General features: G+C 42.6%; 2 protein-coding genes across 2 annotated transcripts in view; both read left to right on the top strand.

Moving 5' to 3' along the window:
• meox2a (mesenchyme homeobox 2a) overlaps window positions 1-502 on the top strand; it is a 9,777-nt gene extending 9,275 nt beyond the window's left edge. Inside the window, exon 3 of the mRNA XM_040118139.1 lies at window positions 1-502. This exon is cut by the window's left edge and continues 822 nt beyond it. The gene's annotated coding sequence lies outside the window, so the exon portion shown is untranslated.
• Window positions 503-3,272: 2,770 nt separating this feature from the next.
• agmo (alkylglycerol monooxygenase) lies at window positions 3,273-52,606 on the top strand. The gene is made up of 13 exons (XM_040118137.1): window positions 3,273-3,770; window positions 9,476-9,606; window positions 11,042-11,193; window positions 24,908-25,011; window positions 25,910-26,005; window positions 28,169-28,235; window positions 28,614-28,679; window positions 30,225-30,304; window positions 30,670-30,804; window positions 32,561-32,677; window positions 35,532-35,614; window positions 36,616-36,721; window positions 52,098-52,606. The coding sequence occupies exons 1-13, from the start codon at window positions 3,651-3,653 to the stop codon at window positions 52,176-52,178; spliced, it is 1,338 nt and encodes a 445-aa protein (XP_039974071.1). The 5' UTR covers window positions 3,273-3,650; the 3' UTR covers window positions 52,179-52,606.
• The last annotated feature ends 206 nt before the right edge of the window (window positions 52,607-52,812 follow it).

Genomic DNA, 52,812 nt, shown 5'->3' with positions numbered 1-52,812 from the left:
TTCAGCTCACGCAGTAATGGACACTGACAGTTCTTCCGTCAACACTTTTCTGCCTGGTGGTGACATTTTGTAAACAAATCTGAGACCTGAAATAAGCCTTTATTACATTTTTTTCAGGGACAGTTGCAAATTGAATAAAATTTAACCAGTGGTAAACGGAATTCCTCCCGATTTCATGACTTTCCATCCATGCATCCGTCCGTCCATGTGAATCCGGGCTGATGTATTTGTGCTCCGTGACGTGAAGCTGAAATGAATTAAACATTGCAGAGGGTGCAGAAAGCTGGTGATGGGAGTGCATGCTAAATTCACCTTTGCCTCGGGGTATGGTCAGGGTTCCTGCCAAGACTCGGAGCGAGAACCCGCAAAGGATCGTATTCTGTTACAAAATCCAGTTGAAAATAATTTCACGGCTTGATCTCATCTTTCACCACATTGTGATTGTGCATTCTAATTTGTCGAGGAGGCACCTCACACGGCATGTGAGGTTTGTCATTTTTTTCTTCCATCCCCCAAGAGATCCTTGGGATTAATGCGATCTCTTTTTTTTTTTTTTTTTTTTTTAAAAACCTCGCAACTGTGATTCAGTGCCAAGTATTCACGAGTGTGGAGGTCACTCACCTCTTCCACCGGGCCTAAATAATCTAAATTGTGCACAATATATACCACAGATTATAAACTTGACTCAAACACAAGTACAGGTCACAGCACACTCACCTCCAAATATGGTCCTCACTCCTCCTGCAGCTACCAACTGATGTCTAACTCCTGATTTCTTGACTGTTTGGTTAAAAAAAAAAAAAAAAACAGCAACAAAAACAAGTAAGCAAATTTGGCCTAAAACTATCAAAATCTTTATTTAAATTAAAGGGAGTCCTGATTTCATGTGCCTATCGATTGTATTTACCTACAGGCCGGTGTCAGAGGGCCTGATGCATTATAACTGTATACAATAAAAAAAAAAAACTGGACTATGGGCTCTTAACTTTATGATCTCTCCGTGATCAAAAGGCAAGCGATCGCAACTTCAGGGATTCTTTAAATCATTGGATTTTTCTCCCGATAGTAAGCGGCAGTCGGGTGAGCGTTCCCACGGAGGCACGGTACTAATGTTAGATGAGGTTTTGACCTTTCAGTACCCCCCCAATGATCGGGCTGTGCTATCATAAATATGCTGGGCCCTCTAGCAGGGGAAACCATTCTCCAATCCGACCTGGCGTACCTTTTAACCCGTCCTTGAGTCCCAGCCACACCCAAGCACAGTGCAGACACTGAGTTATGTTACCAGGCCCTTGTTATCTACACTGTATCTGCTTGGGCTAATCTACAATGGCGGCCCCATCGCCTTGACACACAGTTTCATCTTTATGTCACTCGGCATACCGGCTGCTATTTGTGTTTATCTGGTTCCACTAATCTCAGAATTAATTAGTAACCTCAGTGGTATCAGAGAACTTTCCGTACATGATTTCCCCTTGACCTGTTTTACCAAAGAACAAAAAGGTCATCAGGTGGGCACGCTTTCACTAACCGGCGTTCAGTCGAGTTGGGGCCCACGTGGCCTATAAGGCTAAACCCCCCCTCTTTACCTGCACGCATACACTTAACAAACACCCCTTTGCAAGCTAAGGGGCTGGTTTATGCTAGACAAGAAGTGGTTCATACGACGTATATGAAATCGAAAGTGTTTATACCAGATTTGGGCAGCCACACTCGACGCTACTTGACCACCCAGCCATCAGTTGCTGCCACCAATACCACTCGTGCTAGTACAAGGCCTCTCCTGGCCGGTCATCAAAACATGATGGACGGGCTAGATGCTAGCCACCAGACTGAATGTATATCTTCTGGGAGTTTTTTTTTTTTTAAATCCATCTGATTTCAAAAGCTACGACTAAAAACTAAAGCTTGGCAACTTGGTGGATATTTTAGAAGCTATTTTTTTTTCCTATGACTGATATTTCAAGCAAAAGTTTGACAATCTTGGGAAATACTCCAAGTCGCTTCATGGTGTTGAGTAATTAACAAAACTCTCACATATGTCTGTCAAATATAAAGCAATGTGCTAAGCTTGGCTTAGCTTAGACTGGAAACAGTGGGAAACGGCTAGCCTGGCTCTGTCACATGGCTAAGTAGTCGTGGTTAATTAACATGTTTTATCCCATTTCTCTAATCTGCACAAAAGCAAGAACAATAACTTGCCGCTTTATGGGGCTTGTGTGGGTTGATGGAGTAGAAGAGTAAAGTAGCAGTACCTCAAAACTGTACTTACAGTTACTTAAGTACAGTAGTTGAGCAAATGTACTTACTTTCTTTCCCAACACTGTTTTTACGTTACTGTCGGCCAGAGAGTGAATAAATCCCCATTTCCGGAAATGTAAAACTATACCTTTGAATTTGACCACTTTTAGACCACAAAAATATGAAATATCCCCCAACAGAATTTTATTCCAAATGGCGAGGAGAGGGCTGTTTCATCTTAATGCTGAGAAATAAGATTTACAGACATTATAATCAATCGGTTGACTAAATGAATAAAACATGGACATTTCAAATTGTTAAAAAATACCAGACTTTTCTTTTGGTGTCTGCGTTGCACTGGCTGGGAAATTACGACGTTGTGACACCTGTTTCTCTCTTTGGACTTGATCTCACGATTGACTCTTCCAGTGACAAATAATAAAGCAGACTGTGAATAATACCGGCCGCTCCGGCTCCTACGCGAACGGGACAAAGACACAGGCAAAAACGGGAGTTAGATGTCGCTTAAACGCTTGAACGCCAACAAGAAACTTTTTCCAGCCATGCACCGACGAGTGGGGACAGACGTTATATTGTTGGGAGCAAAAAAATATACACAGGCGACGTTTTGAACTTCGCAGGGACACGGCGAAGACCTAAATGGTTTTGGAGACCTTTGTAATCAATAGGTGGAATGCGTCCTTACAGGAAGAAGAGGTCACTGTTCACATGACCCAGTTGCGTCTGGTTAAAATGAGAGTAAAACAACTTGGGGAGGGGGGACTTCATGTTTCTGATACCTGGCTGGAGTCCAGTTGAGTATTTATACTTCTGATACTCAAGCACGTTTTACATCCAAATACTTCATAATATTACTGGAAAAAATAACAATAACAGCAGCACTCAGACAAGGACTGACAACGTATAACCACGAACACATGGACGACCCGGCTCTGGCTGCCCAGGACACTCTGCACTGCACAGCACTCGCAAAGTCACGTAGCCTACATGACCACAAACTCTCGCGAGACGAAGCCCCTCGGAAAGCGGCACCCGGAGGTGTCCTGGCCAGAGGTAAACTCGCCCCTTAATTGACCCGAGCGGGATTAGAGGGCGGCCGAAGCCGTGTCCCGCAGCCGCTCGGAAGTCCCGCGGACTCGGTTTTCCTGTGTGTGAGGCGTTTTCTCTCACGAGCGGGACCGCTCTCCATTTCGCAACTGACCTACTTAACTCGAGACAGAGGAAAAAAAAACAAAAAAAAAAACAAGGCTGTTGAAGGGTCACTAGGAGCGTCAGGTTCACGGGGACGATGCCCTGCCCTCCTCCCCCGCCGCGCGAGCCTGCGGTGTAACACCTGCACAGGTAACAGAAGCTCACCTGGCGCCCGGCGAGGAGCAGAGGCGCTGCCGATGGCTGAGGCGGCGGAGGCGGGCGCGGCGTCCGCGGCGGTCCGGGCCATGTTTTTAATGCTCACGCCGGGCGAATCCTCCTTTCAGAAAGTGGAAGATGTCCCGCACTACGTGCAGCAGGTGGGTACACGCGAGGACTCCCGCAGCGGTAATGTCGGAGCCCCCCACCCCCGCCCTCCGTCGGCGCCAGACGCCCGGGGGGCTACGCTCACCCCTACCGTCCTCGGCTGCGGTAGAGGAGCCCGAGGCGGCTTTGCTTAGGGTGGGTTCGGGAAAAAAAAAAGGGGGGGCCACGCTCTGGCAAACGCCCGGGGGGCGCTGCTACAACACACCTTCACTCACACCTCACACGTTTCCGTGAAACGTTACAACGCTTCACGACATGCTCATGTAAGGTTTTGAAGAGAACTGACTTTTGTTTTGGGCTAATAGACTCGCCACCCCCCCTCTGCTTTCTCCTCCATTCGGGGTTTTCGGGTTTTCAGGTTTAGTGGGACCGCTGGCCTGGTAAAGAGGAACACGGCACCACTGAGTGTTTTAAAGCGAAGGCAACACATCAACGCTGTTAGATAGTTCGATGTATCCACTAAAACTGCAAAGGTCTTTAAAGAAGTACAGTTGTTTTGTTTGTTTTTTTTCAAATATAATAACCTGTGAAAGTTGAAGCTTCTCACACGTGACGGTTTGTTGCCGGTGAACTGAATATTCCTTAAACTGTTCACGTAGCCCAACCAATTTGAGCACGCGCACATGCGCTTGACTACATGGTCGCGGACTAACCCGTCGGGGATTTTCCCTGCTCCAACGCCAGTCGGAGATTTTCGCGCTTCTCCCCCCTAAAGCAAGTCGCCCAACGCTCCGTCCCTCCCTCCCCGCGACTCTTGGGACAGAGCCCTGCAACCCCTCGGAGCAACGACTGTCGCCGACTTCGGGCTGTCTTAACAGCGCCCCCTTCCAGGGGGCACCTCGCCGCCGGTCTCGCCCATGGCGGACTGGAGGCGGGGGAACGCCCGGAGCGGATCCGTTTTCCGATCATGCTCGAATCTGAATTTGAATTTGAATTTGAACCGTGAGCGCCCATTACCGTGGCGGCTCAGATGGCGGGGCCTTGTAAATTTGGCCGTTTATCGTTTGGAAATTTGCGATACCGCACTTTTCTTCCGGCGCGAGTTTCGCGAAAACGGATACGGCGGGACACTTTTTTTAGCGAAGTGTGAATTTCATCACGCTCTTCCGCAAAGCTAAATAACGCGCGTAGGTAAAATGTTGTCTAAACACGAGCACCAGCACACTAGCCCAGGTTAAATAGCCTACAAGATCCACATTGCGATTGAAATCGGTAGATATCTGATCACAGAAGAGCAGACGAAATGACGAGTCTGACTAGAGCTGCAGCAATTTAGTAGATTAATCACCCACAGAAAATTAATTGGCAGTTTTTTTATTACTGAATGATTGTTTCAGTCATTTTCAGGCATATTCCCGATGAAGGTTGAGCGGATTTGTAAATGAATAAAGAATATCACCATTTTTTGGCTCTTTTTTTTAAAGCAAAAATGCAAAAAAAAAAAAAAAAAAATTGCAGGTTCCAGCTCTGAAATGTGTGGATTCGATGCTTTTCTTTCTCATACTGTATATTATGTTAAACTGAACATCACGACGCTTGACTCTCATCGCCCCGATCTGTTAGAAATTTCGACTTTTCTGCGGTTTCCTGGAGCGAAGGGGTCAATCGGTTAAACAGTTGGTTTTTCAGCCGTGAATCTGACCCGATATTCAACAACCCAGCCCTAATTATAAAACCAGCGCACGGTAATGATGGTGCATTCTAGCCACGAAGTCGTGGAAGACATGTAGAGCGTAAAAGAAGTTCTAGGCCTCAAAACTGGATTTAAGTACTGCACTTAAGTAAATCTACTTAAACGGTTCCCACTTTCTGCTTAAATTAAAAAAAAAAAGTCGGGGGGTTTCTCCTACTTCTTACTGTAAGTTTATGGTGTCTCATTTGCCTTTTTATTACGGGGAATGTCTGGGGTAGGTTTAACGGCATATGTTTATGAGGTTTTATGGGGCACGTCGGGGGAGGGGAGCAATTGCCCCCACAGCAGGATTCCTTATAATCCACTACCAAACATGATTAAACAAATTTCTTATTGCTGCAGTTTGTGACTCAGCACTGTTTACAGTTTGTTATGTGACACTAATTATTCCTCACAACTGTTGTTCTCTGATCCCACCAGGCCAAATTAATTACAAAAACTAAACACAATCTTCTAATTTTGGAGTTGTTTGGAATTATGAGGTTGTGGGTTTTTGCCAGGTCTCTCGGATATTCTGCGGTTTGAATGCAAACACACTATTTCTCAGACATCAGTGATAAAAGTGCATTGTCAGCCTACATGTTGTCAGCCAACATCAGTCGTCCGTAACCTTATAAAAGGGCTGTTTGGGGAAATGTAGACATCTGCTACACAAATGTCATGTTCCATGTAAGGTTAAATTCAGACGAAGAAACAATAAGATAATTAGATGCCACAACAAACGGTCCACACAAGCTCAAGTATGCTGCAGTATAAAATAGGCTTTCCTTAGAGTGATTTTCAGTTTATTTGTAAAAAGATAAAAACCCAGGGAGAGACTTTTCATTGCGTGCGAGATCAAAAAGGGAAAGAGAAAAAATATTACTTGACTTAAAGGCAGAGAAAGGAGCAAAGAAATGGCGACAGTGATGAGAAAGGTCAGAGATGCATGTGAAAGAAAGAAAAATAAAAACAATAGCAAAGACAAGCTTTTACCCCTTGTCTTTTTTTTTTTTTTTGGATAACATGAGAATTATTCAGCTTGCCCTGCTGAATAATTTTGTCCCGAGCTGTCAAGAATGCGCAGATCTGCGGAGGTAAAACTATCTGCTAGACAGGAGAGGAAAAAAAGGAGGGAAGGTTTTAGGCTGGCGTCCAGGACGATAATCTCTCTCTCAGCGGGTTTGGAGGAGTCCTGCCTGCGCTGCGAGCCCATTTGTTAGCTGCAGCTCTGCAGTCTGCCGCCAGATGTTGGAGCGTTGCGTGTGATCGCCTGTCCCCGTTGGTGCCTCTGCATGTGCACACGCATTCGCACGCACTCGCGTCACACACCTGCATGCTAAAGTGGGAGCATTCACATGTGGATATGCGCACACATGCACAGTTACTCTCACTTCCATTCACAGATGAATACACACACACACACACACCACGTACTTCCTCCCTCCCCACCTGCAGATGTGCTCCTCTGCGGTCTCGTCACGCCCTCGCTCTTGGCGGGGCCATGTGGCCCAGTTACGACTGCAGTGACTTGGTCAATGAGCGCCTTCGAGCTAAGGCTAACCAGCCGGGCTGACACGCTGCCGAAGTCTCAGTCGTGACCTATTTGCTAACCCTGTCCCTCACTAATTTGTTCCATGTTTGACAGACCCATTAAGAGGTTATTACATGTTTCCAGCACAGTTAGAAATAGAGGCCTGTCACCGACTGTTTGGATGTTGCTCACCATTTGTTTTGTCACAGCTAGTTAGTAAGTCCCATTTATTCTTCGCAACTTTTGGAAAGTGGAAATTTTCTCATTTTAATTTTTGGTTCTTAGCTGCTAATTAAATTTAAACATTAAAATTAACATCCTATGCGTGTTTGTCCTTCTGGATCACATATTTGTGATCACACACGTTGGCGTAGCGTGTGTTTAAAGTTGGTAATACAGAAAAAAAACTGCAGCAAGCTATTGGCTAGACCACAACAGCGGGGCCGGCGCTACAATTGAGAAGGTTGCTCGCTGACTCACTGACTGAATGGTGATGAAGTGACACCATTGGTCGGCTGGCTGAGTGTTGGAGTCTTGCCATTGGTCACTGCTCTTTCTAAAGGAATTGGCACAAACACTTTCTATCACATCATCAGGGGGGTGTCTACAGGCAGTTTTGCCAACTTAGCGCCTTTGTCGCTAGATTTACTGACTTTTAAGACCACTTCAGTGACTTTTCGTCACAAAACCAGCTAGTACAACTCTAGAGGCTGTTTGGACAAACCTTAGCTACTTTCCATAGAAGAGTTGCCAGTTTTGCCCCGCGAGCACGAGGCCGGGCTTTCCCCCAACAGGCACACCTCTATTAGTCTCTTTCAGCTGAAGGCACATCAGCTGCATATACGTGAATGAGCTTCTAACGTTCTCGCTGAGTGATTATTTTACAAGTAAATAAAGCTGAAATCACAGCACAGCCGTCGTCTTTAACTTGTGTGTGTGTGTGTCGTGATTCTTGTCAGACGACGTCCAGAGCAGCAGCTTCGGAAGGGACTGCTGGTTAACATGTGGTCTCAATGGGCCGCGTTTCAGTCACTATTTCATACTTGTTCCATGGTCTGACGACAGAAATGGGAAAACGTGTAGATGAGAACAGGTTTATTGGGAATTCGGCTGCACTAAAATACTGTATATGTGAGCACAGAGCGTAAGACAGATATACTAGGTTAAACTATACTAAGCCATATACTAGGTTTCGGCCTCGTCTTGGTTTTAATAAAGGAGGACTACTTCATTTAACCTAAGACACGTAATATAGACTGAAACATATTGAACAAAAATAAGTACCCAACAAAAATCAACATTCTGCGGCCCTGTTATTTACCACAGGTTACTCGGACCATGCTGCCAGAAAATGTGCAATAGCTTGGAGGATAAACTTCTGAAAAGCAAAACAATTTTTGTTTAAATTATTTTTGTTGTAACCACCTTTAAAGGGAGACTCGAGAACTGTAGATTTTGCACGTTTTTAATTTTCACATTTCCACGTATAGAATTGCGAGATGGGATGGTTCCATAAGTAAAAGTCTCGTTGATTTTCTGCGTAGTCAGAGTTAGATGGCTGAAAGTTAGAATGCTTCCAGGGCTTCATGTAAAGTCAAAGGTACAAGCCTACATGCAAACGTATAGAGAGAAGCCGGCTACGACTCCCGAGATACATCTCAGCAAGAAACGTCCAGTCCCAAGCTTATAATTCTGTCGCGTTCACACTAGCAGCTACTTCGGGCTAAGGATTACATTTCGAAATCGGCAACTAGGGCAAAGCGTTTTGTTCCCAATTTTAATGACGAAATGTTCTGAATCACAGCGCTGATTGAAACTATAGCTAATTTTAAGCCCTCACTTTTTAAAATGTATGTATTTTTTTTTTTTTTTTAAACGGGAATTTACAACAGGGAGAAAATAATTTGAAAGTAACAGTGACTTTCATGTTTTATTCTTAGACTCAACTATTCATGAAAGGTCAGCTATAGCATGCTTGCTTCACCTGCTAGCTGCACATCATTGTGGATAGTTTGGCAGTTACTTAGGTTAACAGGCTAACTAGCTTAACGTTACCTAGATGGGGTTGCGTGACTGTGTTTTATCAGTTTATAAGTTTCATAATATGACATCTCTTACTCCTTGTGTTGCTTTGCTTGGCCTCCACCCGACATCAATAAAAACAAAAATGTGTGTTTTGTTATCCCTGATGTTCAACTCAACCAGTGAGATCATTCCTACCTCCAGTGCAGCTCTCCTTAGACAAATGTTTGTGATCTCTGATCTGCCAGTACATTGTGGCTTTAGACCCACTGCTCCCGCATCGCACAGTGAAACAAACATCACGGATCACAAGACATGAAAGTCCTGCAAGCTTTTAGCTCATCTTCCAAAACAAATACTCAAGCTCACCATAACTAGTAAAAGCAACAGTGGACTTGTTTTCACAGTTTGTAATAGTGCTGAATCATGATTCTGTGTGTGTGTGTGTGTGTGTGTGTTCGTTCGTTCAGGCCACTCCTTTCTTTGTGGGGCTTATATTTCTGGAGCTGGTGGTGGGCGTGCTGAAGACGGGAGCCCCGGTGGTCACCATCAGTGATGGACTCACCTCCATATCTGCTGGAATGATCTCCAGACTCCCAATGTGAGTGTTTAGGCAGGTCATACTGCTTGATCTAACAGGATGGTAGTACTGCATGCAGTACCCGGAAAAAGTACTGTGCTACACGATTTGACTGTTATCGTTTTTATCAGACATTTTTATCTTTATCGTAGCTGTTTTTTGTGTTTTTTTTTTTTTTTTTTTTTAAAGAAAAATATGGCACCTGCGTGAATCAAGTAGAAATTGTATTAAACAGTTTAATGGACCATTACCACTGAAGTGAGCTAATGTGACATGGGGAAAATCAAAGCAGGTGCATCAGGGGTTACAGGGAGTTATTTATGAGGCCCCGGGAGTGCAAGCCTAGTTTAGTGTGGACTTCACTTTTATTACTTAAGGCTGATTTCTGAACAGTGTCCAGCCAACATAGTCCATAGTCTTCCATAAGAGAAGAGTGGCCAAAAACGTTGAAATTCTATTCTTAGTTGCCTTCGGTCATTATCGTGTGCTCGCAGCACTAAGCTCAATGAGCAGCAGTGAGTGGTTTCGCAGACATTTTTTCCCTGGGTTTCGCCTGTCAGGCTGCATACAGGGTGAGCCAGCTTTTTTGGCATGGGTTGCTGTGGCTCTGTGCAGTCTGAAAAGAGAACCTGCTGACACCACTCATGGTTAAAAAAAAAAGGCACTTACCACTTTGTTGTTCAGATAAAAAAAAACAAAACAAAAAAAAAACAACAAAAACGTTTACTCTATACATCTATTTAGTGAATATTCTCCTAAAATTAGTCTAGAATTGAAAATCGGTCAAAGATAAGCTAGTTAAGGAAAAAAGCTCTTGATGCAAACACAAGAAGTGTCAGGTATCTATAAAGGAAAATAGGGTACAGGTTTACGTAGCATTTCTACACTATTTTTTGTTTTGGTACTGTTGTCATGGAAGGCACGGTAACCAAGTTCCTCATAACTGTCAGTCAGTTTATGCACCTTTTTTAAAATTACATGTAGTGGATTTTGGGATTGTGAAGGCCGCAAAGGGCATGAGGGCTTTGTCCTGAAAACAGATTAAAAGGAAGGCAAAATATGAACAGCCATGCTCCTGCATTGTTATGTATTCTGTCTTTAAATGTGGCTTTCAAAGACGTAGCTCTTGAAATGGAAAACAGCCATAGAGCTGAAAAAGACGGACAAGGCAGCTCGCCAGTGTGGTCTCATGACTATGTTTGAATTTCAGTGATGGTTGGAGAATTGAACTTCGATGTTTGATCACGCAGTATATACTGTTAAAGTAAAAGTAAAAGATAGGTTCGTGGTGTTTCTTTTTTTTTGTTTTGTTATTGTGCGGTCTTTGTCTTATCTCCACGTGCATCACGAGGCGAACAGACTCACACTGCACAGTGCAGCTGTAACACGAACGGCGTAGTGACCTTACATAGACAGGCTGTGATGTGACACGGAGCTCCGACTCTCCCGCCCACAGGTTGCTGATGAGAGGCTGTGAGCTGACTGCGTACATGTACGTGTGGGAGCGTTACCGCTTGGTGCAGCTGCCCTGGGACTCTGCCTGGACCTGGTGGTTCAGCTTCCTGGGGGTGGACTTCTGCTACTACTGGGTCCACCGATTCGCTCACGGTACCAACGCAGGACACTCACACTGATGTACACAGGCCACAGAAAAGGACCGGAGTGTATTTTATTGAAACTTGTTTTCATGTTGTTCTTGTTTTTTTATTTTTATTTTTGTTGATAGTTTTGTCGCTAAGCGTTCGTTGCCGCCTGGTTTCTCCACTGAGTATTAAACAGATAGATTTTTTTTTTTTTTTGACATGACAGCAGACACAGAGTGTTCAAAACAGAAATTGGCTGAAGTGACACTTGCCCAATCATCATTTTGTGTAGGAGCACTCACCTCTTTGTGGGGTTAAAAAAAACAAGATGTGACAGCTTTGAAGTCTGCTCCTTCGTGGAGCGTGGTGGCTGTGGTCTGCCTAGATTCATGGCGGTTACAGAGGATTTGGATAGTGACCACTTTTCCTGGTGGAAAAAGTATCAAAATGTCAGTAGAAACTTTCCAAACCGTTCCCAAAGCATCATCCTCCTCTCCACTGACCAAACATGCACTCAGTATGTTTCAGGCAGTTATATTTACTTTAGGATATGGCTAAATAAGCTGCTTCGGTCCCATCCATGCTCCCAAGATGCACCCTTGAAGTCTTGACACATTTGTGGAGCATCTAGTGTTGTGTTTGCATTCTCGGTCTAAGGTATATTGAACGTAAGACTAATTTGCCTCTATAGCTCCACTACCTACTAGCACCAAGCTACAGTAACCTCCTCTTCCATGCGTCCCTCAAATAATGCAAACAAAAAAAAAACTACACAGCGAGTTGATGATAAATGGTTGTAAAACGTTGATGTAGTTGCCATCCCCGCAGGGAGGAGTTGTGAAGATAGCACACACATCATGCTTTCCTGGACGTTGCAGAGGAAGCAATTATTTCTGAGTTACATCCAGCTGGTTTAGCGCTGTGCAGATGTGAGAGGCCGTGGTCTCCAGAGGCCTGCGGTCTTAACCCGGAGCTGTCACAGCAACGGGCTGTATATAGTCACGGCTCTGGAGCAGCGACATCCTGCACCATCACTGCACTGACAAAACGGAAATAAAAGAAATATTCACTGGATACAGGATTTCTGCAGCAGTGGCCCGACACCTTTCAGAGACGACTCTTTCCATGTGTGCTGGCGGACGCTCGTGCCAGATGCTCAGCCGACACGCAGCACACCGGAAAAGAGGTATTTATGTGTGGCCCGCAGTGATGTTTATTTGTGTCAGTGGCACATCCAGCTGCCCGATGTCTAGTCCACATAGGTTTTGGATGAAAGTCCACTGCCACTGTGTTGACGTTGGAATCTGGGTAAACAGAGGCCGTGTTTTTAAAACTGTCTGCCGCAGCTTGCCAAGATGTTCCCTACATGATTTTGAGGTGACCAAGAACATCACCTCAGGACGCTCCTACTGTACAACTCTGTACTTAATCTGAACCGGTTGTAGTTTTGCTCCCACCGCCATGGCAGAGGGCATGTAAGGCGTTATGATTGTCAATGTGCGCTGTGTGTGTGTGTGTGTGTGTGTGTGTGCACTCACTCTAGAACACAATAACTCCACAGAATCTCCCGGCAGAGAAGGTGATCTGACTGGATGTGTTTATGCCAGACGTATAACCCATGTTATAATGGACATGTGAAGGCAAGTCTGTTGACATAAAAAAAAATCTGGGCAATTTATGTCACAGAAACGTAAGAGAGAGACTAAATGATTGCAAATGGATTTGATCCACAAGGCAAGAATCTTAACAGCCAGAGACATGTTTCTAGGACTGCAACTAATGATTACTTTCAATAATGATTAATCTGCTGATTATTTTCCTCAATTAATTGGTTTTTGTTGATAAAACATCTGAAAATAATAAAAAAAAACGTTCACCACCTTTGTCCAGTTTCTCCAGTGAGATGTGCGATTCCGATCACAACAGTTTAATTCGACAAACGTCTCAACAAGTTGAATAATTTTATGTCGTACGAGCACAATGGTACTTGTTGGTATTTGTGTGCGCTATGGATCTACAGGGACAGCAGTGAGGATAACTGCTTGGTCCCCACTTTATTTATAAACTGAGAGAAAAAACCTGTTGTGACACACTGAGCTCAGTCTTTGTGGCAGGGTGTCACGGGGCTTCTCCGATGCAGCATTGGTTGTGGTTCACCTCCTCTGGTCTAGGGTTAGGGTTACGTCCCCACTCTGCCTCCAGTTACCTCCTCTATCTCCTGTCCCGGAGTCGGTGACTCGGCTGTTTTTTGTGTGTCCTGTGGCCCCAACTGAGTTGAGCACTGTCTCTTTAGTGACACCGGGCCAGGCGCCACTTGACCAGAGAGAGATAACAAAGACCCCATTCACCGCTGGTGTTGGCATGTATAATCTATCTGTATACATTCTATGGATAAGGGCATCGGAGCCGCTGGCCTTTGTTTTTACACCCGGTATTAATGAGCGTTCATGTCATCTTGATTCTTCCTGCATTGTGATTGGATTTCAATATGCAAATGAGTTAGGGCGCCAGTGCGCTCCATCAGACCTGCTCGTCAGGTGTTCGAATAACTTCGGGAACCCTCTCACCCCAACACCTTTCCAATGGGAATTAGGTGGGAGCTCTGTTCTACAATTTCGGCAACTTTCTCTAACTGACATTCACACTCTCTTCTCGCCGTGATCGATCAGCTGTGTGGAGGTCAGATTTTGTCTAAAACCCCCCAATTCTCAGTTCATAATGATGTAAAACGGACAAAAAGGGAAAATCCTCACATTACAGGAGAGGGAACAAGCACATTTTTGGCATTTTTGATTGAAAACAATTAATCGATTATCAAAATCGTTGCAGATTCATTTTTCTTTCGATCAACTAATCAATTATCCGACAAACTGTTTTGGCTCTAGTCAAAATTAAAAGAGACCAATGAATACACACTAATAGTCCTTGTAGCTAAAGTAACAAAAAAAACCCAAACAGTACGTTTGAAAATAGAAGCAGAAAATCCCCGTTCTTCCTTTTCTTCGTCTTTGTTATTGCTGTATTGTCCATATATTTATTTTTATTTTTGTTGATGTTGTTATCTTCAAATTGCCCCTTAATGATGCATCCAACAGCCAGTTAGTTCCATAACACTTTGTTTTCTATTCAGTTTATAGTTTATATTGTTTGTTTTGTGTTTCTGCACATCCGAGTTTTATGTTAGATTCAATCTTTGTGCTTTCTTTTTGGTTTCTTTTCTTGGTGAATATGAAGACTACACCAAACCAGTACCCTAGCTGGCAAAAACTGGGCTTTTTTTCCCCTGGCAGCAAACTGGGATGGATCAGTTTTTGTATCCTGTGGTGGGGAAAAAGGTGTGAGGAGTCCTCACCTTGACAATGAATCATTTAAATAAAGCGCCACACTCATGTGTTGACAGTCCAGGAAAACAGGGTCAGCGGCACGCATTCATGATCCACGTGTACGACTTATTTTTAGAATTCCCGTATTAATGTGTCTGCTGAGTAATATTCAGTGAAACCTGAAAGAGGATTTCATGATGCAGGCGAAAACGCTCACAGTATCACATATCTGCTTGGGTTATTTGGTCGGATTTCTTTTATTTTTGAACTGCAGAATCATTTTCTCTGTCTCCAAAAATAAAAAAAAAAGTTTCCACTTACTTTCATTTCCTCTTCTTTCAGCACGTTGGGGTTGTTATTATGGAACATTGTGGGGTCGCAGATAATTGTCTGGTGCTGTGTGGCCGCAGCGCCTGCTCAGGAGGTATAAGCTTTTCTCCTTGTTACCGAAGGGACGCGGCTCGCTCTGACCGCAGGACCGAGCCGGCACGGTCCTCGCTCCTCACTCTGGTCAGCCGAGGTCATCTCGGTCAACCAGATTTTGACCTCGGGCTCTTTCCAAAGCGAGGTTCAATGAAAGTATTCCAGTGTGTGGGATGGATGCTGCCTATAATGACGCACTGAAGAATGAGACATATGTAGAAACGCGGCCTGAAAGTACTTTTCAGCAGTTAAATGAGTGTCAAAATGTCATGTAACACTGCTTTAGGAGGGCCTGTCTTGTTTTATTGCGCTCATATCTCCGAAGAGTTTTACAATCTGACCGGTTTCTGCATAAAAACAGCAGGAACACTGCATCTGTAATCCTATTGTGTCAAGACATATGAGCTATAAATCTTAATATTGCATAATAAGGAAAAATTACAATAAAAAACTGCAAAAACAGGCAAAATGGACATCCTCTGCTGGGAAATATGAGCCCTTATTAGCCTCAGAGTAAAATATCAATTTCAGTTTGACCAGTTTTTATGGCCCTTTTTTTCATAGTTTCCCCCTCATGACATCCATATGAAAGGACAGCTTGAAGATAATTAAGTGGAAAGTACTTTGAAAGGCGGTCAGTCGTCAGTGCTGATGCCTTCCTTACTGAGGAGACATAACTTCTCGGCTTTGCTCTTGCCAGACACTGTGATCTTGGAGATAGCGACAGATTGAAAGGAAACTGGGCTACATCAGTCTGCAGACGTTTAGGCCTGGATGAAATTCAGGACTCTCCATTGACAGAAATATTAGCAAAAGCCTGTGACTAGACCGTATTTGTGGCCTTTGCTTGGCAATCTGTCTGAATCTGTGTAGACAAACACCAGCCGTGGTTGAAGTTGAGGCAAATCTGGAATTTCAGACACTTGAATGACCTTTGTGCATACTCAATCTCAAATGCATTCTTTGTTTATCATAGCTCTTGATACTATTATTTGCTTGAACTCTTATCTTTGATGCGTGTCCCACAGTTGATATACCGCACCTTTAGTGGGCCCTACTTTCGTAAGTATCCGCTCTTATTGCGTTTTCATGGTTATATTTTGCTTTTCAGGAAGGAAAGATGTAAGTTTTCAGTTGCTGACGGATTGCTAGAAATTGCTCGAAACTCCTCTAACCTCTGAAATAATGTGACCCCAACTAAACGTTTGACCACAGGTTTATGTATTAACAGCCATCAAAGCCATCTTTTGTAAACACATCGATTCAATAATCTGCTGACTGACATGAATGCAGAACAAATTCAAATTTTACCACACAATTTTTCTACTGTCTTCCCCTCCGGTCCTCTTTCATGGTCAGACAGACTATATATAATCAAACCTTTTCTATTCTGAACCAGCCTGGAACCAGATGGTTTTGGGTGAGCAGGAGGCCGACTTGGTTCGGATGCGGCCATGTTGTTGACAGGCCTGTTGATTCTGTTTGTTCTAACCTCGTTTCGCAAGCACCACTAATAGCAGCTGTACTCTCGGGGCTGCATCTATATCCAGACACGCCAGCCGGGCTGAAGCCATTAATCAGCAAGTCAGCTGTCCATACGCTGATTATATGTGAGGTAATGGAGTTACGCTGCAGTTGTCTCACCACACAAAGTGCTGATGTTGTGTTACACTTATACCTCAGAAACATCAGAGAACCACTTAAAGGTCTCATGAAATGCTGTCATTACTCCTTCAATGTGATGTATTTCCTGTTGAAACAGGACGGCGAGGGATCGGCTTTAAGTGTATCCTACTAGTCAGCTGTTGGTTATGAAGAAAAAGGCTGTTTGATCTGGTTGGAAACGGAGAAAGATGGGATTGTTGAGAAATGTGTCATGCTGGTTGGATTTTTTTATTTTTTATTTTTTATTTTTTTAGTTACAGCCAGTTCAGCATTAGGCCACCAGTTAAGATGCACAAGTTTCCTGGGAGCTACAATTTTCCAGGGTGTTCAAGTGCCCTTTTCATGATTTCTAAACCAAAGCTCGCCTAATGCTAGTCTGAGTTATAGGTGGAAATAAACAAGCTGCCATTACTACGGTGGCATTTTCCTTGTCACCCTGCGCAATTACATTGTAATATGTTAAAAGGATTTTACTTTTTACAGCATTTGACAAGAAATACGCCCAGAAGATCCTGTAGAAGCTTTTATAAGTTAAAAATGTTGTCACTGAAATGGCATTTAAATGAAGGTTATAATCAAAAAAACCTAACGTTTCATTTAAATGTCTTAGTAGATTGCTGGACATCTTTTCACCTTCATATCACCTTCAATAAATTTCAATTTTGGGGAAAAAAAAAACAAAAAGCAAAAATCCACAAGCTTCTTATCCATGAAGTCAGTTTTACTTGCGTTACTCCCCTTTAGATCTTTATGGTTCTCAAACCGCGCTTGCATTCTGACCAACATACTAAGAAAGGACCAACCCAGGACAACTCAACCCAGGCCGGCCTGCTGATTTCTTGCTAGTGTGTTACCCTCTGTACATTTACAGTGTCACTAAAGAGCACAACACAAAATAGGTGTTAGCTGTTGCCGTTTGCTGTAAATAAACAGCCTGAAGTCCCACCTCCCCTGCCCAATACTTCGGTTGCCCTGCCACCTTTCTACATCCTCTGCAGCTGTTACCTGCTGTGTCCGCACCGCTCCCGGCCCCCTCAGCCCTGCAGACAGCAGCAGTTCTTAAGACAAACAGATGTGCTCAGCACTGCCCCGCTCTCCTCCGCTGTCGGCCGTCCCCAAGGAGACGTGGCCGATGTGGATGTTATTGTTTAAAGAGGAGCTCCTCCTGGCTGTGTGGCAGGGTGGAGTGCGTGAGGTGTGGGTGTGGGGGTCAACCTGCCCCCGGGCGGCCGGGGCACCATAAATCTTGACTCTGACGGCAAGTTCCTGGCGCGGTGCAGGTTCCAGGCCTGACAAAAGAATCTGGGCCCCAGCGTGGTTTGCTGGTTCTGTTGGTATGGCTTGGCCAGGATGTTGGGGTTTCGCTCACGGCAGCAGAAGAGAGCGAGTGAAAGGCCTCACGGGAGGCAGAGATAACATCAACAGTGATCTATAGGTTACTGTGCTCTCGCTCTCTGTCTGCTCTGTGTGATGAAAGAGAGAGAGAAAGGGGATGTCTACTGAGAGAGAGAGAGAGAGAGACTGGTTCGATTGAACTTAGTCATCACAAAGGGATAATGTCCAGGAGGCCTGTATGTACAAAATCTGAAGAAAGTGTAGAAAAGAAGAGTGCGTTATGATCGTTGAGAGGGTCGCTGAGCTCGGCAGAGGCCACAGTCCGGCTGTCTGCTGCCCTCGTGTGCTCCACTCGCTGTACGGACAGACTTCCCTCTGTCAGCGGTGTTGACAGACGAGATTTCCGCTGCTGACGCTGCTGAGGACAAACCTCCCCTGAAGAGAGGGGTGAAGTGTGAATGTGAAGAATGAATACGAGAGGTAATGCCTCACATGTGGATTGTTAAATGTTTCAGAGTACATTTTTTTTTTTTTTTTTTCACAAACTGTGTGTCCGTAGTAACCACCATTATCAGTCATGATAGCTTTTTGTTCAGCAGTTCGAACTGGTAAGATCTGTGGACTTGGTGACATTGTTAGAAAGGCAGTCCTTTAGGCAAGAGATGCACCAGACTGGTTGTAAACATTTCCCCATTTTTACCCATAACATCTCAAACAGATGACCAGGAAAGTACATTTATTACCAAACTGTGAACATCTGTTAGATTTAGATTATAGAGAGGTACTTTCTGGTTCTTAACGTAGTGTAACTGCTGAGAACATGGGCTGGCGCAATGTAGGATTAAGGTGGATCCTTTTGGTGTAAAATTATGCAGGACTTAGAAACTGAAAGTAACGGACTGAAAGACGGCTCAATCATTTTTTTTTCTATCAAATGAGATAACCTGCTGATTCTCCTGTTCTACCACATCCCAATGGTGTTCTACTGGATTCAGATCTGGTGGCTGGGGAGGCCACTGAAGTACAGTGAACTTGCGGTCATGTTCATGAGACCAGTTTGAGACGACTTTTGCTTTGTGCATCCCGGTGCATTATCATGCTGGAAGTCTCCATTAGAAGGTGGCATATTTTGGCTGTAAAGTGAGGCGCATGGTCATCAACAATACTCAGACAGGCTGTGGCATTCAAACCATGACTGATTGGTATGAAGGGGCCCAACGTGTTCTAAGAAAACACTCCGCACACAGTTACACCACCATTGTTGACACAAGGCAGGTTTGGGTCCGTGGATTCATGCTGTTGATGCCAGACTCTGACCCTACCATCTGATTCCTCAGCAGAAATCCAGATTCATCAGAGCAGGCTACGTTTTTCCAGTCTTCACTTGTCCAGTTTTGGTGAGCCTGTGCCCACTGCAGCCTCAGATTTCTGTTCTTGGCTGACAGGAGTGGAACCTGACATGGTCTTCTGCTGTTGTAGCCAATCCGCCTCAAGGTTTGACGTGTTGTACATTCTGAGATGCTTTTCTGCTCACCACAGCTGTTAAGAGTGGTTATCTGAGTTACCGTGACCTTTCTGTCAGCCCCAACCAGTCCGGTCATTCTCCTCTGACCTCTCTCATCAACAAGGTGTTTCCAGAACTGCTGCTCACAGGATGTTTTTTGTTTTACCCACCATTCTGAGTAAAAACTCTAGAGACTTTTGTGTGAGGAAATCCCAGGAGCAGTTTCAGAAATAATCAAACCAGCTCGTCTGGCCCCAACAATCATGCCTCGGTTAGAGTTGCTTGGATCACATTTTTTCCCCCCATTCTGATGTTTGACGTGGAAATAAACCGAAGCTCACTACCTTTTTCTGACAGATTTTAGGTATTGCACTGCCACCTCTTGATTGGCTTATTGGGTAATTGCATGAATAAGCAGGTGTTCCTAATAAAGGGCTTGGCGATGGGAAAATCTTTCATAAAATGGCAACAGTTTGAATAACCATTGTGTGTAATAGGGTTGCAACAGAGAAATAAAATAAAGAGCATAAAGTAGACTTTTATGTCCAGGTGGATTTCAGCAAGTTTAATGGACAGAATTTGTAATATAATAAACTGAAATAGATTTTACATATAATAAAATCTAAGAGAAAAGTCATTTTACCTCACCCGTCCCTTTCGACACGTAGTTCTTACACCCTCTTTGTGAGAGCTGCAAGTGGCCCTGACCAGGGTTAGTGTGTTTAGTTTAGTGTGTGTGACTGAGCTGTGTGGACAGCATGAAGTATGGCAGCAGTGGTGGGGAGTTGGCCGACCGTCCCACCGAGTCCAGCACTCGCTGTTTGGGTTGGCACCCCATCCAAGAGCCCTCCAATCCAAACACCGGAGGGCTCTTCACAGCCCATTACCCCTGTGATCGACAGGGCAGCCCACCACTCGGAGGGCTGCGCATGAAGGACGTCGCTTGTTAGTGCCAGGGGTTTGTCGCTGAGGGTGATGATTTAGGCAGCTGATTGATGTACCTGTAAAAGTGTTTCATACAGTTTGAGTGGGTAAAAATAGTTGATTTGGTTCTCCTTCTACGCTAATTATTTTTCTTTTGTCTAGTCATACTTTCTTTTTATAGCAGCATTATTCAAGATACAGTTTGATAATTATTAGCACTTACCGCAGGCCCCTACTGGTGTTAAATTTATGGGGCTCAATAGGAATTCGGTTCTTGCGTTTATATCACTCTGCTTATGTAAGCACCGCTCCTGACAGGGCTGACGTGGATGTAAACAGACTCTGTCAAAGTCTAACTCCGTCACGTAACATGACTGATTATGACTTATAGGCCTTGATTATGTGTCCCGTTATAATTCAACAACTCAATTTAAAAATGTGCAATGTTACATCACCGTGCTGCCAGTCCTTCTGTGTTGTTATTCACAGAACACTGGCATAGTAAAGTATATTTTTTGTTGCATAGGGTTTGGTATTGCAGGAGTTATCTAAGCAATAATACTGTACATGGCAGTGTGTTCCAATATATGAAAACTAGGGGCTATATCAGAACACCTCAGAATGTATTATCACAATTAAACCATGGCCATTTACCACTGGAAAAATACATTTGTGTTTTTGTGTATTTGTTTTTTTTTGTTTGTTTGTTCTTTATTTATTTATTTTTTTAATGTGTCAGTTCAACCAAATTACCACAAAAATAAGTAAATAAATTAACCCCTGGTGGTATCTGCCCGTACAGATAATTTGACCAGGTTTTGAGATTTCCGCCTCCACCCCAGAATAATAAAGGCCAATACAATATTGGTCATGGTGCTCATTGTTATAAAAAAATGACTTTAACTCCAACATGAATTATGCTGTAGAATTTTTTTTTTTTTTTAAAGTAATTTTTCAATAATGGGGCCAATGCTGAATCACCGCCCATCAGATTTGTTCAGTGGTTCACATACGGTAGTTGTGGTGTTGGGCCCATTGACGGCTGTTTTCGTTGATTAGACAAATAACTGTGTAATCTAGCTACATCCAGCTAGCTACATAGCCACATGAAAAGTAGCAAGAGAGGGGGTTGATGGGATGAATACAGCTTTCACAGTCAGCTTACACACATAACAACTCTTAAATCTTTTTTTTTTTAAATTTATTTATTTATTATTTTTTATTATTGTGAAAACTGTTAATTGCTCCTGGTAGCCGCGACCGTAGCTTCCGTTTCAAGTGAAAATGAAAATTTGCCAGATGGATACGTCACTCAATACTAATTTCTTCCCAACAAGAAATTGGCCAACATTAATACAGTGTTGGGCTGAATGAATGAAGCAAAATATAACGACAGCTCGGTCTGATTATCAGGCTGGTGAGCACCACAGAGGAAATTCCATTGAATTCCACTGTACTGGGATGGCAGCGGAAATATCAGAGACAGCTATATCAAAACCTTGACAGATGAAACCAAAACTATCTGCATGGCTAATTATACCGCTAGAAGCATTTGAGAAGATATTTATAACCCATGCTAAGGTTGGTCTCATCAGTGAGGGTTAGTTTAACTGTCACCTAGAAGCAAATGTAGCAAAAGGTTGCAATGAATTCCCGCAGTTTGATATTCCTTGCACACGGATACAGAACAGTGGGTGAACTGTTGGCTGGAACTGTGTTTGAGGCATTCTGTTGTATGTGTTTAACGGACACATGACAGCCAGTACTTTCTGTAGCATTTGTTATCCCAAAATAGTTTGTCAGTGCCTTCCCAAACTGTTGCACATTAGCTTTGAAAAGATTAATAACATGACTTTTTTTTTTTTTTTTTTTAAGGAACAAAAACTTGGTTAAGGTTAAGGAAAGATGTTTGCCATTGTTAAAAGAAACCAATCTTGACTGTTGCTGGGAAATTCGATATGAAACAGCAATCTCGTATGTCATGTCACTTTGTTGACCCCTCCATCTGCCCCGACCTCCCACTTGAAAGGTTTTGTGAGGGTATAACAACGTCGCATTCCTTCCACCTTCGTTCCTGACAGACAACAGTCATAATTCACGCAGCCATTAGAGGTCCTCATTAGGTAAACATAGTTTGTTTTAAGGATTTGAATAAACGACTAATGCTGTCATTCTCACTGGGAGGACAGTCTTGTACTCAAGTGTCGTAGCTGTCCATCACCTCCTTGTTATTCCTGAGAAATCATGAGTTGAGGCTCACTGGAGGCCAGATGGAAGTGCCGTCCTCAGCGTTTCTCTGCTCTTGCTGGGAATGCAGACTCTGTGGCATTGGTTCTCACCATTAACAGGGCTTCCCTCCTGAATAGGCCCTGCCAAACTATGCAGTGTCCTGCCGAGTCCAGAGATGAGGACATGGGCTTGCAGTGAAGCCTAGCAGTTCTAACTTCCTATCAATGACAACGAGCATCAATCTTAACCGGCCTTAGTCCTGGACCCTGCCAAGCACGACTCCAGTGAGATGAAAAAAAGCAAAAGACTCAGGCTGCTGGAATTAAACAAAGGGTGGATTATCCTCTGAATATGTCTCTTTGCAGGACAGTTCATATCTGAATCCCCCATGGTTCAGAGCGGAAGAAACGTCATCATTTTTGTGCTTGACTGCTGCAATCAGTCTTCTCCCCTTTCCTTGTCTCCTCTCTCCTCGTTTCCTCTCTTCTCCGCTCCTGACTCTGTCAGTTGCGTTGGGAGGGCGAATAAAGTTTGAAATAAAATCCAATCCTGTTGCTTCCATTTCGACTCCTTCCAAAATACACCATTTAAAGCTGTGTGTGAAACTTCCGAAAAACATTCCCTGTGACATTTATTCTCTCACACCTGCTGAAATCCAGCAATAACCATGTTAAATAAGCGAGGTGTGGAGTATTGCTCGAGAGCGGTAGTTTTCGCTTGGAGCTCCTCGGGATTTACCCCAAACAGTTGAGGAATTCCACCTCAGTTTCACTGATTGGCAACGTCTTTGGACAGATCACGGTGCTCCTCTGCTAACACAGCACTCACCTCCACCTCTCAGCAGTGTGTTTTTTCAGGTGCGGCAGACCCTCGACCCATTGGGTTTTATGACTGCCAGCCTCGATTCAATTCACAAGTTTATTAAACAGCGAGAGAGGAGGAGTTGGAGATGTGGCTTTTGAATGAATTTCAAAATATAAGTGTGTGTGTGTACGTGTGTCTGTGCATACATGGACATGTGTGCTTGAACACTGTTGCCAAGTGAAAACATCAAAACTTCAATTTTAGTGATTTTCATAGACCTAGATAGGTTAAAAGAATAGTTTGACATTTGAGGAAAAACTCTTATTTCCTTTCTGGTGGAGAGTTAAATACGTTTGAAGATGTGTAAATATGAAGCTACAGTTACCAGCTGGTTAGCTTAGCTTAGCATAAAGACTGAGAACGGGGAGAAACTTCCATATTTAGCATGCAGACGTGAGAGTGGCATTGATCTTCTCATTTTTAACTCTCCACCAGAAAGCGAAAAAGCAAATTTCCACAAGTGTTGAACTTCACCTATAAAGGAAAGGCAGTTGGGATACCAAAAGCCCCCAAAATCTTCAGATAACTAAAAAGTATATCGTCGTCAAGCAAAAAATACATTTGTTTGTATTTGTAGGGACACACACATTCATGCACAACATGTGATTTTGACCCTTATATTTCAGCTTTTCAACCACCCAAAGGTTACCACATGCATTCACCCTTAGTCTTTCTTTTTCATTTTTTTTTTAAATGTAAGTGTAATTGTTTGATAATTGATCCCTTCGCAAATCCCATCACACATCAAGGCTGCCACATAAAACCTAAACCTCATTTAATAACTTGGGCTGCCTTTATTACAATGCATACATTACTGTAGATAGTCTATATGGAGCTTTGTGGTTCTGCAATATTTGAAGGTTACTATTCTCTGTTGTACGGCTGCAGAAGCCATAGTGGATGGGAGATGCCAAAAAGCACAGACCAGACGGGGTGGTCCGGAAACGGCCCCGGAGATCCTGTGAAACTTAACAAGCATGTTCCCTTTGGATGTTAAAATGAAGTGTAACACAGATATTAATGTAGCAAGTATCACAACACAGCAGCGGAATGTAAACTGGAGCACTGGGACATCAGGCTGGACGTTAACCAGCTGCACCCGAATACCCCCGCCTGCATAATAGCCTGATCCTGTCCCAGTGGCCAGCTAGACTCAAGCCTCGGCTTTTCATCACAGCTGCCCAGGAGCGGGACCAAAATGGCTTCTTCTGGGGGATGAAAGTGTCTAGTTATTCATGTGGGAAAGAGGCAGGGATGAGTTTTGAGATAAATCACTTGTCGGGGTGACGTAATGGCAGCTGAATGTGTGTGAGTGTTCAAGGCCTGGTGATGAATCTTCTGGGGAAAGTTTACATGGCTGCTGTTAGCTCTGTAACAGTCATAAAAAGGTGAATGAAGCAATAACCTCTGATGAGATTTGAACTCTTGGCCTCGTTGTTTTATGTTGGATCTGTGTGTGTAATTTTCTACAGAGGTGGCCATCCTCTGGGCTGCTCACCAGGTTCACCACAGTTCAGAGTACTACAACCTCACCACCGCCCTCAGACAGTCCATCACCCAGCAGTTTGCATCATGGGTAAGGTCTTATTCATCCTCTTAATGGATAAGTCTGTTGATTTTTGTTATTATCAGCAAATCTCATTTATTAATTGAAAATCAGCAATGAATTTATCCTACTACAGGTATTATGTATGTGTCTGAAGTCAGATATTTGCTATTCATCTGTGCCATAGAGCTCTATTGTTGTCCAGAATTATTAAAAACACATTGAGCCACATTGTAGCTCTGGGTGACATGTTCCTTCATAAAGATAAATATGGGCACTATAGTTTATTTTTTAGTCAATCCCATATACACTGTTCTGGTGCCCCAAATACTCACTAGTGCACCAGATTTGGCTTAATCCGCAAGTGAAAGTAGTCCCCAACAAATGCGCCGTTCACTCCTGTTTGGGTAATGTTTGCTAAAAATTCCAGTGTCCAGCTGTTTTAGGAAATTATCCCACCCCCATAGTGTCTGTATCGGGCGCTCTAATATTTGTGAGCAGAGCCAGCGCAAGCAGAGCATGCTCACAGTGTACATTTTTATGTCGTTTGGTAAAGTCACATGACTAATTGACAGACAGCGTATTAAAACAAACCTCACGAAATTTGCCGCATGAGGGCGAGACAGAAAATGCGTGGGGTTTCCTACCAGCATGAACGCATCGGCAGAGATGTGACTGTGTAGGAAATGGTAGTGTAAGTTTGTATATCATTGGTAACATTTTTAGGGCTGGAAATATCCCATCTGTTACACATAAAATTGCTTGATGTGTCCTTTCTGTTATGCAGTGTGTTAATAAAAGATGACTTTCAATAGAAAACAGATAGTCACCAGTTTTTCAACCTTGGTGTGAGGTCCCCATGAGATTGGTGTGAAGTTGCTGCAGCTTTGTCAGATGTGCACTGTATTACTTTCCTTCCTCTATTCAGATTTTCTACCTGCCCATGGCTCTGGCTGTGCCTCCATCGATCTTTGCTGTTCACATACAGTTAAACCTGCTCTACCAGTTCTGGATCCACACCGAGGTACATGTCAAAACACAGCCTATGGATTCTGAAATCAATCTGGCCGCGGTTGTGAAAAACACTGAAATAACGTCGGGATTTGGATCGCGAGCCACGACAAAATATTTTTGACTGCTTGCATGTGGCAGAATGTCAGCGCGGTCGCTTACAGTGGATGTGTGTAGTGATGGGAAATAAGGCGTCAGGGTGTTATGAAGTGTAAGCTAAAACATGAAGACTACTGGAGGGTGTGTGAAAGATGATGTTTTACCTGTTAAAACATTCAACAGATGGAGGAATGCAGGTAGACACTGTCTTCTATGACAGTAGCGATCATTGTCCAATAGCAGCCGAGTGTCCTGTTTTAATTTTCTTTGGCTGTAAATTTTTTACCTGCATACGGATTGTCAGCGGCTCTGGATGGGAGCATCAGCATAATCCTATAAATGTGCATATAAAAAAATTAGAAACTTAACTTCTATGGGATTGTTGTTGTTTTCCGAAAAAAAGATTTAGGACGTGAATAAAGTAAAAGAGGATACTCAAAAAAAAGAAAAAGAAAAAAAAATCCGGTCCAAAACACACAAAACTAGATAAATTAAAAAAATAGTTCTGATAAAAAAATGATAACGTGGTTTCATAAAACCAAGTTAGAAAAGGGGTTTAAGTAAAATGGAAATCACACAGTGACAAAATTATGAGAAAAATAAAGAGAGTTTATTTTGAAAGAGGAAAAAAAAGAGGACAGTGACTTTAGGTTCATTGTACACTGTGATAAAACATTTGAGATAATGATTAATAGGATGATCACTGTGTTTATAGTCCTGCGTATAATGCAGAAAAAAAATAGATGATCAGTTGAGTATTTGACGGAGAGAAAACAAATGCTGACCATTTGATAATCACTCAACCATTTAATTACTTTAGTTAAAAAATTATAAGTTACAGTTTCTGAAAGGTGAGGACTTTACTTGATTTTCTCATTTCCTTCTTAGTTTAAGTTGCATACGTTTTAGGTTTTTTTGAATGTCGGTCATACAAACCAAGCAATTGAAGACATCACTCTGGTCGCATTTTATAGTTGTCCGTTTTTGCTATTTTACAGGCATAGGATTAAACATTTATCAACATAATCAATTATGAATTGTTCTAAGTTTCTTAGCGCCTACAAAACCAGGATCATAGGTATGGGGAACACGAATACTTTTGTGTAAAACAATAATCAACCAGCATCTGGCAATTGCACTGTATGAATTCACTCTACCGTTTACTGTTGCCGTGCAGAGTTGACCTGACTGTGGGGAAAAAGAAAAGTCTTTAAACTTATCTCTCCCCCTGTGTCAATATGAATCCATCTGCTAAGTTCGACCCTTTGTAGACTCAGTGTTGCAGAGGAACCTGTATTCAATAAAAAATAATGAGATTTTACGAAATAATCCAAACAGAAGCATGACCACTCTGTCTGCCTTTAAAGTGACTGGGAGTATCACTTTTACAATCCCCACGATCGTTAGAGGGGATGAATGGATTTGGAACGCCTTCCATCTTTTAGTGCACTATTAGTGAAAACAGTCATAATAGTCACAATTTTCTGAGGGGGTGTAATTTATGCCTCCTTTATTGGCTTTTTTTGATGTCATGTAATATATTGGCACACTGTTCACTGCAGCCTCAGAGCCGTAGTGAAGTGGTAGAGACCCCTGTTCATTCAAGATAAAACTCTCACGCTCGGCTGCCAGACGCAGCCATTACATGGAAATAATGAATCACTGAGAAATTCTGTCCGGCCGTGCACATTTCCCCAGGATAAGGGGTCAGTGGTATTGATGAGAAACATCACGAAATCTCAGAGTCAAAACTAAAAGAGAGAGCTTGAGGGAGAGAAGTTCAAGCCCTGGCTCCTTTATCACCTCCACATATCTGACCAATCACGGCGTGAAGTTTGTGTGAAAGTCAGATTATCAGCTTTGGTGAGTTACAGAAATGGTCAGTGTACATGTTTTAACAATGATAGACTTACCAGACGTCAGGTGTGCAGAGCAGCAAATGTAAAAGCTTGAACTACCTATAGACTTAATTACTATTATTTATTTTAATACCAAATAAACTTGACAGATTGTTACTTTAAAGTTTGGTTCTATTTCATGGATTTAACGTGCACGCCCTGTACATTATTTCCTTCAGTTGATCCGAGACCTTGGACCATTGGAGTGGGTCTTCAACACCCCAAAACATCACAGAGTTCATCACGGTGAGACAAGTTACATTTCATAAATGAAGAGACAATTTCATCATCTTATTTTATAACGCTTTACTGAGAGGTTTTCCAAGGCTGAGCTGGTACATCACCCTGCCCATGAAGAGCAACATCAAGCATTTGATCAAGACTGAGAGGTCTAGAATTGGTGTTGTCTGATCATGGCTATGTGTGGTTATATTCAATTTTCTCCAGTCAGTTTCTTTGTTGGCGGGTTGACCAATCAGTCGTGGGAAAACATGCCCATCAGATAAGGGAATGAATTGGGCATTTGGGTCCGACGTTTTTCTTAATTTAATTAATCAATTAATTGATTTATTTTTAGAATTCAAATAATTTATGTGGTAATGTCACTAAGAATTATCTCAACAGGGAGGAACCTTTATTGCATTGACAAGAACTACGGAGGAATTCTGATCATATGGGACAGATTATTCGGTAAGAAAAAGTAATCAGTAATTTGCTTCTAAAAGTATCGACACTGTGATACCTGCATCAGACAGTAGGAGTTGGTCGGTACTAAATACAAACAGTGCTGCCATACACACGCTTCATTTTCCACCGTTACCTGCTAAATTACCATTGACTGCTAAATCACGTACTGTCAAAGAAGGCAGGAGAAATGTGTCCAAGTGGAAGGACTGTACAGTTTAAAGTGTTAAAGCAGGGCCAGACTCCGCTGACATACAACCCCACAGAAATTTATGACGTACGACTTACATATTTTAAATTTTGCGACATAAAATTTAAATTTTTTAAAAATTTGTTGTTATTGTTCTTGATGTGTTGAATTACTTTTACAACAAATTTTGCACATAAAGTGTTGAGTGCATAACATTCGTGACTATGAGCAGGTATTAGTTTACTGTTTTTTGGTATTCATATAGTATCTGTACTGGTGTCTGTGATGCTTGCCCTGTCATTACTTGGTATTGAATGGAAACCAAAAGTTGTGGTATCACCATTTATTGCATCGAAATGAAGGGAAACATTGACTATAAACTGTAGCTTTGCCTGTAACCTTTATACTGGACTCAGCAGTTTTGCATCAAACGTCCAGTGGGAGGTAACTTATTAAATTTTGAGGTTTATATTACCCACAAATCCCTTGGACCATTTTCTTTCTGTATGTGGTTGCAAACAGTTTTAAGAGGTTGATGCCAGACGCTGTGATCCCAATGTTCTTGGTACTGTTAAGGAACAAGTTTTATATTTTATTTACAAATTTGGCGTTTTCGCCTTTCTTCCCCTTTCTTCCCCTTAAATATACGAGGGGGAAATTCTCTTGTCCCCTGCTAACAATCTTACTTAAAAATTCTGTGCAGCTTTATTTTTTATAAACTGTCTTGCTGCATTAATCAATATTGTTGTGCTAACAATAGAAAAAACGACGATGTGTGACGTGGAAGGAGTCAGTGATAATCAAAAACCCATTGAGAATTATCATCCACTAGTTGCTATCATCTCTGTGAACCATTTTAGCATCTTCAGCTTTTTGTTTTGATTGTATGGCCCCCAGTTTTACTGGTTTGGTTCAGTCTCACTCTGTACTTTCATCAACCTTGTTTTCAGCAGTTATCAGAAAAAAAAGCTCAGATAAACTGACTGCACGCTACCTTTCCAGCACCAAACGGCAGACAGACAAACTTAGCGACTAGCTGGTGAACATAGTGGAGCATTTAGCAGCTAAAGGGCCCGATGGTTTTTTTTTTCAGGACTTGGTGGAGACCAAAACAGAGCTAAAAGAAGAATGAATATCTGACTTAGATTTGACAGGTGGCCAGAAACATGACTCCCAGTGAATGCTAATCTTGCTCCATGTCTGCTGGATGTGTACCGTAAATAGGCAACCTTTTACAAACAATAATTGTCGGTGTTGTGTCTACAGCTTGTTGCGTTCCCCCCGGGTGTTCGAAAAAGTCAGTAGATTCAAGTTATTTTGTTTTACAAATAAAATGGTAAAACTGTACATGTCCTCTTCAGGTACCTTTGCTAAAGAGACGGATAAAGTGGTGTTTGGCCTGGTGTTCCCTATCAACACATTTGAAATCCTCTACGTTCAGGTTAGTCCTTTCTTCTCACCTCCATCCGCGTATAAACACCTTCGGTAGATGAGACGTGAGCTCATGTTTCCCTCGTTTGCTGCTGGGCATTTTGTAACCATAACATTATTACTCCACTCTAAACAAACTGCCCAGCCGAGGTGAAGGAGGCCAGTAAAATGAAATGCAGAGGAGGTGGATGTTATGATTGTTTTTGCTGCCCTCACCACTGGGAGAGTACAGCACGAGCAATGTCCTGCCCAATGAAAGCAGAAACATTTATACTCAGGATTAATTATCATTATCCCTGCGTTAACACTGATCAGTTAAATGCAGCGTTTGATTGTGTATTGATGTACGGCTTACAAGTGTTTTTTCTCTTATAGTTACACTACTATTTGTATTTGTGGAGAAGGTCCAACACGTACAACGCGATCAGCGACAAATTGTCAACTTTCATCAAAGGTCCATCTTGGAAACCTGGTAAATCTCGGCTGGGTGACCACGCTGACAATCCCAAGGTTTGTAAAGCAGTCCTTCGTTTCCATCATTCCTGAAGGAGGCATATTTTTCACAATGATGTCCTCAGGCTTCAATACCCATCATTTCACACACTCAAAGTACAGGCCTGAATGACTCAGACCAGTCCTTAATGAAGGATTCACATATACTACAAGTTTTACAAGGAACTGCCACATCAAATAAAAAGCTGTAAAGCCTTTGTAGAAGGAACACAATAAGTTCATTTTCACCATCTTTAAATGCAGTCTGCGGGATTAAAACCGCATGCAGTTGAGGGTAGATGTGTGTGTGTGTGTGTGTGTGTGTGTGTGCGTGCGTGCGCGTGCGTGTGCGTGTGTGTGTGCAGAAAGAAATACAGGCTCCAGTTGAATGCCCCAGCAGTTAGCTTTGAAATAACGCTGATGGTGTCACATATTTAGTTCCCTCATGCTTCACACTTAAAAAAAAAAACTCCCCTTTGCCTTTACGATTAAATTGGCCCCTTAAACCCAGCGGGGTGATTCTAAACATGGACAGAGCTGGAATTTAACTGAAATATCTTGAAAGGCCTCGCACAGACGTCTCACGCTCATTGATATCTGCCGGTGAAGAAAAGCAATGACGGAAAGAGAGGGGAGTGAAGAAGGAGAGAGGGTTGAAAGTGTTTCAGCTCCTTGAGACTAAGCAGAGCAGATTGCTGGAATACCTACAGGGTTGGGGATGGGATGCGGGGAGAACCCACATGTGGCGGTTTGGTTCCTCAGGATCCTGGGAAACCCCCTGAATGAGAGACAGGCACATATGATCGGCCAGTATTTTTTTACTTCTTTGACAAAAGAGGGACAGCAGTTTCAACATCAAGCCCTCAGGGCTAATCAGTTATCGTTTGGATGCAAAGGCAGACAAAAACAGGTCAGATGACTCGGGGAATTCTTACAGAAGGACTCATATGTTCCATTGGTATTTTTGGGGAAACCACTACACCCAATAAATCCTGGATGACTTTGTAGATGGAACACAACAAGCTAATTTTCACCAGTTTTGAAATTCAGTGTGTAAGAGAATGAAGTAACAAAAGGCCTTTTTGTTACAAACAAAACAAACACAGAGGAGGTAGAAAGGATTTAAGAAATGAGAAAAGTCATAAGACAAATTTGAGCCTGTTTTGACACGAACATGTTTTTCCATGATTTTTATTAGTTAAATTTAGCCTTTTTCCTTTTTAAAGGCCCCAACATTCAAACTGAATTAGTGTTGTTTTCTGTCGTTTTTTTTATTGCCTTTATCTACTTCCTGATATATGTTGACACATAAATACTCAAAAATGATTTTCTTGACATACAGTATCTTCATCTAATAGCAATAAATAAGCAAACACTTAACAAAGGGACACATAATAAGGAGTTGAACAATTTATTTTTTATTTCACTATCTCTTATGATGTGCTTGTGCAATTATGAGTTTGGGTATAGCTATTGATTGTCCTTTTAATGCTGGCGTGTTACACAAAACACATTGTTCTTCAAATGTATTTACATCTGTCAGGTTACAAGCCGTTGGCTGCACTGAAAAGTAGAGTCATTATATACATTTTCTGAACATGTAACCATAAATATGAAATTACACTTGAATCAATTGCTGCTGTCTGTTACTTTAACAAGGTATGTCGTCTGGTGTGAGACTCTGTCCAGAAAATTACTCTGCTTAAAAAATAAATAAAATAAATAAATAAATCAGGGACTGGGGAATTAAAGAAGTTTTGTTTTCCTTTTGCAGGTTACCGGAAAGGAAGTGCCTCATGATCCCAGCTGGTCACTGCCTTTACAAGTTTATGTGGTCATACATTTCCTGCTGGTGCTGCAGATTTACCATGATGTGTTTGAAAACAAGACGGTAGGTGTTTTTGTCACATTAGGAAAGAACTGTAAATGTGAGCATAAGAAAATACTGAGACATGTAGTTTCTTAATTTCACTGGAAGGCGTCTCACTCAAAAGCACCTCGACAGAACTCCTGTAGGTTCCTTTATTTTTCTATCAGACTTTTCAGCCCTGTAGGGACTGAAGCTGGTGACTGCACTCTGGTCACAAACTGGCTACTGTTATGTTTAGGTTACTGTAATCCCTCATATAAAGTATGACAAGGTGGTCCGGCGTTCTTAATTTAAGACTGAGTGCTGCGTGTTTGTTTGCCAACATTATTTCACCCAATTATGCAGTTTGTTGTGGCTGGTCCATGGTCGAGCAGAGTCCTCTACTTAGCCAGCAGGAAAAGACTAGCTCTGTCTAACATCATGACAGAATGACTGATCGGCATTCCCCTTTAGAACAACCTTTGTCTATTATTTTCCACTCGATGAGCCAAAGGACCCCCTTCCTCCTCCTCCAGAAAAAAAAAGAACGGAGCAGGACTCCTCAGCAGTTATCTTTGGAAGGCGTTTTTCCCTAGGCATAGTTTTGGTTAGCCAAAAAGGGCTGTCACGCCCAGGCCCTTCAAACTCCCAAATAAAATGGCCCGTCTTTTTTGCGATCGCTACCTTCATGGCACTCCTTCAGTTGTGGTCTGCCCCCCACCCCCCACCACCCCACCCCCACACCGCACACATACACACATACACCTACCCTGCAGGGCAGGGTCGAGGGGAACGAAACACCAGCTGGTGGTCCAGCAGTGAACACAAACGCCTTAATTGTCGAGTCAACCATTTCCCAACCCAAATAGCCCTCGGGATGCAGCAATCAGAACTTGGAGGGAAAATAACAAAGTGAGCACTCTGGCCCAACAATAAATCATGTCACTGTTTTATATTTATACCCACATGTTTGCTAGCCACTTATTTAGCTTGACAATTGATGATACACTACTGGACAATTTATGGGCTTTGCGTTAATTCGAAGCCATGAAAACATGGTTATTTCGAACAGGAGAAGCTACTCTTCAATTACATCATCAGCAGGCCAACATGTACGTTTTTATTATAGGTTTCCTAAACAGTTACTATTAGAGGCGGAGAAGGGGGAAATTGACCCAGTCAAGACATCTCATCTCACAACAACTCTGCACAAGTGTTTTCATGCAAAATTCTACGATATAAGTTGCATTTTAAAGTAGCACATTGCGACAAAAAGCCCAAATATTAGCGTTAGCATCAAAAAATGTGATTTGATCATAAAATAATCTGAAATAATCCCGAGCTCTTTCTATAAATGAATCCCCATGCAAAATTTTAATAAAAATATGACATTCATTATCAAAAGTACAGGATGTGTATTATCTGTGTAATTGACTGTACTGTGGTGCTGGTTTACAGCATTTCCTCAGTGGTAACCGTCCAGCGAGCCTTCATGAACTTTGTCATAATAACGGCTTCAATAATGGCCTGAGTAATGAGTTAATCTGCCTCGTCTCAGGGGACAACAGAATAACACAATCAGACCGCTGCTCACGGCACAGCGCTGTCACCAGATGTTAACTTTCAGCTCTGTCCTCTGCTGCTTTTACTGCAGTTTGACACTTGATCACATTAAAGCTTAGCACGATGAAAAACAAGCACAAAGCATTTCCCCCCGGGTGTCTTTTAAAAAGTCCTGTAAATGTGACTGCACCTGACCACACTGAGGGATTGCAGAGGATTTTCTCTCGAGCGCAGCGTCGTTGATCAATAGTCAAAAAATATTAAAATAAAAAAGATAATGTGACCAAGCATGTCTGGTCGGCTTGGCCCCATGGGTTATTAAAGACAGATAAGTTCACATAACCTTTGATACCAAAATAATTCTTCACTCATTGCACCTCTCACTAAAAATAACTGTATCTGTAGCCTTTGAACTCTAATGCAGTGATCACCCTGCTTTAATAAACTTTGACAGTGTGGAGTGACTTTTGTTCCTGCAATCTGATAGATGGATCGAGCCAAGAATTCCCCCCCTTTGACTCACGGAAAATGTAATCCCTCTGTGTTCTCATGTGAGGCCTCGGATAATATAGTTTTTATGGGGGCTTATGGATTACAACTCTTGGATAAACATAAATAAATACTGTTATATTGCATCCTGATGATGGGTTGATTTTATGTTTTCTATATATGGCCCTCTGGGTCTGTACGGTATGGGAGAAGTCAGTGAGATTTGGCTGTTAGGCGCTGTATTGTGTGTCGGAGAAATATAAACCTAAGCTGACAGCCCAGGGCATCCTCAGGAGACACCGGGCTTCCAGCTGCTGCCCTCAGCCAAGGCCGTAGGTTAGAGAACACGAATTAGACCGTACATCACGTTCTGTGCTGTGCTTGTTTGTGCGAGTCTGTTTGTGTGTGCGTCCCACATAGCTCGGAAAAGGTCAGTGGGAATCTGCATGGGATTTTTGCTCCGATGTTGGTTGTTTTGGCTGCGTTTTGGGGCTATCGGGATTCAAACTGCAGTCTCTTCCACTGTGGTCAAGTCCCCCGTCAAGACCCATCTGGGATGATTAGAGCGTCTATGTAAACTAGGCATGTCAGTGAAAAGTAAGAGGCAGTGTGCATTTGCTGCAGGATACTGTATGTGCCAGTGTACTTATTCTGAAGGTCAGACATGTTTTGGTTGGCATCGGCCAGTAAACAGTCGAACAGCCATGCGGTTTATGACTGCTCTCCCAGTAAGGTCTCCTGTGATCGTAACTTAACCAGCCATGATATTGATTTAGGGTTTAAATTCTAATGTATTTTTTCCCAGCCACATTTCTCATGGCATGCAAATGCATCTCGATCCTAGATGCTGTCCCAGTTAACCATTCTGGGGATGACCAGCTACATTCTGCTCACTCTTACCTCCCTGGGCTTCGTCGTCGACCAGAGGTACAGTACTGGCATTTGTGTGTGTATTCATTTCTGTAGAAGCAACTGAGGCATTTGCATATTAGATTGGATAGTGGAAGAATGTTGAAGAAAAGCCTGTGGGTTATTTATGCCAGCGGTTCCCAACCTGTGGGCTGAAAGCCTCCACGGGAGCGCAAGATAAATCTGATGGTCGCAGGATGGCTAATGAGATAGGCAAGAAAAAAAAACAACATAAAAATTAAAAATTAATTGACATATTCGACAATTAATCGATTGTTTAAGGTACTTAAGCAAAAATGCAAAAATATTTACTGGCACCATCTCTCAGATGTCAGGAATTTCTGAATAACAATGGAAATTAAATATATTTTAGTTAGGGCTGTCATATGACTTGAAATTCAAAGTACCGATCTGCAATCATTTGTTTGCATTTAAAATTCTGCATGTATGAGCACAACGGGCCGTGACTGTCAGTCTGCTCGTTTTTATGAGGCAAAAAGTAGGCGGACGGCTCAGTAAGCTTAAACTCCTGGAGCCAGGGTGGCTAGCACGATAACAACAGCGCTTCGGAACCTCACGATTAATTGTTTCCTCGGAGAAGTGGATGGAGAGCAAACTCTGATGGGACCACAACGACGGCATAATTTAGGATAGGCTACGTGGGTTGCGTTTGAATTAATTCAAACTAATTCAAACTTTTTTTAAAGTGACCGCCCTACTTTTGATTCTGAAGCGATTTTGAAGGCTTCAAAAGGCTTTTTATTATATTTTTTTTACTTGTTAAATACTATATTCAAGAAGCTGCAGTTGCAGCCCTTTCTGTTGACTACAAATATATATTTTTTTTCAGGTCTTAGAGGTCAATCAGATCCCATTTAAAAACTCGATTAGTCCTGCAACATCATCGCAGCAAAATTTGATTTGAAGCACTGGAGGTCGGTAGGGTGAAGATGTCGAGCTGAAATGTCTTTCGAGCTACAGTGTTGTTGTGTTTCTCGTTGATGTGTCCTCGTGCTCAGGCCAGCGGCGGCTGTCGTGGAGATGCTGCGCTGTGTCGTCATGGTGGCAATGTGGAGGTACAGCAACATGAAGCCCCTGCTGCCTTCGCTGGCTCTGCCCACAGAGGTAAGGCAACCTATAGTGCTCTACAGTTCCGTCTGAAGGGTCATGATGGCGGCACAGGTCATCTATAGACAGAAAGACCAGTCTTCGCGCAGCTCCCTCAGGAACCACAAAAAGGCTTTATACAACTTTTTTCACACATGCATTCGTACTCCCCAAGAACTATAAAGAGACTTGGATGTGTAAAATCAATGGAGTTCCCCTTTACGCAGTACATTGACAGCTGTACAGTTTAGCAGCACGGACTAACAGGACTAGCTAGTTCACGCCCTCGAGTCCTGGAGGTCCTGATTCAGAGCTTTTTATAGGTGATGGGCATGAACTAATATAATGTACCAATATATAATAATTATAACGTCTTTTCACTGTCTGCCAGTCGTTGTTTGTCTGTGTCTGACAACGATGCACTTAGCTGCTAACTCCAAGTCTGAAAGTGATGCGAAGTCATCAGGTGGATCGTTTACCTGGAAAGAGACTCGCCATTCTGTTGGTGTTTTTGAACCCACGAAATCATTTTCTGTTCCCTGTTTTTTTCAAATATCAAAATGTTACAGAGCGGTGTCTTTTCTCAGGGAAACCATCTTTGACTGATTGTAAACACTGCAGACACTGGCCTGCAGAGACCACACTTATCAGACAACAGCCAAAGTTAAATTTGGCCAACACATGGAATTAACGTTAATTAGCTGGAGCGGAGTTGTTATTTCAGTTGTGGATACTGACGGTCGCCAGCTAAAACAAAAAGCAAAGTTCCTGGTGTAGTCATAGAGTCCAGATATAAGCACAGTGACTCACTTATCTACAAAGCCCTAATAATCCCGGACAGGATTTACGATTTGACAAAACAGTCCTGCGTCAAATTAGATTTAGTAGCTGTTTTAACACTTTTGATCGCAGCACATGTCCTTCAATAGCACATACTGAGTTTGCTCAGATGCCATGAAATTGTAGATGTTCGAGTCTCTGTTTTTCTGAGCACTTATTGTCCCTTTTGGCTGATCGGTTGATGTTCGGAGTTCATTCTTGACCTTGGAAACACCAGTTGACAAAACATTCTCACCTCAGGGTCCATTTAGTGGCTATGCTGGAGCTTTCCCTCACATCACATGATCTTCATTTGGGATTGTTTAATTTTTCTCTTCCGTTCACGATTCAAAGTGTGTCATGTACTGTCCAACAATAATTTTTGACTGAATCTCTCTTCACACGATTTTAATGTAATGGTCTTCAACCGAGACTTTCAAAATATACCGCTAATCTGACATAAGGGCATGAAAAATCTTTCCATGAATTTCCAAAACTATTTAATATTTTTTTTCTACTGTGGCATAATGACACATTGTATAAATGGTTTGTCCCATTGGGTTTACACCGAGTTTGGCATGCCGCCTGCCACCCTCCATTAAAACATCGTTGAGCTTTAACCCGAGAATCAGTTTGCATCCAGCACACACTGCACAGCACATACGACGCTGAAACTGTCCTCATATTTTATAGCAAGTATAAACACAAAGAGCAAAAGTCAGCCCACATCCCGCTCACGAGTGTAACATGCATGCAGAGTGCATGTGTATGTCGGGCCAGTTGCTGAATGTAAGCCTTTTGCCTCGTGACAACATAATCTGGGAGCACACTGAAAAAATAATTCCACCTCTTGGTAACTGTGGAAAGTTAATTAGACAAGTAATGGAAACAGGAGGAAATATGAGGAATGATTTTCATATAAATAGTGATGTGTCATAATGCCATGACTGTGATGACAGTGTACAGTAAAACATAATGAAATCTTTTAAAAAATGAAATCTTTGTCTGGGTAAAGTGTGAATTCTGAAGTGAAAACTGGATGGGAAGCATGCGTACAAGAATCCCCCTACGTTTCCCTGACAGCATCGTGTTTCCCTGGTGTGTGCTTTGTAGCCTTTTGCCTGTGATTGTGTGTGTTGTGTGGTCTGCTCTGTGTGTGTGAAATATGTTTGAGCTGGGTGCTAAAGTCCAGCCCTGCAGCCCTGTGATCTATGAGTCCATATGCGTTGCCCAATTGACCATAAAATTGGCGTGCCTTTCTGGCTCTGGCAGCCCAACTGTAGATGGCGGCTGACCTCTCATTACGTTCCCTGCCCCCCGCTCTTTCTCTCTCCCCTCCCCCTCTCTGCCCGCCCTCGTTGCTTGCCATCTCAGCCAGTGTGAACGAGAGCAACGCTTCTGGAACCAATTAGTGCCGTCTACCGCTAACTAGTGCTGGCTGATGAGATTTGCACGTGAGTGCTGAATCGCTGCTTTTATTGTCCTCTGACTCCACATCTGCACTGCTCAGGTGTTCAAAAGACAACTCGAGGATTTTCCTCCTTTTTTTCTTTTTCTCACCGTGAAATGGAATAAAACTGAATGAATTCTAATTTTTTAAAGCCACGTCTGAAATGAAGTGCGTTTCCAATCAGCTTCGCGGCAAAAGCTGTCTTGATTTATGCTGCGCATGCTGCACGGCTATGTCACTTTGACAGCACTGTAAGTTTTATGCAGCCGTTTCCTTAAGCGAATCATTAGGCCTCATTTCAAGTCGCAGTACATCAGATTGAGCTGAATAAATGTCTCGCTTGCAGGTGGGACTCATTGAAAATCCTCGCAATTGACTTGAAATGGTTCCTGACATATTTGTGCCCTTTGTTCAGAACTACAGCAAAGGGAAAAAGCGAGAAACCTCCCCCAAACTTTAAGGTACTTTAATGATATATGGCTCTGACGCGTGAGGTGAACGGTCCAGCTCTTTGTTGCGGGAGGGGGGGGGCGTGTTTTGAAGTCGGGCCAATCAATTAACAGTCACTCGAAATGGAGGAGGGGAAATTCACATTTAATTGTATTCAGGCTCATGCGACTCTACAGTTGGGAAAGGGGGGGGGGCTAGAAAAAAAACTACAAAAACTAGGTCGGTTTGTGGTCCTTCAAACCCAGTGGTGTGATATACTGCACCCTTAAAGCTCACAGTGGTATTTATAGTGGCTCTGGAGATTTCCCTTGTAAAGCTGCAGGCTTGACCTGTAAACCAGGGCTGCCTCTCGCTCCCAGCCGCCCACTCACCCGCCCGAGCCGATGTCTGTGTGGCTCACATGAAGGCCTCGCTGCTGCAGACGGGACGAGGCTGGTAACTGTGTGTGTGTGTGTGTGTGTGTGCGTGTGTGTGAGAGAGAATGAGCAGGGGGCGGGTTGCATGAGGTTATAGTTTTCTGTGCAAGACGAGTCGTGTTTGTGTGTGTGTCTATTTGCTGTCGGCCAATATGAGCATCTGCATGTGTGTAGAGGCTCGGAGGTTGTGTCTCGACCCTCTTCGTGACCTCCGACCAGCCGCCAGGGAGAATTGGATCCACACAGAGAGAACTCTGCCGATCCTGGAATTTTGTGCGAGATACAGCACTGAGACTGAGATTGGTAATGATATATTAGTGAGCAAAGTTGGGTGTGTTCGAATGTCTCACTCTTCTGTATGTAGAAGAATACTCAAAGAAGACAATTATAGATATGCGGTGTGTGCGTTACCCGCAGCCCAGAGTGTGTTAAACTACAAGATTTAGATTTACATGGCCGAAGACCCATTTAGTAAAGTGATAAGTTATACTAAGTGCTCTAGAAAGGTGGAGTTGGCTATACCTGTAGTGATACACACTTGGTTGCTAGTTTGGCAACTTTACCACTACAGTGGACAACTTTTCAGACCTTCGTGGCAACTTAATTTCACATAAAGTACAGCTGCCTCTGTCCACTGAGACCGCGGACTCTAGGAAACATAGAATACTAATCAGTGTGACATTGTTTGGCAGCTTCTACTGCTGTTGGCTACTGGCCAAGTCATAGCTTGTACCCAAACGAAGTTTTAGTTTCAGACGAGCCGGCTCGTTAACCCAGAACCAGAACCTAGTTTCACCTTTTGATTTTTAGCTTTCTATCCTGCAGACTATGCTAATAAGCTCCCATTAGCCATACTAAGCTTCTTTTATAGGATGAAGTACTCAGCAGACATGATTAGGGCTGCAACTAATTATTATTCATTATCGGTGTTTATTATTCTGGAAATCAATTTCTCAATTAATCATTTGCTGTGTTAAATACTAAAAATACTTAAAAAAAAAAAAAAAAAAAGGTCATTGCAGTTTAGCAGAGTTCAAAGTGACTTCTTCAGATGTCCAACAGTCCAAAACCCAAAGATATTCAGATCCAGATTTCTGCTTGAAAAATGACTTGAACAGCAAATCAATTATCAAGTTGGTTGTTGATTAATTTTCAGTAAATTAAACAGCTAATCCTTTCAGATCTACAGAGTGCTATAAAATGAGGATCTTCAGAAAGGCTTTCAGATTATGTCACCGTCAAGCCCACTTAGATTTTCACCTTTATTAAAGTGTAGTTGACAAAATAATAGGAACTATGGTCACGGCAGCTATTTAGATCAGCACCTTTTTGACAACGTGCCAACGGGGATTTATCTCATCTTCACAAAGATTGTTTTTGTTGCCGGGCTGCTGTACCTGATTGCGTTATCATGTCTGGTGGGGTTTTGTATTTGTGTGTGCTGAGTACCAGGGGGCACTTGTTTGGACTGTTATGATGTAACACATGGTTGTATTAGTATGTGGGCCCCTGGTTTTGCCCGGAGGCACAGGGAAACATGCTTCAGAGGAGAACCGAGACGCTTAATATCAAAGAGTATTCAGGCAGCTATTCTCTTAAAAAAAAAAAACAAAAAAAAAAAAAAAAAACCGGCTACTAACTGCTGGAGAGGTCACAGTAATTTAAGAGGAGAGCTCATAAAAATACACCTGTCTTTGGTTGAGAAAGAGAGGAACTTCTCAGGGATTCCTGCTGGCTACTGTAGAACACATTTCAGATTTATTAAAAATCCAACAGAAAAAACAGCTTTATTTGACACCCTGTTTTTCCAGGTCATTCTGCCAGTTATACTTTTTTTTTATAGCTCCTGAAGAAGAAAATCACCCAACTACAATAATAAAAAGCCCAAGACGTTTTTAGCATTCAGCATCTACAAAGCGACTGAGATGTTTCCTTGTAATAAAAGAGTTCAAAAAGTGGTATCTTAGCTCATGCGAGTCTGACACTTTAGAAGCAAATCTAAATCTACATAATCCACTTGAATCCAAAATATAAAAAGAAGCCATCTAAATTGTTTTCAAACCCCATTGGATTTTCCATCTTTTCATCTCTGTGCTGATAGTGTTTTCCAATCTCACAAGATCCCGTCTATCACACATTGAAGGGAAAGACAAATGCAGGCCAAAAGAAGAGGTCAGAACAATATTATGAAGTTCATGTCACACACAAAGGCCCAATCTCGCCACAAAGTTGTTTTATCTTCAGTACATCACATGACATGTCTGTAAGAATTGCAAGTCCCACCCTCTCTTTCCCGCCGTCCCAGCCATGAGCGGGCAGATAAAACGGCAAACAGCGGGAGGTCACCATTATCCGAGAGTGTCGTTTCCGCTCGCCAGATCTCAGGTGCGAGAGGTTAGCGGCCTTTTTTTTTTTTTTTCTTTTTTTTTTTTTTTTTTGAAGCAGGAATGTGTGGTAGCAAGAAGCAGGGCTGAGGTTAACAGGACTGTTTGGAGCTATGGAAACTCTGTGAGCATGACATCATCTGAGAGCTCGCAGGAATGGAAAGGAAAGGAAATCTCCTCCCATGGAGAAAATGGAGGGATTTGAAAGAGAAATGCTGGGTATGACTGTTCCGATGGAGTAAACAGCGGGGTGGTCGACCGTACACAGTGTGAAATATTATCACTCAATGTGCAGGGGATCGTGCCCGTCAAAGAGTAACCGCTTGGTTTATGTTGTCAAACCACTTGCCAGGTAAAGCTATGGAAATCTAACAGCAATTGGCCCTTTGGGGGATTTCTAGCAGTATTTAGTTTGGCTTTTGTGGGGTTAGTCTCTGTGTCCAACGTTGACTTTCTTTTGAATTTGTCTTCCTATTTGTGCTTTTATTCATGGGTGAAACACAACAGTCATCCAGTTTATGATACAGCCTCGGAGCCAACATGTGAACCTGATTGAACCTGACGATAGCAGTTGTGCTACTTTTTTCTTACAGTATAATTTCTCCTCCTTCTGAGATGCACATAAAGCTGATTTCACTGAACTATAAAGCCAATTTCCAAAGACGTCTGCTCACAAATTGAAAACATTACAAATGATAGAAGACTTTCATAAAGCTGAAATATGAATAGGTCAAAGATTTTTACTTTAAAATCTATCACTGAAGTGCTGAATGAAGGCTTAACATTAATTTAGCAATATTTATTCCAGTGCAAGCTTTCATCACTCTGCCCTCAGTTTATTAACCCCTCTCTCTCCACCATGCTCATTGGCTTACTGGCTATCACACATCTGACATTGTAGTAAAATGAAATTCCTAACTGTCCTTTTTCACAATAGTTCAAGGTATGGTATCTTGCCAGAAGTGAGCTGGAAAATGTCTCCTCCTGCACAGGATTTTATTGGCCATGGGGGGTAACAAGTTTGGACAGACTTCAGATCTAAGGTTGCAAAAAAAGGGAAAAGCCACTGTTACACAAAGACTAATCTTATTCCCTGCTGTCCAACTAGCAGGTAACACATTCATTAAACCTCCAACAATCAATATTTTCTACACTGACAAAGAAACAGTTGACAAGGTGTAATTAGAAGGTCCACGATCACATATTTCTCTGGAGAGGTTAAGAATTCACCAGTCCACCTTTTGATCCCCTCCTGTGATACTTAAGCTCAGGGCATTGACCCATAAAGAATATTGCTGTCCGTGACCCAAGCCTGGGATCATCCACCTCCTCTCTGCATATCGATGTGTCCTTGAGCAAGACACTGATCCCCAGTTGCTCCCAGTGGTTAGGCCAGTGCCTTGCAGGGCTCCTAACGTTGGTATGTGAATTTGTGTGTAACTGGGTGAGTAGGAGTCAAGTTGAAAACCGCTACCTTATATAAATACTGTCGATTCACCTTTTTAAAAGCAGAAACATTTATTAGAACAGTAACTAAAACAGTAAACTGGAATAAGTGGATTGGTCGTCCCACTCAGTCCCCTAAATAAGGTCAGTATCTGTGCTAATGCTATTCTTTTTCTTTTTGGAGCTTGATGTCGAGCTCCCATACACTTTTGTTTGGTCCCCTGTTAAACACATCCTCAACCACATTTTTAAGGCCCACTGCCTGATTCTCGTTCCAGGTTCCGCAAAATCGATCTTGCATCTTTAAAACTTCAGTGACTTAATCTTGGCTGGCATGTGGACCCAGCTCACGCCTCTCAAAATCTGAAACGTCCCTATGGTCATGCTGACTTTGTGTGGCTCCTTGTTCCTTATCGATCGCTTTGTGGTACCTTTGACCCAATACCTGTGTCTTCCACCGCCTTCCAAAACACACCTGATGAACGGATAGCAAGCACATATTCACACGTGCTGTACAACAGCGGCCATCAGCCCCTGCAAAAGTTTTGACAAAGAAACTGTGGTTGTTCCTGCCTGCTTCCTCAACGGCAACCTTTCAATGTGCTTGCTGTTGATTCGTCCACAGCTACACTATTGAAATGCAATTGGCAGTCCTGCATGATCGAGTGTGTACATAACAATATGCAGGCAGTGCTCGCAGTGCTCACACTGCTGCAGAGGAGATGGCGTGAAGGTTAGAACAGTGACCATGCTGAGCCCTTATGGCACTCTATTCCTGAATGCCAAAAATCTTGTTCGGACAAACCAAGACTTTGTGTTCAGGTGCACACGCATCTGAAAACTCAGTGATCTGTAATAGGAACCTTTCCAATTTGTGACATATCTGTCGACAGAGGATCATCTACCTCTTGCAGGCCTTTAACTGATCCTGGGCATAGAAATTATTTTATTTGTGAAGCAAAACTTTGGGCTCCTGAGTTATCCTAATACTGCCACATGTCCTCTCCACTTTTCTCTTGTTGGTTATATGCTGTGAACCTTATATTCTCCTGACAGCTCAAGACCTTATTCTCCTTCTGTAAGGCTTTGACTTCCCTTTCAAAGGCATCCACACACTGTGCTCTCTCTTTGGAGCTGCTCTTTAAGATGACAGATTTGCTCCTCACTGAGGTCCTGACTTGACTCTTGGAACAGACATCTTTTCTATTTCGAAGCAGCATTTGAGCTGCTCAGTTTCTTTTTCGAGAGCGCCTTTTTGTTTGCCTTTTCAGCCTTGCATTCCTCAACCAGCCTTGTAGGTTGAATTATTATCTTTGAAGCTTGAAGTTTTGTCCTTTAGTGAGTTGATCTGATCTTGTTTAAGTCTTTGCATTTCAATGGCTTTAGTCAAATAAACTTGAATTGGGCAGTAGATCTTCAATTAATTTTTGTTGTGCTAACACATTGGACCAAGATGGCAGAGATGGGACATTTTTCTCTTTGTTGAGCTGATTACAGCTGCGCCATTTGTGTTGCATTACTCCAAATTGGCAATGATGATTGCTGCCTCTTTGGACTTTCCTATCCAGAAGGCCACACATGTGGCAGGAACACAGAATGGCTTCAAGAACATTTGGCTTCAAACTCTACAGTAGGAATGTTTTTATAAATATCCCTGGTTGGATAAAAGGAGTCAGGGTTAAGATATACCTCGTACAGGCCCTCGGAGACTCATTCATCTGTACTGTTTCTCTGAAAAATCTCATAGACCTAAGCCACCCTGGACCCAGGCGTCGTCCCTCTGCTCCATGAGAATACAAACAGGGGCCTGATTTTATAAACGTAAATGTAACTTCCTGTCCCCTCTGCCCTCTTGGCGTTTTGGACTCATGCCCACTACCCTGCCCTCCAAATTTTCGCCGACCGGCACGCTCTTTACCAACAGGTTCGCCGGTGCGGCCACCCAGGGATATGCGGTGCCAAGCTGCCGGGCTCCGAAGTGAATTGAACAGATATGAAAACGGTTAGCCTTCGTGGGAGTGCGATGGCGATATTTCTCATGTCTGTGCAACAGAGCAGGCACTAAACTGGCTCTCTTGTGGGACATTAACCTGCTCAGCGTATCCTTCCTGAGTCTGCTCGAACAACCCGAGCACAGAGACTGTATATCTGCTCATAATGAACAGACAGGAAATCCTCTGTGCGTGTGTGTGAGGGTACACGTTTCTGTGCATATGTGCAGGAGCTGTGATGATGTACTTGTGTAGGACTGTGTGTGTGCAGAAGTGCCTGTGTTTGTATATGTGTGTGCACCTCTGTTTGTACGTGTGTGTTTCTGCGTTCCATTTGTGTCTGTAGGAGGATTTAAAGTATATTTACAGTCTCATACCTGTGACTGTATAGACTAAGCATGTGGTATAAGTGTGTGGTGTACATGCACATGTGTGTATGTATGTGCGTGTCATGTCAAGTTCTTTTTATCCTTTTATCTGTCCTTTTTAAAAATACATTTAAAGAAGCAATCTGGAAGAATTCAGTTGTGGTTGGTTTGATGACAAACTGTTGTTGTTTTAATAAGGAAGTCAGGCGATAATGGGAGGGCGCTCTTCATCTAACAGCTCATTGTGGCTGCTCCTTGTTGTTCCGTTACTCCCTGCAATATTTCAAACTGATCCGCTGTCCGGGAGATGCCGAAAATGACAGTTGTCTTGTTTTGTAGGAGCACGAACGAAAGTGGAAAGTGCTAAGCTGACTCTCAAACACGTTGCATTTCCTGTGACTATTTCATAATAAAAGGCAACTCCCAGTGGACTTTTGACCCAGAAGACACCCAGTTCTTAACACTGCAAATATTTAAATATTGCAATACTTTCATCAGCGGGCCATAGGCTCAGTCACAGTTCTGTTACCTCATTCAGTGATAGCGGCTTAACAGACACTTATCTAAGTGAAAATCTTCAAGATTGCCACCTTAAACCTTCAATAGCTGATTTTTTTTGGCCACTTGGGGGCACTGGAAACAAGTTGTGAACACAGCACCTTTTAAGTTATTATGGCGAAGTTGTTGCCAAACAGTTGGACATCCAGCAGTTTCAGAGCAACATTATCACTCACATTGGAGTCATGTTTCTGTCCACCTGGTGAATCTAAGCCAATTACTCGCTCTCTTTTAGCTTTCTTTTCAGTTACTTGGTTGGAAATATCTGGCTCTTTTATCTGTTAAATGCTCCACTATGTTCACCAGCTAGTCACGAACTGTGTGTGTCTGCTGTTTGGCGCAGGTAGCGGACAGTGGAGTTTTTAGAGCCATTTTCACTGAAAAAAAAAAAGGCTGCCTGCTGCAGCCAAAAACGACACTATGAGAGCGGTGAGAATGGACCAGAAAAGTAAACTTCCGGTCCGGACAGATTAAAAAATGAACTGAAACATGAGCAGAGCTGCACGTTTGGGAAATAATTTTCTGTCGGTTCATCATTCCGAGCGACACCTTTTACATTGTCACTTATTTTCACATTGACATGTAATGCAAAATACACATGGTGAGGAGCTTTTTCTCTTCTTCTAATTATGCAAACTGCAAGTTCAAAGAAAAAATGGATAGAAAACAAAAAGAAAAAGAATTACTGTGTAAGCTGCAAATTAGTCACATTCTTTTAAAGCATAAAAGAAAATCCAAACAGTGAAACTACAGGCTGTGCTACTAAGTGCTTCATTGTCCTCTGTGTGTATCAAGATTTACAGTCACTCGCTTACAGATGCTAAGTGAGCAGTGCAGGAATAATGCTCTGGATCAAACAGTATTAACAAATGTTTTCTGCGGTTTAAATTTAGCCGTGTCCAGAATCAGCGGCCTCCGCCCACTCCTCTCTACACTGCAGCCAGGTTAAGACAGAAAGCTCAGCATTTTTTCCCCGATACAGTTCAGGCCAGGTCTGGTGGACTGTAGGCAGCCATATGGAGAGGGAGTTCTGGAAACATCCCATTGCAGGTCATATATCATACATCTGACAGCAGCCATTCTGCCTTGTTTTCATTTCAATCACGACTGCAGCTGCGTTGGAGAACAATGAGGCTCTGCCATGTTAACCCGCTAGAAGCTCGAAGACACTCGCCAGGGGCACAAAATACACCCTAGGGTATTTAACGTATCTGTTCGTTGCTTCATATCCATCGGCAGCAGCCAAAAATGGCTCTGGTTAATGTAGAGTTTGACCATTGTCGTTCTTAAGGTCACTACAGATGTTTTTGCGTCTGAGCTGCAGACGGCCAATATTTTTTTGGACTTTGATTCACAGGCAGTAAACTGGTTGTAAAATTTGTATCTCCTGTCTATCTATGATCGAGCTGGGTACACAGTGTTTTATTGATGTTGAAGGAGGTTGAAATGCCATACAAGCATTTAAATTAATTATTTCTGGAATATGTTTCTATGACTTTGCATTCCTTGTCAGTATATATATATATAATTATCCCTGCGTCTATCTGGGTCAGGACTCCTTGTTTTTAAAAACACATTTAAGCCTGTCAGGGTCCAGTAGGTTTTCCATGGGTCCATTGTAGGTCAGTTCCAACAGTATGGACCCATCGAAAACCTCTTTTTAGGACATCCGAATGTTACGACATTATTACTAAAAGGCTATAGCCTAGTAATTCCCGGCCCATTGAGTGTAGCATTTTACTGTTCATAACACAGAAGAAAACAAAATCGATGGATGGATGAAAATGGAAACACAACCTCCAGGGGGGCAAAAAAATGTGAGGTTTGGCCTGATAGTTTTGCTGATAGACTCAGATTGTTGGATTCAGCTCCAGCATTTTAAGACTTTTATTAGCCTAAGCTGCACTTGGAAGATGTTTTCATTGTCTCCAGAGGATAAATCTTAATTACTGGGGAGAAGTTTGATCTAAATGCTAATTTCACACGTCAACTTGTTAAAGTTAGTTAGCTGAAGTGTTGGACGAGTGAGACAAGTGGAACTTTGGCACTAGATGAGAACTGAGAGGATAACCAAGGTCACTAGGATTCATCCTCTGAGGACCTTGAATGTCTGTACCAAAAATTCATGGCAAACCATCCAGTAGTTTTTGAGATATATAACCTATGCTGGACAAAAGTGTTGGACTGACAAATCAACGTTGCCTTTCCTAATCGCATTACTCACTCACTTAAGCGGACTGGGAAAGCCCTAGAGGCGTCTGAAATTCTCACTGAGCTGCTGTTGAGCAAGGCACTTGCTGTCGACCTCAGCTGCTCAGCAGCGGAGCTCTGCGTGTGACAATTTTTACCCAAAGCAGATTGGTGCCGAAAAATTAGCCTCCGTGACTTCCCTGAGTAAACAAAGCTCGACAATGACGCAGAGAATTTCTTTTAAAAAAAACAAACATTTTTGGCTTTTTTGTATTACTAACTTTAACAAAGTACCCTCTGCCCAAAACAAAGTGGGTGTGAGTTGATTTGATGAGATCCCTACTTTGGGAGCTGCTGCTGTCTGGCAGTAGTGCTTATTTGTAGATGATCAAACCCGCTTCCTTCCACTATGTAATCTCTCCCACATGGATTTCCTACAGAGTCCATTAAAATGTAGCATAGAGGGGCGAATGAGGAGAAATGGAAACAGCGAAAAGTAGGTGCCCCCAACATGCAGCTTCGATAGAAACCTCTGTCGTGTTTCAGTCTGTTTGAGCTAAACGTGATTTGTGAGGTTCTGCCAAGCCTGCGCTCCACTCTCGATCCCCATCCATCTCTGAGACGGACACAACGCAGCTTCATGTATTTGTTATCTTCCATCTGTTTTTCCTTCAGGGAATTTAGACTTGTAACCATCATGTTTAAACAGTTTTAAGTGGACTTACCAGATCCTGCAGGTTGCGAAAGGACGTCATCGAGTAAGTTTTACCGGAGGCCTAATTATTCCTGATTAAAGTAAGTAAGTAGAGTACGTAGGGATGAAATCACTACAAATCAGTGATAAATATCTGAATGCTTTTGAAATGGGCATGGGATCAGCAGTTCATTGCCTCTTGCGTTCACTCTTATTTTGTGTCTTTTCTTTGTCTGAATCAGTGGTGGAATAAGTACTCTCAAAGGTCCTTATAGGCAAGTCTCATCCACTCAGCAGCCTTCTTGGCTATGCCCCCGGGGCAGTTATTTCGGGCTAACAAGACGAGGCCCCGAACTTAATGAATGGGGAGAGAGCCAGGACTTCACTTTGAATGGTCACCGGGACCTAAAAACTGCATGTATAGAATCACCAGTCAAATCTGATAAAAACCGCTTAAAGAGTTTGGTGACTTTGCCCCAGAACAAGGTTTAAAATGCGTCAGTGCAACAGCACCAATGGCTTGATGTGTTTCCCGTTCAGCTTCTTTTTTTTGGGGGGGGGGCAGGATATGTGTGTCATACAACCGCCATCTTTGTTTTGTCTCCTCTCTCGGGACAGCCCTGGTCCTCAGACTCTTCACTTAAGTAAAAGTAGCAGTAGCACTCTGTAAAAATCCTCCATTACGGGTAAAAGTGAAGCATTTAGAATTTACTGAAACAAGTATTATCAGTAAAGTGTGTATTTGATTATTATTATTATTATTATACACTGATGCTTTAATGTGTAAGCAGCATTTCAATGTTGTAGCTGTCAAAGTGGAGCTAATTTTAACTGCTTTATATACTCTTAGGTAGTTTGATCTTTAAATATGCATCATATTCTATCAGATCATCACTTTTTCTCACATACAATCTTAATCTTTAAAGTACAGCTGTCAGATAAATGCAGTGGAGTAAAAAGTACAATTATTTTCCTCCGAAATGTAGTGAAGTACGAGTATAAAGTAGCATGAAATAGCAGTAAAAGTACAAGTTACTCAAAAATATCATTTTATCATATGATTTATCTCTTCGCTGGTTGGTTTGGAGTTTTAAACTGTGTAAATTCTATAGGGACGTTCTTTAATGTCTGTGCCAACAATGAAAGAGAGCTGTACAGTGATCAGGGCCACTATTTAAAAAAAAAAAAAAAAAAAAAAATGGAGGGCGGACATGTTTTGAATCTCTTTACACCCTTGATAAATCCATTCTTTCCCTTTGTTTCGCCTGTCGTTTTATTCTCTCTCAGCGGGGAGGCTGTTTTCAGAGCAGGTAGCGAGAGGTAGAAAAGCAGGGAGAGAGGAGGTGTGTGCTTTACTCTCTCTCCGTCTCTCCGTCTCTCGCTCTCAGAGGAAAACAGCTGTCGTGTCCAGGAGGAAGCATTACTTTTTTTCCCATCAGGGTTTTTTTGCCCGTGATGGACAGCGGTCTGGTTTTGGCTTGAGTTGCGATGTAGGATGCATTTTATGGGCCAGAACACAGCGGGGAGGTGGAGGCGAGGGCTGTTTCTGTTCCTCTCTCCGAATACCGAGGTCCCCCATGGCGGTGACCCTTTTGACCCCGTCGTGAGAGCCTCTGGGGGGAAGACCTGCTCCTTAACCTCAGAATCCACTTTCTACATCATCCTGGGACTGGCTGAATCTGAAGGGTCTCACTGTTTTCTTTCAATTACAGATTCACTTTCAGTGTTTTCCTTTGTGTTGAGTGATCGTAAATGATACCTGTCCCTTTTTTTTTTTTTTTTTTTCTTATGTTACAACATCTCAGCTCTCTTTTGCTCAGGTGTGTAAATCATTTGTAACATTTTGCAATTTACAGTTAAGCAGATCCTTAGTGTGCGTTGCTTAGTAAACTGGAAATCTTTGACTTTTGAGCATCCATCCATCCGTCCATCCATCAGCTATACGGCTTGTCCCTTTGAGAGTCGCGGGAGGGGGGCTGGAGCCAATCCCAGCTGACATTGGGCAAGAGGCGGGGGCACACACTGGATAGGTCGTCAGCCTATCACAGGGCCCGACATATAGGGACAAACAACCACTCACGCTCACATTCGCTCCTACGGGCAAACGCAGAGTTGCCAATCTACCTGCGTGTCTTTGGACTGTGGCAGGAAGCTGGAGTACCCGGACGAAACCCACACAGGCAAACTCCACATTCCAGAAGGGCCCCGGCCGAACCGGGGTACAAACCCCCAGAACCTTCTTCCTACCTTACATGTCTACGTGGGGTCTAAGAATTTGTATCGAGCATTTGAACTATTTTCTGACATTTTATAGGCCAAACAATTAATCATGTAGATTGAGGACATAATCGGCAGGTCAATCAATGATGAAACCAATCTTTAGTTGCAGCCAGAAATGGGAAATTGAATGAAAACCTCCTCCCCAAACACTGGTAATCCAACATATCAACACCACATTTGTCATTTCTGCCCCTCAAACTCAGCAGTCAGACCACTTTCACAGACCAGTGTCTCCCAGTACTTCACCCAAATCGGTAATGTGTCCAAAATTCTGAGTCTCCTGAAGGTGTCACAGCCATTATTTTGAATCAGATACACTGACGCACTCTCTCTCTCTGTCTTGTCCAGGCCTTTGTCTCCCTCTCTCTGCTGTACTGGGCTCTGCAGAGCTTCTCTCAGCTGCTCTTCGTCAGGAAGAAGGCTGACTGAGTCGACACGAGGAGACACTGACTAATGGGCGGGGAATTTTATCGTCTGAAGCCATAATTGTTGACATAATTCCATAGTAACAACATATTTTCAATCAACATAAACACGGTGTACAGCCTCATTTGTATGTGGCATCCATCAACCTCTGCTGTTTTATTTTCTTATTGGAGAAGCCTGACAAAATGGTTGTTTCAGCTTCTGCTTGACTCATTTTTAACTGGTTAAAGACTGTTTATATCTAAAAAAGTCTTAAAATTAGCCATAAAACAAGGCACGGTGCTCACCAGTTTTATATCAAATGAGGAATTTCTTCTGATAGTTTTATTCTTCTCTGTCTCCCCTGTGCTTTTGTTTAAAATTAAATTGTTATAACAAAAAGAGCTGAAATGCTAAATAAAGTACTAATCGACCAGCATGTTTATATTCAACATGAGCCACTGTGCATTTTGATTTTTTTTTTTTTTTCCCCCCTAACCATACAACACGTTCCTCTTATGAAACAAATGCTGTTCACACTGAGGCCTTTTAATTGCAAATTGCAATATTGCACAGTAACACAGTACAGTATATTGTTTTTCCATATCTTATTGCAATAAAATACTTGTAATATTGCTTTACCAAGCTCCATTTTTAA

Source organism: Xiphias gladius, chromosome 22, assembly GCF_016859285.1.
Source record: "Xiphias gladius isolate SHS-SW01 ecotype Sanya breed wild chromosome 22, ASM1685928v1, whole genome shotgun sequence".
NCBI classification, from domain to species: domain Eukaryota; kingdom Metazoa; phylum Chordata; class Actinopteri; order Istiophoriformes; family Xiphiidae; genus Xiphias; species Xiphias gladius.
This window is presented reverse-complemented; position numbering and strand designations above follow the sequence as displayed.

Coding starts and splice junctions, on each gene's coding strand:
- agmo (XM_040118137.1), top strand. CDS start 3,651: ATGGCTGAGGCGGCGGAGGCGGGCGCGGCGTCCGCGGCGGTCCGGGCC. Junction 28,236..28,613: donor ACATCACAGAGTTCATCACG/GTGAGACAAGTT, acceptor TTATCTCAACAG/GGAGGAACCTTTATTGCATT. Junction 36,722..52,097: donor CGCTGGCTCTGCCCACAGAG/GTAAGGCAACCT, acceptor TGTCTTGTCCAG/GCCTTTGTCTCCCTCTCTCT.